This window comes from Amblyraja radiata, chromosome 1 (genome assembly GCF_010909765.2).
Source record: "Amblyraja radiata isolate CabotCenter1 chromosome 1, sAmbRad1.1.pri, whole genome shotgun sequence".
Classification (NCBI taxonomy): Eukaryota; Metazoa; Chordata; class Chondrichthyes; order Rajiformes; family Rajidae; genus Amblyraja; species Amblyraja radiata.
The window spans coordinates 13,191,109-13,263,197 of record NC_045956.1 but is presented as its reverse complement, the minus strand read 5'-3'; the positions used below and the strand labels follow the sequence as shown (position 1 = coordinate 13,263,197).

Here is a 72,089-nt window from a genome sequence, read left to right as displayed (position 1 = left end):
GGTCTTCACATAACATTTAAGCAGTATTGAGATGAGTATATCAAAATTCCTTGGTATAGAACGCAGCATGGAGCTAAAGAGTCCATTTCTGTGCCATATGACTTCATGAGATATCTCACTCATTTTACAAGTAATGGGACAATTTACAATGTAACACAGAGCTGGAATACCTCTCTATGACTTTATACCAGAATGAGTAGTATGTGGTTAGGTCCAACTGTTTGGTAAATACAAGACCCTCAGTTAACAGATATTTGGGTTGGGAAATGGTTTTTTGACTTGTGGCCACGTACAAGTGGTTAATATTCATTGAACTAAAGCTTCCTTTTGTGTTTATTTTTCAGCGTCGAGAAGTGGCCAAAACAGTTTTATTTTTAGTTGTGATTTTTGGTCTGTGCTGGTTCCCTCTCCATCTTGGCAGAATTTTAAAGATGACTATTTACCATGAAGATGACCCAAACAGATGTGAATTGCTTAAGTAAGTTAGAGCAACAAGTTACATTTTCTTTACATGAATCTTGAATTTCCTTTCAGGGATACTGACGTGAATTGTTAATGAGTTTGTTGAAATTTATTTTCCACTGAATTATCAAAATTATGAACCAGTTTAAGGCTGTCTGTTTAAAATTACATGTTTACCATCAGAGAACAGAAAAAACACATCATAGATTTGCATTGTGTTAATATACAGGAAGGAACCTACAGTTGCATAGCATCTTTTATTCCTTCAGAATTTACTCAGAGCATTTAATTTTGAAGCACACTCACCACTAAAGTATCCTATAAATATGCTCTCAGAAGGTTATGAATGCAAGACCATCGCTGAGACATGAGGGCACAGCGACAGATCGTCTAGTGACAAGTGAGCTGAACTCGCTAGTCCAACATTATTTGTTCCAGCCTGCTCATCACTTCCGTCTCTTGAGAAGTGACCTTCCCCCTACATTTCCAGCCACTGATGACATTGACAGTTAATGAAGCCACATGCTCTGTCTCAATGGCTATCAAAGCTGTCAAATAGCCACTGTGGCCAGAATAGGACCATACTGATACAGGGAATGGAGTTCATGGGAACATTTTCAAAAAGGGAATTCTTACACCGCTCATTTGTTAAGGAATGTAATTTCAGTCCATAATCTCTGTCCCATTCTCAGAAGTTACCTTGAAGAAAATGTCCCCTATCTTCCTTTAAGTATTTAGGGGCAATTTATTTTTGTTTTGTGTGTACTTATCAGATAAACACATCCACTTTTGGGTACATAATAGATGATTTCATAATACACCTTTCCCCAAAGCACCCCAGTTTAAGTTCACTGGCTGTTGATTCTTCTGGCAATGGGAAGTTTCCCTCTATTTACTCTGTGTTACTTATGATTCAAACTGCCTCTATCAGATCCATGCATAATCTCTTCTGTTCCAGGCAAACCAATGGCTTGATATAAGGTCCAGCAACTGACAATGTCTACTTCACATTAAATACACTCTTCTGAGTCCATCTTTTAATATTCATTTAGGTATTTAAGAACAAAAAAAAACTTTATATTCCAGAGGGACAAAGATGATCTATTTGCCTCAGCTGTTACTCAAGGCCTAGCGCAATTTCCTTCCAAACCGAAAATTTGTAAAATATTTGCTTCATATTAAAGAGAAAACCAGACAGTAGTCTAACGAATCACAGCTAACATGTTGAATTTGGGGAGCCCAAAATGCATGCATGTTCTTAACCAAAGTTCATATAATACAATACATATTGATTTAGTGACAAATTGCTTTAAAACCCTCGCCTTATTTTTATAAAAATGAATATGCATCATGACGATGTTCCTCATTCTAATCAGCAGTTATTTAAGGCTGCTTTTCCTGAATAGTACTAAGGAAAAGTGCTTGGCAGATAATATTATGTGGTGAACTTACTCCTTCAAGCCCACATTTCAGGGCGTGTCTGTTTCAGAATGGAGAGGCGAGTGAGCAAATTATTCAGTAGCAGCCGCAGCAACAAGTTGATCATTTGATGAATTATATTTTCATTTGTTTTCTTCAAAATAGATCGCATGAGATTGTTCATACCTGTAATGCACTAATAGCGGATTGTTCCTTTCAATAGCTTTTTGCTAGTATTGAATTTCATTGGCATCAATCTGGCAACTCTGAATTCATGTATAAACCCCATCGCTCTCTACTTCGTGAGCAAGAAATTTAAGAATTGCTTCCAGGTAGGAACCTCATTTTAAGGGATATGTTATTTGAATATGGAGCCCTCCCAAGTCCCAATGAAAATGGGTGTGTTCATATATATTAAACTGACATACTAATTGAGTCTGAAGAAGGGTCTCAACCCGAAACGTTGCCTAAATAGGAAATCCTTTGCTCCATAGATGCTGCCTCACCCGCTGAGTTTCTCCAGCACTTTTGTCTACCTGCTAATCAGGACTAATTTGTTTGCCTGCGCTAGAAAACATTAATTAGTTCATGAATAGAAATAGAATTAGGCCATTCGGCCAATCATGTCTACTCCGCCATTCAATCAAGGCTGATCTATCTCTCCCACCTAACCTCATTCTCATACCATCTCCCCATACCCCTGTGACACCTGTACTAATCAATAATCTATCTATCTCTGCCTTAAAAATATCCACTGACAGCCTCCACAGTCTTCTGTGGCCAAGAATTGCACAGATTCACCACCCTCTGACTAAATAAATTTCCCCTCATGTCCTTTCTAAAAGAACGTCCCTTAATTCTGAGGCTATAACCTCTTAACCTAGACTCTCCCACTTGTGGAAACACCCTCTCCACTTCCAACAAAATAGAGAGAGTACAAAGGAGATTTACTAGAATGTTGCCTGGGTTTCAGCAACTAAGTTACAGAGAAAGGTTGAACAAGTTAGGTCTTTATTCTTTGGAGCGCAGAAGGTTAAGGGGGGACTTGATAGAGGTCTTTAAAATGATGAGAGGGATAGACAGAGTTGACGTGGATACGCTTTTTCCATTGAGAGTAAGGAAGATTCAAACAAGAGGACATGATTTGGGAATTAAGGGACAGAAGTTTAGGGGTAACATGAGGGGGTACTTTTTTACTCAGAGAATGGTAGCTGTGTGGAATGATCTTCCAGTGGAAGTGGTGGAGGCAGGTTCGATTTTATCATTTAAAAATAAATTGGATAGGTATATGGATGGGAAAGGAATGGAGGGTTATGGTCTGAGTGCAGGTAGACGGGACTAGGGGAGAATAAGTGTTCGGCACGGACTAGAAGGGCCGAGATGGCCTGTTTCCGTGCTGTAATTGTTATATGGTTATATCCACTCTATCCAGGCCTTTCGATATTCTGTATGTTTCAATGAAATTCTCCGGATGCTTTCAAGAGAGTGAGATAGAGCTCTTCAAGATAGCTGAGTCAGGAGATATGGCGAGAAGGCAGGAATGGGGTACTGATTGTGGATGATCAGCCATGATCATTTTGAATGGCAGTGCTGGCTTGAAGGGCCGAATGGCCTACTGCTGCACCTTCAAGAGAAGATATCACTAATACCATCACAGTGTTATCAGACATTGGCAATAAGTCCCACCTCTGCCAATGACTCGCGTATTTTGAGATGTATTGTTAAAATATATATTTCTGACCCACATATAATCTAAATGACAATTATACTCACACGTGGTATAATTACAAATGTTTTAATGGAATATATTACATCAGTTTCCCTTTTTGGGAAAAGTAAAAATAAGAACAGCGTATGGCAGAATTTCTGCTGCAAGACATCAGGAAAGTGCCTTTACATTTAGCTTCTTGAAGCGTGTTGAGATTTGATTCGAAAGCAGGTTTAACAGGATCCAGAAGCCCTTGGTATGGCTTTTTATTTAACTAAATGATAACTGAACACCTAAGCCTTGGTGTTAACTCTTTGTGGGTTTGTAATGGCTCATCCATTGCTCCAGAAATTAAGCTAGAGCTATTTTAATTCCAGAGCCTCGTTTAGATTTGAATTGTTTTAATTTCCTACCTGGAATAGGTGGCAAAGTCAGCAGAAAATCTTGGAAAGCTCAGGAGGTGCTCACCAATTGAAGATAAGGAACTGTTTGGGAAGGGGGTGAGGGTGTTTAGGACAGAGGAGCTCTAATCTTTCCTTGCAATCCCCAGAGATGGCATTTTCTTCTTGGAAGGAGCTAACTGGCTACACTTAATGGCTAACTATAACATTCACTCAAGCCAGTGTCAATTAGCACTCTCTCATAGCACCATGGTAAACATCAGTGACATTTTGGGTAGATCTACTAACAAGGCGTTAGTATACCGATCGCCTGTTCAATGGACGAAATATTGGAATGGGTTTGGGGGCCACGTGGTGCAGATGGAACTCCTTCTTCCGGGTCCTATCTCAAAACTGTGGACATTCACTGCTGCAGTCCACCCTCTCCCTCCGTCAACCAGAATTGTTCATATCTCCTGGGTCAGTTCTTATTTCTTCCTGAGGCATAAACATCATTCCCACCGGCATCAGGCGGTAGACAGATACGCAATGTAACATTATAGTTGTAAATGCATGGACCACCCTCTGTTCTCTTCCTTCACTGAACTAGTTCAGGTCACTGAGGCACTGACCCTTCCTAGTTATATTCCATATTTATATGAAAATCAGTTTGAGTCCATGCTGAAAGACCAATCCATTCCCCCCACAAATTTTCCCTCTAAACCATTCCGCCCACATTCCCTATCTCTAACTATTTACAGGTGACGGGTTAAATAGCCAATTACCTAGCAATCTGCATGTCTTTGGGAAGTAGGAGGAGACTGGAGTGTCCGGTGGAAACATGCTGTCACAGGAAGAACATGCAGTCTCCACACAGACACCACTGGAGGTCAGAAGCTCTGCTAGCAGCTCTGCAAGCTGCACCATTGTCTGCCTATGGCCATGAGTTATAGAAAGTCACAAATAATATTTAAATCACTGCATGGGTTTGCTAAGCAGTCCTTCTCTCACTGCAGTTTCTGCTGTAGTTTCTAAGTAGAAAGCTAATGTGTTACTTGTGTACTTTTCAGTCCTGTCTGTGCTGCTGTTGCCAGAGTCGGGCTCTGATGAATGTGATGCCCATGAACGATACTTCCAAACATGCAAGCTTACATTGGAAAAAACAGAAGCACAATAACCGTAGCAGCCGAAAGAACAGAATGAACTGCCTGAAAGGCGGTAGTTCTTGACGACATCGAGAAATGAGTAGAGCTCGCACCTTCCTCCATGTCTCAGACGTTATAACATCCACTGTGGTGGAACAGAAGGCAGAAAGGAAAATGATTTGGACCCATCGTCTCAGACTCGTTTTGGGCTCCCAAAAAACTTCTATTGTCTGTTTCAAACTGTTTGTTTCTGCATCACTATTGAATTATTTTTGTTGTGAATATCATCAGAAAATATTCAAAAGGTCAAGTATACAAGTGGAATATTATGTTCTAGAAGTGTCTTTGGGGACCACAATAGGTTTACATCCACCAATGGAACACTATTTAAACTGAAACTGATGTTTCACAATTTTTGTCACTTGGCTGTTACATGCTCCCATTCAAGATGAAAAATGTCTTCATGCACATGTTCTTTACAAAAAAATCAGAGAAGTTGGATCCATTAACACCTGTTTTTCTTGTGGTAAAACCCATAAAAATGCCATTTTAGCCGGGTTAAATCTTGTCAGCAACTATTTCCAAGTCAAATTGTGCCCATGTTACTGCTGCCACTTTGCAAAATTCACTGGGCCGGGCTGGCATTTTCCTGGAATCAATTGCACATCTAGTGGCATCAGAAATTCCACATGGAACATGTCCTCCTGTACCGACATAAACTGAGCTCTTGGGGAATGGTCACAAGGAGATTAGGAGCATTGCATATTGCACGGAGAGATGTCAATTACAGGGTCTGTATATTTACATTGATGCCTTACACACATCTACCAAGCTCATAATTTATGATCAAGGTACAAGACTATTTGCTCCATCACTAGCAAGACCAAGGATTAAACACGTCTGAGCTGCCTATTATGATCTCTGATTATTCTGCACTTGCAGTGAAACCATTAGTGGCACAGTTCTCATTTGGTGACCTGACTATGACCTGGGGCTTGCCTTACAGCATCTCCCTCCAGGAGATCTCTATCTCCTATATTTTCACTCATGTCCATACCACCTTTTATGTTGCCAAACATCAGCTGCCACAGAGAGAATGCAAGGTCTGACTATTTAAAAATGCAGCAGTTTCAGCAGATATGTGTAAGCTGCCATAACACCTTTCAATTTTATTTTACATATATATCTACAGGGGACCTACTCGGGCATTAGATGCACTACACAGCACATTTGTCACACCAAAAAAAGGAATAAATCCAATATCTAGTCACTTGCATTTTAACATCTGGGATCCTAATATTTTATCCTGCATATAACAGGGACAGCAGGGAGGCAGATTTGGCAACTCATTTGATTCAATTCAAACGTTTACTCTAAGACGTAACACATTTTTAATAAAAATATTATACTGTAGTTCACAAGAAAAGGGAAAAAAAACATTGTCTCCATTGTCACCTCGCCCACAAAAAGCATCACAGGCATTTAAATGATTAGATATAGGAAATTATATCCTTTTCCATGTTATGTATAACCAGTTGTGATAATTATACTGTATATTGTTTAAATCGGTATCATTATTGTCATCTAGCAATTTCACAGATGTGCATATGGATAGAAATAATTCATCGGTAGCATTATAAAAAGACAAAAAAATCCATAACAATGTTTTTAAAAGAATATAAATCACAGGATCTTAATGCAACACTGTATGCCTCAGAAAAGTTCAGAATTATTGATGATTGTAACGAATTCTGCAGTTCTCCCACAATATAGTTCAAACAAAAATGGTTCTTAATTTCTCTAATTTTATTTAAATACTTTTTGAGTACTTAATGCAACATGCCAGAAATTACGCTACAAAAGCGACTTCTGAACATTTTATATGCCATCTGCAGCCAATTAATTCTTGTATTTGTTTTCCAGATGTTGAATACATCTGACGTATTTTATAATGTCAAGCTACAAGTTGTGTGAAGGTGATGGATCACATCACTGGGAAGTTTGCCTTTTTATATATATATATATATATATATATTGTCTCTGAATTTCAGACTCTGATCTTAGATAAGGTCAAAGTGTTGATAGTTTTATAATGCTCTATAACTATTATATACTACAAACGTGTTTTTTCTTTGATTTTTCATTAAATGTGAGATGCAAGCCCTTAAAAATTATGTTCTGTGTAAGTCATGGCAGCTGTATTTTCTCCACTCATATACTTTTGTGATTCAGTGGTGTAAGCTCATGGCCGTCCGAAGGGGGGGTGGGGGCGTTGGGTGCGGTCGCACCCCTATTTTTTTTTTTCCCAGAATAAAAACAAATCCCGAGAGAAAAAAAAAAATTGGAGCGCAATCAGTGTTTCTACTTTGAAGGAATTTACCGGAATTTCGGGAAATTCTGGTTTCGGCCCGCGGGATGATTTGGGGAAAAAAGCTGCGCGACCATCCGCGCCTGCGCAGGTGGGGGGGGGGGGGGGAGCTGGTGACGTAAAATGACGCCGTCTCTCCTCGTGCGCGCAATTGGCGGGATCAGGTCGCCGCCATTTTCAATGCATCGCCTCGACGCCCAGTGGTTTGTTTGGGTGAGTGGGACCTGAAATATTGCGTTGTGGGGAGGGAGGGATCTGTTTGTTTTTTTATCGGCGGTGTTAAACTAACCGAGAAGGGTCCAATCTTACCCGTGGGGTGATTTGTGGGGGGGAAAAGGTGTGCCCGCTTCTCCGTGTCGGGGGCTGCGGTGTCTGCCCCGCCTGGTCCATCGGCTCCATCCACGGTGCCGGTCAGCCTGGCGACAAGGGAGGGAGGGAGCGGGTCCGCTGCCGGCGGGCGGTCCGGGGAGACCGATCCCCCCGTCGCCGGGCGGGAAGCGGGAAGGGCTGATTCTGAACAGATCTGGCAGTGGCCGTGACTCGCCGCGGGGCCTTGCTTTGGGCGGCGGCTGTAGTGCGGGGTGACGGAGGGTCGGAGCGAATGACCAGGCCTCGCACAGCAACAGGAGCGGCGGCGGCGACGGCAACGGCTGTAGTGCGGGGTGACGGAGGGTCGGAGCGAATGACCGGGCCTCACACAGCAGCAGCAGCAACAGCGGCGGCGACGGCGGCTCCACCTCCTCCTGTACCCAGCCCGCCCTCACTCACAGCCGTCGCCGCGTGCCACTCCGCCAACGGCGAACCGCTTTCAAAACAAACCCTCCCGCACGAGGCCGGGTGGAGGGAGGGAGGGGGTGACCCCCTTCCGCCGTCTGAAACACCTGCACCGCTCGCTGACCTTCCTTTCTCCCCCACCTCCTCTGCCCCTTCCCTTCCCCCCCCCCCCCTCTCTATCTCTCTCTCACTTGTACGCCCCCTCCACCCCCCTTATCCTGGGAACGTTCTTGTCACATCACTTATTCCTTTTCTCCAGAGATGCTGCCTGACCCGCTGATCCCCATTCCTGCCTCTATTCAGTCCTCACTGACATCCCCTGTGCTCCCCTCCCCATCTATCCACCTCGCATTGATTCTCCTGCCATTCCCCATCCATCCTACACTGGTCCCCCAATTCATCCTGTACTGACCCCCCTCTTCCCATCCATCCTGCACTGCTTCCCCCATTCATCCTGTACTGAACCACGCATTCATCATGCACTGATCCCCCCCATTCGCCCTGTACTGATCTCCCATTCACCCTGTACTGAATTCCCCCCCCCATCCATTCCGTACTGATCCCCCCTCCCCCTTCAACCCCCACTGACATCCCCCTTGCTCTCCACTCAAAATTTTACCTACTCCAACCAACACGTATTAATTCCCCTGCCTCAGTCCATCCATTCTGCACCGATTGCCTTCTCAACCCCCCCGCCATCTATCCATCCTGCTCAGATTCACCCACCTCCTTTCCCTGACCCTACTGCGCTGGAAATGTCTTCAGAGCGAACATTGACTATGTTTGAGAACGGAATGCAATCAAATGTGTTTTAATTCCCAATGTTATTAATTGTTTTAATCCATAAAGATGGATTAATTAAATTGTGAACATGTGAAACATTAAAAACGCAGTGCTCAATTCTCACAGCTACCGTTGACACGTTATTACAGAATTCATTTTAACGGCAAATCAATGCTCTTAATATGCGGTATCAGTACTGTAGTTATTTATTGAGCAACTTTCACAACAATATGTTGGATTTATCCAGGTTTTACTTCTACAGTCGGTCATATACGAATTTGATCAGGAGATATTTCAGTTGAATATTCCAAAATCCAGGGGCGACAGCGAGTCACCGCACGTCACTACGCATCACGCCGCATCACGATCCGACCACGACGTGACGACCTCTTTTCAGGCTCTCCCCGAAAATGTTACCCAAGTGGGACAGGCCTTTCACTCTGTGAAACTTAAGGGCAAGGCTTTCGAAGGCGGCATCGGCGGCAAACATCTCCCTGGCCAGGGCTCGAGTCCACAGTGCTCGAATAAACTGTCCAAGCCCGAGCAGGCTCGGGAGAAGCAGCAGCTGAGGTCGGAGTGCGAGCGCCGTAATCCACCTTCACCACCTGCCGTTTGAGCGGCTCCTTGGGGCGACCTGCTGCTGCTTCTCTTGGCGCTGCTGGCGTGGTTCCTTGTGCACCCTGGGATGCTGCTGGTGTGGCGACTGGTGCTTCCTGGGGCACTGCTAGAGTGGTTGCTTGTGCACCCTTGGGTGCTGCTGGTGTAGTTACTTATGCACCCTGGGGTGTTGCTGGCGAGGCTGCTGTTTCTCCCTGGGGTGCTGCTGACGTGGTTACTTGTGAACCCTGGAGTGCGGCTGGTGTGGTTACTTGTGCACCCTGGGGTGCTTCAGCGTCTGTACCCTCTGCTAATTCTCCCCCTTCCGACATTGCTGTTCCCGTTGCCAGCCCCTGCTGCTTGTTGCCCCAGCGGCTAGAGCTGGGCAGCAGCCACCAAACCATTGGGCAGCAAGGCTCGGTGCTGGGACCGCAGCTATTTACAATATATATCAATGTTTTGGATGAAGGGATTCAAAGTAACATTAGCAAATTTGCAGATGACACAAAGCTGGGTGGCAGTGTGAATTGTGAGGAGGATGCTCTGAGAATGCAGGGTGACTTGGACAGGTTGGGGGAGTGGGCAGATGCATGGCAGATGAAGTTTAATGCAGATAAATGCGAGGTTATCCACTTTGGTAGCAAAAACAGGAAGGCAGATTACTATCTAAATGGCGTCAAGTTGGGAAATGGGGAAGTACAACGGGATCTGGGGGTCCTTGTTCATCAGTCTATGAAAGTAAGCATGCAGGTACAGCAGGCAGTGAAGAAAGCAAATGGCCTTTATAACACGAGGAGTCAAATATAGGAGCAAAGAGGTCCTTCTGCAGTTGTACAGAGCCCTAGTGAGACCACACCTGGAGTATTGTGTGCAGTTTTGGTCCCCTAATTTGAGGAAGAACATTCTTGCTATTGAGGGGGTGCAGCGTAGGTTTACAAGATTAATTCCCGGGATGGCGAGAATGTCATATGCTAAGAGAATGGATCGGCTGGGCTTGTACACTCTGGAGTTTAGAAGGATGGAAGGGCATCTCATTGAAACATATAAGATTGTTAAGGGTTTGGACACGCTAGAGGCAGGAAACATGTTCCCGATGTTGGGGGAGTCCAGAACCAGGGGCCACAGTTTAAGAATAAGGAGTAAGCCATTTAGAACGGAGAGCTGGAAACACTTTTTCTCACAGAGTTGTGAGTCTGTGGAATTCTCTGCCTCAGATGGTTAAAATGTATACAACAATTACCCCAATCATCCCATTCCACCCTCAATAATCTTGACTCAACCAAAATTATTTCTGAAATATTGGTCATAAATTTGGTTCAAAAATGCTCCAAAATAAAGCTCAGAATGCACCAGAGATCATCTAAAACACCCAGAGTGTGAGGGGCTTCACGCTCGTGATTTGCGCTGTGCACACATTATTTCACATAATTTTTTTGTGATCCTGTCATGAAAAGCTTCGTACGGACCTGCAAAGGCATCAAAATCAGGGAAGGAGGATTGACTGCTTGTCTCCAAGAAAAAATGATGTTCATGCAATCTCTATAAGAAAGAGTTATGGAATCTCTACAAATATATGACAAAACCATGAGATTTTCTTTCCTCTTGTTTACTCAATTATCCATTCATGCAATCAATATAGAAATTTAGCATCTTAAGGAGACATGAATGCATGTTATCACTACCCAAATCTCCATAAGCCTACAGTCCAATACTATATATAGTTTACAAAGTGATGGAGAAGCTCAGGGAGTCAGGCAGCATCTCTGGAGGACATGGATAGTTGACGTTTCGGGTCGGGACCCTTCTTCAGATATTTACTCTAAGTTATTCCAGGACTACGTGTTCGTTGTACAATTCCAGCATCAGCAGTCCCTTGTGTCTTCACACTACATACTCTGATAGTACCAAAAGTCCTGAACCCAGCAAATTAGGTTTAGGTTTTATGTTATTGTTGTCACATGTACTGAGGTACAGTGAAAAGCTTTTTTGCATGCTATCGAATCCGATGAGATAATACTATACATAAGTACAATCAAGCAAAACTCAACTACAATAGGTAGAACAGAGTGAAAAATATAGTTCTCAGCATTGTAGACCACCAGTTCCATAGACAAAGCCCAATGTCCACAATGGGGTAGAGGTAAATTGAACAGTACCCTAGGTTATGGAAGAACCATTAAGAAGCAAAATAACAAAGAGGAATAAGCTGTTCCTGAGCCTGGTGGTGTGCACTTTCAAACTTCTGTATCTTCTGCCCAAAAGAAGAAGAAAGATGACCAGGATGAGACAAGTGTTTGATCATGTTGGCTGCTTTTCTGAAGCCACATAAAATGTAAATGCAGTCAATGGTGGGGAGTCTGGTTTGTGTGATGGACTGGGTAACACCCACAACTCTCTATAATTTCTTGTGGTCTTGGGCACAATGTTCCGAAACCAAGCTGTGATACTGTACATCCTGACTCTATGCTTTCTATCATGCATCTGAGGAAGTTTATAAGTGGCATTGGAAATGTACCCAGTCTTCTGAGGAAGGAGAGGCGTTGGTGTGCCTTCTTGGCTGTTGCTTCAATGTAGTTGGACCATGACACATTGTGAGTAGCATTAACGTAAAGAACTTGAAGCTCGCAACATATGCATTTCAGCACCATTGATGCCTATTGGTCAATGTACTCTGTCAAATTGGGATATGTAGCATAGATTAAACTGGTAGATTGTCATAAACTGGAGCCAAGAAATTCAAGGTGAACCTGACCTTTGCTGTGAGAGCTGAGTGTGGGTGAGAGGCGATAGGTCACAAATCACTGATACCGCTGACCTTCAGAGCCTTGGGCTGTGGATGTTCCTCAGGTTGCTCCCCACAGACCAGAAGGTGGGAGTGGGTCTAATTGAAGTGCCTTGGACATGGAGTTTAACCTGAGCTCTTTTTGCATCCTCCATCCTGGGACCCCCAGACAGGTCTGTTCTGCAAACAACACTCCTCAGATAGTTTAATGGTAAAGTGGTCAAGAAGTAACATTTTATCTGAAGCTGCAAAGATGATTTTGTTGCCTTATGTTGCACTGGGCAGCTCAGTGTAGCAAACTCCAGATATCAATCAATTGAGTACTACTTGACAAGGATAACTGCAACAAAGGAGAAGGCTGTAAAAGCAAAGGTTCTCACTTTAAGTGGCTAATAATGACTAGAAAGGAGCATTGAATAATGGATGATTGTAATGGGATGAGCAGGAATTTAAGTAACTGAATGACAAATAATCTTTTGTGGCCATGTGCCAGTTGTCTTTCATGCTCTGTGTTACATTTCCAAGCCTTTATGAAACTACAATTAAGAAAACATGACATTTATTTTTAGTGTATAAGATGCTTCTTGTACTAATACTTTCTTCCTTCTAAAGACATGAGCAATGATTTGCAGACACATATTATTCTGGCTCACTGCTCCGTGCAGAATAGAGTTTCTAACCGGTTACTGTCGCAGCTACTGATAAGTGACACTTTCAGTTTAACTTTGTGCGTCTTATCATTAAATGTAGGTCAGCTGTTAGATATGGTTATGTTCAATGTGTTATAAGAATTTCACTGAGCATTTAAACTATGTAACAGTGGTTTAATTGCCTGATAGTGCTATCTGTGTAAAATTGTGTGGAAACATTTTCCAAGGGGTCTTATCACTTTTCGTGCATGCTGCATCTTCAGAGCAAAATGTAACCGTCAAATCACAGGAAGCCATGAATGAAACATGTAACTGTCCTTATTGAACTTTCCACATTTTAACATGAATCAAACCTATGTCACTCACAACAATTCTACCCACAGCCCCATCTTGTGTGGTCCTATAGTTGTTCTTTGTTTGGATATGAAACAATGCATCAAGTTTTACTTAACTTTTTTATGCACAGAAACGCTTGTATGCTTGTCTGTACTCATGTGCAACCATGCAAAATCACAAAATGTTTAATGGCTTCTGCGGAACACACAGTTTATTTATGCAACACAGAATTAAAACTAGAAATTCCTGATTTCTTAATTTCTACTGAAGTGCTACAATTCAAGAACTTTACAGGAGAGGAAATAAGAAGCAGCCTTCTGGCCCATTCAAATATATTGTCACACCTTTGCAAAGAGGTTGGTTGATCTTGGTAAGTTCCCATATGATGTAAGGGGACAAGGTGTATACTGTTATCAATTTAGTTGCAGCATACAGCCTAATGCTGACATAAGCACAGAAACAGAAAATAGGAAACTCACCTGGCGCAAACAATTTGGCTTATGACTGGATCAAATTTTGGGCTAACTATCTCAATAGATTAGACCTTTGTGTAAATGGTTGAATATGCAGAGTGTCAGAAAGAGAAGGGGACAATTGGTAAAAGTTGATGAAGACACTGCTCTTGCTGACTTTATCTGAATGGTTAAAAAATTAAAACTTGCATCTTTTCCATGGACGCTGCCTGATGGGTTTTCATATTTTTCTGGTTTTATTTCAATTATATTTGATACTTTTTTCCAAAAATAGATCAAATGTTATCCCAAGGAGAGTTGATTATAAAAGCTCATTTTAAAGACTTCACAATGATTTATTACCTATGAATAGTTTGTCCTTGCGTTAGATGAATATTAAGATTTATACTATAAATGCTGGAAATGAAACTCAGCCAGGAAGTAAACAAGCGCCAATTTGCTGTCCTTCATTTCATTTCTTGCTGGACAGCAAATTGGTGCTTGTTTACTTCCTGTCTGAGTTTCATTTCAATTAAAAATAAAATCAATTACACACGAGGAAGCAAAATTTGTACATTGAGATTGTAAAGTGTAAAAAACTTACCCTTGGATGAGAAATACCAGCTATAACTGAGCCATGAGATGAGGTCAAATCAGATATATCCAAACTCTGGTAGAGCTAACTTTCTGAAAAAGAAAAAACACTCATATGGAGTCAATTACATCTCAGAAGGCTACTATTGGATTTAGGGATCATAGTGTTGAAATGATTATGATTTTGACCCCAAGTTGTTCAATACTTTAAGCGTTAAGTGCTATTAATCTTAACAGACAGCATCTATTTACAAACCGGTTTTATATCTTTATATTGGCAGCAATCTAATGTCAACTTATTTTTTTCCTGCTGAAATGTGGACATAGGACTATTTTGTAGTTTTAATCGCGTTCTCTTCATTTACTCGAGGGAGGGGGCAGTTTGACTTTTACTGTCAGGAGGTCTTTGTTTCTGGCAATGCTGGGCAATGATTTTAAATCAATACTTAATCTAGTGAAATCATTTAAAAATTCAATGCAATTATTTTATTATGGCGGTCCCAGCATCCAGAACTGTGTAGTGTGATATGTTTTCTTGGTTAACTTACAAGAAGTCCAAACTGTTTATAATTTCCAGAACACATCCGTTGCCGCGGTTTATGTTACGGTTTCTGTTAGCTTACCCTAAATCTAAGAGACTGCTAGTTATTTCTGCAGTGTTACTTAAACTAATCAAATGGATTCTCTGTGATGCAAAATACTTATTTTTGTTTCAGTTGTGATTTAGTGGTTATCTTCTCAGATTCAGCCTTTGTGTTCTGAAGACTCAATAAATAACTCGAACAGAATCTTATACCAGGTTATTGCAACAGAATATTTAAAGGTTTTTCTTCATAGTTTCCCAAGCGATAGGTTGGAAATGCAGTTCACCAGGTCTTTTTTTTCATAAATCCAGGTTTCATGGTTTCTATGTGATCAATGCATCCTTTTGAATCATGGAGCCACAGGAATAGCTTTCTTCTTTGCAGCTGTTCCACTTAGTGAGTTTAGGAGAGTTTGAAAAAATGTCATATTGAAGACCTCCTTCGACTATGTAGAAGACCTCCTTCAACCTCGTTGAAGACTAGCTTCGACTAGCTACGACTAACTTCGGGAAAATTGGACACCGAATAGTGGAGAGTGAAGACGATCTCCTTCGACCTCCCTTCGATTATGTTGAAGACCATCCACGACTACCTTTGATTACCTACGACTAACATGCCGACCTAATACAACCTACTACGACTAAACCTACGATTAAAAAAAGTATCGATTTTTTCCATGGCGACCTTGTTTTACTCGTGGGCATTTTTCAACATGTTGAAAAATATGCTGTGACCTAGCTGAGGCCTCGAGTACACGGGGACTACTCTCGAGCATGAAGGAGAGTTACAAAGACCTCCTAGGACCTTGTGTCGACTTTGCTGCGAGTATGAGTCAAGGGCAAACGCGCCAGAACTCGCGGATTAGGTCGCCCAAGTGGGACAGCCCCTAAGAGGAGTTTTTTTTTAATCACCCAACTTTCTGATATTCATGCCATTGAAATCAATGGATGAAGTTTGTGGGAGGATGGGGTTACGAGGGAGAGATAGATCAGCCATGATTTAATGGCGGAGTAGACACGATGGGCCGAATGGCCTAATTCTGCCCCTATCACTTATGACCTTTGACCTTGTCCAGTTCTTCCTCATGCCAGGTCCTGCTCAATCAAAGTCCTCATCTTCACTTTCTCCACAAAGCCATTGACACACGGCTTTACCATCGCCTTGAAATAGGTAAAGCTCTAAAATTCCCCCCAACATATATCCCCTCACATCCAATTAGTCATCTCATCCCGGCCAGTTTCACCAAACCACTAGAGAATGGACTTGGAATCTTCTGACCTCTGCCTTTTGCCTTCCCATTTCCACCTTCATGCTCTTGCCTTTGAAAATCGAACCCGAATAGTTCTTAAACAATCTTTTGTCCTCTTCACCTCTGAAGAGTCCCATCCCGGAGCGTCGCCGGTCCATATCGCTCCCCAGCTGCTGCCTGACCCGCTGCGTTCCTCCAGCACTCTCTCTCTCTCTCTCTATCTTTCATTGTCATCGCTCCGTTTACTCTTCTACCCTTTCTTGAACCACTACCACGCCTTGCCGTGAGAGCGCAGTTTCCCAATTCTCTATTCTAGTTCTTGGCCGCAGTTCCGCAAACGATGGAAAAGTTCACTCCAATTAATTTAAAGTTGCATGCACACAAATCATAGAACTCAAAACATTTAGCGGATAATTGCTTTACTCGATGTTTATAACATAGCGGGGATGATGCGATTTCACAAATGTTCACGAAGCCGATTAATATCTGAGCGAAAGTCCCTTTTTAAAGTCACGGTTTGCTCTTCGGCTACTTTTAACGTTACCCCACGATTGTGTGTGTGTGGGAGGGGGGAGGATTGGACAAAGGACTATTGGATGGGAGGGGATATAATGTTCAAGTGGTGTTTTATTGCCGGTGATCAATACCCCGCTGAGAAGGGAAGCGCTTTGTATCTGCATCAAGCTCGCCGTGTCCCGCCCGGTGTAACTAGAGGCGAGTGAACTGAGCGGAGACTGGCTGCTGCTGTTTGCTGGTCACTGTGATGCTCTGCTCATTCCTGCCTTCACTCGCCTCCCAGAGCAACGGGTCCTTGCTCAGCCTTGGGGAGGGAGAGACTGGTGCCACTTTCGTCCCACTCTCTCTCGCTCTCTCTTTCATTCTTATCGCTCCGTTTAGAGAAGCTGCAAAGAGCGACGGACCTCACTTGGATCAGACGCCCGCTGGAGCACCGAGCCCTGTCCGGATAAGGAACCGGGAACGGACTGGATCTCTCCCTCTCTAGCCCAGGACAAGGGGCGCTGGGGAAGTGAAGGCGGGGGAGATCTACCACCAGCTTTTCTGCACCGCTCTTTAAGGCAGCATTGAGCTGCCGGCTTGGGGCGATATTAACGCGTGAAATTGGTGCGCTCCGTGCCCTCTCTCCTCCACTTCTCCCCGCGAGTTTGCCTCGGATTTCCCTGGGAATGGAGACGACTTTGTGTTGGATTTCGCTTCTCGCTGGGTTCGCGCTGTCGCCCGTGGTCAGCGGGGAATCCCCCAGGTCGGCAAACGAGACCACGGGGAGACTCAATTCTCATTCCCAGCAAATGGAGCTGGTTCTCCCGACCGCAGCCTGGTCCAAGCAGAACGGGCTCTCTCACTGGGACAGCCGGACCACCGACATCCCGGGCGGGCTACGGGACATCAACACGTCGGCTGCCAATGCCAGCAATTTCCCCTCCTGTCACAAGGCGCTCGACAGTGGCCGCACCTTCAAGTACATCAACGCGGCCATCTCCTGTGTCATCTTCGTGGTCGGGGTGATCGGAAACGCCACTTTGTTAAGGATCATTTATAAGAACAAATGCATGAGGAATGGACCCAATTTGTTGATCGGGAGCCTGGCCCTGGGAGACTTGTTCTACATCACGATCGGCATCCCCATTAACGTCTATAAGGTCCATGTGCTTCACCGTGTAAACCTGCACCCTCTTTCCTTGACTTCAACTTTCCTTGGGTTTCTGCACCCCACTCCTGCCTTCTTCACCTCTCTGCTCGCGTCTCTCCAAACGTTTCGGAGATCACTGATCTTGGCTCTCTTCATCTCCCGTCGGTCTCACCGTTTTTTCCTCTCCTCCGCTATTTTCATTCTCTCCTTTACTAATCTGTTTCTTCCCATCTTTCGTAGTGTCTGCTCCACGGTTTTTTGAATTATATATTTCGGTTCACTAACCTGAGCGATTCTATCGGATTCACCCTTCGAGCATTTTACCAGCTTCTAGGCTAGGGTGTGTTTTTATGCATTGCACTTTACTTCATCGAATTGAAATATTATTTTTTTTAAAGTCTAGGGTTCCTGCAAACTTTCAATATTCCACTACGTTTGCAGTCACATCACTTTCTGATGGTCACCACACTTTCTTTTTCAAGGGCAATTGCTTACCAGCTTTCACACTTTTTCTACATTTAAATTGGTGCTTCCCATTCCTTATTTTTGCCTTCTTGTTGCCTTCTTGTTGTCTTCAATGGTTTTCACACCTCTTAGCTTATTCCCTTGTAGCTTCTACTTCCTTTTCATTGGTTGTTAACACGTTTCATTATTCTATTCTTCCTTTGTGGTGAAACGGGATAATTGTTTCATAATTTATTTATTTTTATCTCATTTGTAGTTATCTGTTCTCTCTGCTTAGCCACGTTAACTGACATATGCTAAACATCTTTTCCAGCTTCTGGCACAAAATTGGCCTTTTGGGATTGTTATTTGCAAGCTCGTGCCTTTCTTACAGAAAGCATCGATGGGGATCACAGTGCTGAACCTTTGTGCTCTGAGTGTGGACAGGTGTGCCTTATTCTTGTTTCTATGTAAAATTTACCAGTTTGTTGTAGCATTTTTGATAATGATCACATGTTCTGACTAGAAATAAGGAACTGCAGATGCTGGTTTACCAAGGAAACTGGAGTACAAAATACTGGAGTATCTCATCGGGTCATACAGCATTCCTAAAGAATATGCATGGATGACATTTTATATTGCGACCCTTCTCTGGACTGATGTTTGAATCGGTCTGAAGAAGAGTCCCAACCCAAAACATCACCTATCCACGTTCTCCAGGTATCAGCCTGATCCACTGAGTTATTCCAACACTTTTCAGTTCTACGAGACCTGACTATGGATAGTTATATGGATGGGAAAGGAATGGAGGGTTATGGTCTGAGCGCGGGTATATGGGACTAGGGGAGATTATGTGTTCGGCACGGACTAGAGGGGTCGAGATGGCCTGTTTCCGTGCTGTAATTGTTATATGATTATGCCAGCCATGCGTTAGGCAACCTTGAGATGAGAGATATTCTTTTGAAATTCTAAATACAGAAATTTGAAATCCTAGAAACAATCGGGTTATGTGGGATTTGAAATTCAGGAACTTGAAGTTCAAAGTTGTGATGGCTTTTCAGTTCTGTGGTATTTAAGAAAAAATAAGTTATTTATATTTCTTTAATAAAATCAATTGTTAAATTAGTTTAAATGTTTATGCATACTGGTTTATGTTACAGATCAAGGTTAAGTATGAATATGTTTATTTTTTCAATATTATTCCATGGCTTCACAATGCTGGCAAGGTATGGGGGGTAGTTCAACAAACTATTCTCTGGGAATATTGATCATTTCTTAACATTTCCATAAATGATATTCACCAATCTTTTACAACATTGAATCACAATGGGGTTACTAAAGCCTAGCACATTGCTGGTAAGATCATTGACAATATATTATAATTATCTGGCTAAAATCATAATTATGTCATTCTGGATCCATTTTTAATGAAGTTCATCATTATCTATATAACCATGTTGTTTGTTACCTGACAATTGATTTGAATCTAGCCTGGGAATTTGTTAGTTTGCTATCTCCTAAATGAAGTCACTTTGAATAGTTTCAAATCATAGAATTCAACTAAAGTTGATATTATTGCATAAAACGGACAATTTCAGCATTGGTTTTCGAAGTTGAGATATAGCGAGGACCATAATTTCACTCTATATCTGACTCCCTCATATCTAAGCGGGGTACCCACTTTGGGGCAAATATTGACATATAATTCAGTCCCAAAGGCTGAATTTGCAAATATCCCACCACTCAGGAGTAAATTGTAACAGATCGTTTATTGAGTTTGCGCAAGACGCCATGTCATTCTCATCATCAGAGTTCGGCGATGAATAGTGCTACAGGAGTATTTTTCTTGTAAACATTTTTCTGAAAATACAATCTCATGTTCCCAGCCATATGTCTATGGTTTGAAATATATTCATTTTTTTAATTTGTCTGATAAAATGAACCACAAAGGCTCAAAATTGATGTTAGAAAACTGAGAAAAGAATACCACTTTTGGGTCTTTACTGTTTCCATTAATCATTCTGTATTTATTATTAAAATATCGATTTTATTGTGTGGACATAAAGGAATAGATAGGGAGAAACACAGAATGTAAAATAAGGATGACTAGAAAATAGTCATAATCATGGAGACATACTACATAGAAATTAGGGCCATTGCTGACCATTTTGCCCATTTAATCCCATGTGTCAGTATTAGTAAGTAAGTAAGTTTTATTTATATAGCAGGTTTTAGGTCAACTCGCTTTGACACCAAAGTGCTTTACATAAAATAGATAAATAAGTTTCCATACAAACCATAGAAAAAGGTTAAAAAAATAAAGAAAATGGACACAACACATTATAGAGTTCAACACAAACGTCCCCCCACAGCAAAATCAAAACTTTCCACTGTGGGGAAAGGCATCAGAAAGTTAAGTCCTCTTCCTCTGTGAAACACCCGAGGTCGGGGCCCATTTGTAGCCTTGCAGCCAGTCCGATCTCTTTCAGGGCCCTCTTGCCGTGAAGATGGAACTCCGGCGTCGGGTGAAACATTCCTCATTAGGACCACGTTTCTTGATTTTCAACTTCAAGAAGCAACTTCAGTTATGGAATCTTCTCAGATTTTTTTTTTTACTCTGCCTTTTTACTCAAAAGATGACAACCACTCAAATGGTTAAATAAAGGTACACACAGAGTTAAACAAACGTCTGTAGGTAGGTGAGAATGAAGAGAGAGAGAGAGAGAGAGAGAGAGAGAGAGAGAGAGAGCGATATAGAGAGAGAGAGAGAGCGATCTAGCAAGAGTCGAGAGATATCTATAGTCTACCGATCTCTCTCTCTCCTCTCGCTGCTCTCTCTCTCTCTCTCTCTCTCTTCTCTCTCGCTCTCTCTCTCTCTTCTTCTCTCTCTACCTCTATTCCTCTCTCCTTACATTCTTTTGTTCATTTTCCTTGCCCATGGGTTGCAAGCTGCCCAAGCATGAATACCAATTTCTCTGACTTCAAGTGGACTTCACCATGTCTCCCCCCCCCGTGGCAAAACCTTTCCCCCAAAATCTCAAGACTCTCCATTTCCCTGAAATAGTCCTTTGGTTATTAAAAGCACCCCAATCAATTCAAAAAATGTTACTGTCAAAAGCCACACGTGCTGGAGTAACTCCACGGGTTGATGTTTCAGGTCGGAGCCCTTCTTCAGACTGATTATGTCATCCAGATATGCTGCCTGACCTAAGAAGTTACTCCAGCATTTTGTGTGTTTTTTTGTAAACCAGCATCTATAGATCCTTATTTTTCCATTCTTTATTCTAATCTTGGGCTGAGCATTTTCAAACAATTTCTCTGCTCTCCTGGCATCTACACATTTTACACAGCTATTTATTTCCCTTTCCCAACCATAAATACTGTGGAATACCGTACAACACTCACTTTGCCAATTAACTCAGGTGCTGTATTTTCAGCTCTGTATCCAAAAGTTTTGTTTCCAAGCTCCACTTAAAGTTTTCAAGTTGACAAAATAGGGAGGTCAGATAATAACCCAAACCTTGTCTACCACTTGCGATAGATACACACTATCTTTTCGCCAATTTGGAAGTATTTTTGGTGGACTGTTGCAAACAAATATTTTTCATCCCTAATTATCCTTGAGAAGGTACTGATGAGCTGTGTTGAACTGCTGAAGTCTGTGTAGTGATGCTGTTTGGGAAGAAGTGCCATGAATTTAACAAAACAGAAATATAATGATATTGGTACATATTTACATCAGATAGCTCTGAAGAGAACTTGGAGCTAAAGTTGTTCACATTTGTCTGAGCTCTTGTCCTTTTTTGATGCCTTGAATAACTCTTGAGATTTTGCTGGTGCATTTTGTAGATGTGAACACTGTAACTGGGATGCATCAATGGTGGACAGGTGCTGATGTTTAGCATAGAGAATGGAGTGCTGATCACAAAGGCTATTTTGTCCAGACTGGTGCTGAGTTTTTTTAAATTATTATGAGCGATGTGGTCATCTAGTAAAGTGACAGGTCTTCCATCCCACTGACAATTTGTGTTTATTTGAAGGTGGAAAGTTTTCATGAATCACAAACTTGCCACAGAATATGCAGCTTACAAACTGCTCGTAACTATAAACATGGCAGCTATTGAGTTTATATTTTAGATTTTGATGTGGGCAATTGAAAGGGTGGTTCGATTGAATATCAAGTGGAGGTAATTAGACTGTCTCTTGTTGAAGATAGCCATTGTCTGGGTACTTTAGTGCTGCAAATATCAGTCCATGCCTGAATAGTGTCCAGATAGCAAAAGGGACAGGAATGGATAAAGAAATTATATAAATGATCCCATAACAACTTATTATATATAAGTTGCTTTTGAGACTTGTGTGATGAGTGATTATGATACGGACTTTGGAAGTTAACTATAGAAATTCTGAAGTTAATTTTCAAAATTGGCAGTAGTTATACACACGGACTTGTATATGCATTATCTAATCGTCACTTCAGTTCGTGTCTTGCTTTGACATAAAATTTGGACCAAGGTGATTACTGGCAGCTTTAGCAACAGTAGAAGTAACACAGTTGCCCATAATCCTACAGTTCTATGGTACGGGCAAAATTTTATTGTCCATAGCCCAGCAGTATTATAGGAGCATCAGTACCAGATATCCATAGCCCTGTGGTTCAACAGGAGCAGTAGTGCCTGAGAGCCCTTCTCCTCTCCTCATTCTCCCTTTCCTGCCACATACCAAAGCATTGGTCACCAAAATGCCCAAATCTGGCAGCAACAGGATTAGCCTGGAGTCTTGGAAAACTACAGCTGCAGTACTCCATCAGTTCTTCTTAAACTCCAACGTCATCTAAAAATCAAATGGTAAATCAGTGCGACCAACTCTTCTTCCAGTCAGAAACCTACAGGAACTTGATCGTTTTAAATAATTTAAATTGGGGAAATTCTTCCTGTTGCTAAACAGTTTGTGCTTCATTCAATTTGAATAAAATGTGCTTGCTGGATCATTCAAATCCATTTTGGCAGCGTGGCATCATTTCAGCTTCATGGAGGCCTGGGACGACCAAGTGGCAACTCTGCTTGCTTCTGGTTTGTGTGTATGGTGCCTGCACCCTTCAAAATAGAAATGTCAAGCTAAGAAGTGTACGCAAGGGCTGTGTATAAAATTTCAGCTATATTAGCAAGTGTAGTGTGCAAACAAGAGCTATTGAGTCCCATTTCATAGTCAAATATTTCTAAGCTTTACCACTGCAGTTTAAGTAGTGAATTCCACTTTCTCTTGCTGATTTTATTTTAAATGAGATTTTCTCATCACTTTCAATTGACGCTCTATTCCATAGTTCAGCTCAGCCTAGTTTGCATGATCATTATTAATGACTGCTCCTGGCTTTGGAGTGTATTGTACATTCCTGGCATCGCTTTCTTTTCCTAATAGTTTTGAAGTTAAAGAATTCTAAAAGTAAGAAAAGAACTCGGGTCAAGTTCACAAAATGTAATTAAATTACATGTTATCAACAGTTCCGGCACAGATTCACTCGAGATGTAAACCATCGGTGTCTATTGAATACAAGTTGTGTAGCCAATAATAATAAGACTATTGACTCTTGAAAGCTGCAGTGTATTAGTCAGGGCTTGCTTATTAACCTCTGGTGCTGGATCTATAGGGGTTGGAATAGTGTTTCTGTTTTCTAATGAAACCTCCATTATTGAGAGTGCAGGTCACTCCTGCTTGTTTTTTTTTAAATAGAGATCCGAAGGCAGCCTCAGCAAAATCAAAGGAAGTGGTTTAAAGTGTTCAAACGGAAATCCTAGGCTTTAGTAAAAAATACCAGAATCTTGAGAAAGTTTCAAACCACGTATCTTTTTCAAAAAAATTCTGAATCCTCAGGAAGATGACTTTGCAAAAAATATAATTTGCCTAATTTCTTCATTGATTTGCCTGAGGCAAATCCATAGTTTTACTGAAAATTTCTTCACTGAATAAATTTGCAATATGAATCTTTATACCTCAAAAGTTGTTTTTTTTAAAAAAAGATGCATTTTTCCAAGGAAGGGACTAATGATGAAAATTACGCACTTATGGAGCATCTGATTATCTGGAAATATCTGTTTGCAATTCCAGGTTCAGATAATGAGAAAATGGATCAGTGGCTGATGTTAAATAAGCCCTGCTGTTTTGACCTGATCACCCTTCACCCTGCAATGAGGGTCTCATAAATTGCAGAGGCGGGTACCCAGTCCTGTAGAGACACTACACAATTGTCTGCCCAGAAGAGATTTATGATCTTTAAGCTCTGAGATTGGAACAAGCAGGAAAGATCAACCTAAATGTAAAGATAGGGTTGTTTTATTGGTTATCCCCAGGACAATAGACACAGGCAGATGTCAATTGTCATTCCTGGCTTCAGTTTCACAACCCAAAGGAGATCCTGTCCAAGCCAGAGCCTATTGTCAATACATCAGTGATGTTACAGTGTTACAGTAGTAATGTAGGAGAATCCCCCAAGCAAGCTCATCTTATATCCACCACCTGGTCTGTCAGAGCAGTTTTAATTCACAATACACTGGATATGGTCCCACTGCTGCTGCTATGTAAATGGAAATAGACATAGGAAGTAATGGGACCTCCTTCTATGGAATGCTCGGTGACATTAGCAATGCAGTGGAAAGCAAAAAACATCTGGTTTCTGTCACTCAGTAGTTCATGTAACCTGCCTGCTCCATAAATTCATTCCAGGGCTGTGGAATTTCAATTTTGACCTCTTTCCTTGGAATTAAGCAAAACAAATTGTGATATGACACCATAGAGAGTGCATGCTCTTCAACCTCTGCGAGGTTTGTTCTCACGGCAATAGCGTTGCTTTTTATTGCTTATCAGCACATGCTGAGGTGATTTTGAACCTCTGTACCTTGTGTCAGTAAAGACTCGGTGAAGGATTCTGTGTCTACCACCTTAATTATTTAATTTATTATCAGATTAAAAATGTATTCCAATGGATATCCTTTCACGAGTTTGCTCGTTTTCCCAGGCTCTACATGTATTTCCTCCCAAGTGCTCCGATTTACTCCCATATCATAAAATCATGTTGGTTGCTGGGTTAAATGGATACTGTAAATAGATCCGAATAGCTTCTATGTAGAGATGATTCGATTATGGGGAGAAAATTAATGGAGAATATAATTACTCTGAGATCCAAAAAAGAATATGTATTCAAAGTCAGTGTAGCATTTCAAACGAAAGAGAAGCTTATTTTCAAAGATGTAATGACATCTGATGACATGACACCCATTGATATCTGTTCCTACTATTAACACCCGTACAGACCCATATGAAAAGGCAGGTGTAAGTTAGTAGAGCTATTGCCTCCCAGCTACAAGGATTAAAGTTCAATCATGGCCTCTGGTGCTGTCTGCACAGAGTTTGCTCGTTCTCCCTGGCTATCCAAGTGCTCCAATTTCTTTCAATGTTATACAATCATGTCGGTTGGTAGGATAATTGGACACTGTAAATTGATCCGAGTAGCATCTGGGGGAGTTGATGAGAATGTGGGGAGAAAACTAATGGAGAATATGATTAGTCTGAGGTCCAGCAAATACTTTTTATTCATTCATGGGACTTGGGCTTTGCAGCTCTCGCCTACATTTAACTGCTCATTTCTAATTGTCCTTGAGAAGGTGAACCCCCGAAAAGCACCTGGTCCTGATGGTATAACCGGTCGTGTTCTAAAAACCTGTGCGGACCAACTGGCGGGAGTTTTAACGGACATTTTCAACCTCTCACTTCTGAGGTCTGAGGTCCCCACCTGCTTTAAAAGGGCATCAATTATACCGGTGCCCAAGAAGAGTAAGGTGACGTGCCTCAATGACTATCGACCAGTGGCACTAACGCCGGTGGTGATGAAGTGCTTTGAGAGGCTGATCATGGAGCAAATCAACTCCTACCTCGACAAAAACCTGGACCCACTGCAGTTCGCTTACCACCACAACAGATCAACGGTGGATGCGATCTCGCTGGCCCTCCACTCCGCAATGGACCACTTGGACAACAAAAACTCATATGTCAGGCTGTTATTCATCAATTACAGCTCGGCATTCAACAGAATCATCCCCTCCAAACTGGTTACCAAACTCGCAGAACTGGGTCTCTGCACATCCCTTTGCAACTGGATCCTCGACTTCCTCATCCACAGACCACAATCTGTTCGTATTGGTGGAAATGTGTCAGCCTCGATAACGATCAGCACGGGAGCACCTCAAGGCTGCGTGCTCAGCCCCCTGCTGTACTCTATACCCATGACTGCGTAGCCAACCACAGTGCAAATTCCATCATCAAGTTAGCTGACGACACCACTATTGTGGGGTGTATCACTGATGGGGTTGAGTCAGAATATAGAAGGGAGATGGAGCAACTGTCCATATGGTGCCAGCGCAATAACCTGGCCCTCAACACCAGCAAAACCAAGGAACTGATTGTGGACTTTGGATGGAGTAGGAGGGGGACCCACAGCCCCATTTATATCAATGGGTCGATGGTTGAAAGGGTCAAGAACTTCAAATTCCTGGGCGTGCACATCTCTGAAGATCTTTCCTGGTCCGAGAACACTAACGCAATTATCAAAAAAGCTCATCAGCGCCTCTACTTCCTGAGAAGATTACGGAGAGTCGGTTTGTCAAGGAAGACTCTCTCTAACTTCTACAGGTGCACAGTCGAGAGCATGCTGACCGGTTGCATCGTGGCTTGGTTCGGCAATTTGAGCGCCCTGGAGAGACTACAAAAAGTAGTAAACACTGCCCAGTCCATCATCGGCTCTGACCTTCCTTCCATCGAGGGGATTTATCGCAGTCGCTGCCTCAATAAGGCTGGCAGTATCATCAAAGACCCACACCATCCTGGCCACACGCTCATCTCCCTGCTACCTTGAGGTAGAAGGGACAGGAGCCTGAAGACTGCAACAACCAGGTTCAGGAATAGCTACTTCCCCACAGCCATCAGGCTATTAAACCTGGCTCGGACAAAACTCTGATTGTTAATAACCACTTTCTGCTATTTGCACTTTATCAGTTTATTTATTCATGTGTGTATATATTTATATCATGGTATATGGACACATTTATCTGTTTTGTAGTAAATGCCTACTATTTTCTGTGTGCTTAAGCAAAGCAAGAATTTCATTGTCCTATACAGGGACACATGACAATAAACTCACTTGAACTTGAACGTGGAAGTGAACTGCCTTCCTGAACCACTGCAGTCCTCGAGGTGTAGTTATACCCCCAAGGCTGTAAGAGAGAGAGTTGCAGGATTTTGACTCGGTTGTAGTGAAGGAATGACATTATATTTCTAAGTCAGGATGGTATGTGGATTAAAGGTGGTTTTGCTGCTCTTGTCCTCGGTGGTGGAGCTCATGGGTATTTAACGTGCTGTCTAAGGAATTGTGGTGAGTTGTTGCAGTGCATCTTGTAGTTGGCACATCTGCAGCCACTGCTGATGGTGGAGTGAGTGAATGGTTATGGATGGGTGTCTGTCAAGTGGGCTGCTCTGTCCTGCACAATGTCAAGTTTCTTGAGTGCTGTTGCCTCTGCACTCATCCAGACAGGTGAAGAGTTTTCCACCACATTCCTGACTCAGTTCTTTCCACATCATATGGGAATATGGAAACATATGATGCATTTTGGTAGAACTGATGAAGTTACACAATCAATGAAAGGATCTTGGGAAGTGCTATATACTGTATGCCCAGAGATCTCTGAAGGCAGCAGCACAAGCAAATGGGGTAGTTCAGATGAAATGAAATACCAGTCTTTATTTGCCTGCGCATAGAATATGTGGAAATCTATATTACTGAAAGTTTGATCTTGACCTCTTTTGGCTCGCTGTGCTGTGATTTCTGAGAGAATGCCGCCACCTACGGCCCTCATTTTTGGCCACCTCGCTCCGAGCCACCCTCCGCCTTCCGGGACCGGAGGATTTTTCTAATTGATGACAAATCAGACAGATGTTAATGTTTTTTTTTGAATCGCCATTCTCTCTGCTGCCCCCGCTGGCGGGAGGGAGAGGGACTATAAAACCCGGAAGTTGTGTGCCTCACTCAGTCTCTGCAAGATGGAGGAAGCCAGAGGGTCACGTCTCTCTGAGCTCTGAATAACACTGAACACATGTCTACTAAACCTTAATGTGGTTTGAAAATGTAAATATGGTTGGTTTGAAGTAAAAATGCACTGCAAATGGTTGTTTGAGGAGGGTTTTGGGTTGAAGTAAAAATGCACTGCAAATGGTTGTTTTGGGGTTGAAGTAAAAATGTACTGCAAATGGTTGTTTGGGTTGAAGTAAAAATGCACTGCAAATGGTTGTTTGGGTTGAGGCAAAAATGCACTGCAAATGGTTGTTTGGGGGGGGTTTGGGTTGAAGTAAAAATGCACTGTAAATGGTTGTTTGGGGGGTTTTGGGGTTGAAGTAAAAATGCACTGCAAATGGTTGTTCGGGTTGAAGTAAAAATGCACTGCAAATGGTTGTTTTGGGGTTGAAGTAAAAATGTACTGCAAATGGTTGTTTGGGTTGAAGTAAAAATGCACTGCAAATGGTTGTTTGGGTTGAGGTAAAAATGCACTGCAAATGGTTGTTTGGGGGGGGTTTGGGTTGAAGTAAAAATGCACTGTAAATGGTTGTTTGGGGTGTTTTGGGGTTGAAGTAAAAATGCACTGCAAATGGTTGTTCGGGTTGAAGTAAAAATGCACTGCAAATGATTGTTTGGGGAGTTTTTGGGTTGAAGTAAAAATGCACTGCAAATGGTTGATTGCGGGGTTTTTGGGTTGAAGTAAAATTGCACTGCAAATGGTTGTTTGGTTCGAAGTAAAAATGCACTGCAAATGGTTGTTCGGGTTGAAGTAAAAATGCACTGCAAATGGTTGTTTGGGTTGAAGTAAAAATGCACTGCTAATGGTTGTTTGGGTTGAAGTAAAAATGCACTGCAAATGGTTGTTTGGGGGGGGTTTGGGTTGAAGTAAAAATGCACTGCAAATGGTTGTTCGGGTTGAAGTAAACATGCACTGCAAATGGTTGTTTGGGTTGAAGTAAAAATGCACTGCAAATGGTTGTTTGGGGGGGGTTTGGGTTGAAGTAAAAATGCACTGTAAATGGTTGTTTGAGGGGTTTTGGGGTTGAAGTAAAAATGCACTGCAAATGGTTGATTACGGGGTTTTTGGGTTGAAGTAAAATTGCACTGCAAATGGTTGTTTGGGTTGAAGTAAAAATGCACTGCAAATGGTTGTTTGGGTTGAAGTAAAAATGCACTGCAGATGGTTTTGGGGGGGTTTTGGGTTGAAGTAAAAATGCACTGCAAATGGTTGTTTGGAGGGGTTTAGGGTTGAAGTAACAATGCACTGCAAATTGTTGGTTGGGGGGGTTTTCGTTTGTTCAACAGGAGATCCATGTAATTTTCCTAAAAATGATTTGATAAACCTACTCTTTTTGATGTAGGCTTAGGCAATTTTCTACTGAATGTATAGTGTGGGATCTGAAGAGTTTTCATTAAATTTCCAGTCGGTTCTGCTGAAAGAACCACTGGGAAAATGTCCTGCAAGCATCTGTTGAAACAAACAAATGGCTGACGAATTATGTTCGGTTGAACCGAGAGAAAAATAACTTTGAGGTGGCATTGTCATGATGGAAAGATTCTTTGGCAAACATTTTTTAACCCAAGAATGAGTTGAACCAGAAAAGTATGGATAATTTCCTCATGATGGTATCTCACGCATGTGTCATGATGGCACATATTGAAGCGATTTACTTCATTGCGTAGCCAATTAATTCCAAATGCGTTAGCACTTCCTAATAAGCAGAGTAAATGTTTGATACAAAAATATTGAGCATATGTTCAAGCAAATAAATAATGTTTTGGTGAATGCTTGCAATGATTGCAACAATAATTTAAATTGCTACAATTTAAATAAGACACTTGGAAAACAATAGTGAATAGAATTTTAAAAAGTGTTACCAATCTTTTAAGATGTATCTAGTAGTGTAGATAAGAGGATCCAAGTGAATTTGGATTTTCTGAAGACTTTTGATGGGGTCCCAGAAAATAATTGGGGCGATATAGCAGTGTAGATTGAGAGTTGGTTTACAGATCGAAAATAGGGAGGGAGGGGGGGGAATAAACATGCCTTTCATGGAGTGACATAGTGCGACGCTTGGGGAACCAAAAATTCACAAACTATGTCAGTAGCAAAACCCAAAGCGCTGGAGTAACTCAACGGGTCAGACAGGTTTTGGGTCGGGTCCCCATTTCAGATTGAAACATCACCTAGCCATTCCCTCCACAGATGCTGTCTGACCCACTGTTTTTCCAGCATTTTGTGTTTTGCTCAAGATTCCAATATCTGCAGTTCCTTTTGTCTCCATCTAAATCAATAGTTTGACTGAGAGGACAAAGTGTAACATTTCCAAGTTTGCTCATGACAAGAAAGTAAGTGAAAAATATATAACTGTGAGGATGGCAAAAAGGCTTCAAAGGAATATCGATGAGTTGAGTGACTAGATTACATCACGGCAGATAGGATGAAAAATTATATAATTAATATAATGGAAACGAAGTGAAGATTCACTAGACTGGTTCTGTGAACGGGACTGTCATAAAAGTAGAGATTGGGTATGCTAGTCCTCTTCTCTGTAATGTTTAGAAGAATGAGAGATGAAATCAATGAAGCATACACAATTATGCTCTGGCACTGTAAGGCAGCAACGCTACGACTATGCCACTGTGACACATTCAGTGCCTAATATTTCTGAGCCCTCTTTCTTTATCACAACCCTCCTGAGTTTACCCGGATGGTCTTTGTGTTGCAAAGTAGCTGTAGCATATTCAGTATTCTGTTGCTGCGAATGCATGAAGAAAATGGCAGGTAGTGTAAAGGTTGTTAACATTTTCATCTAGTGTTTGGTGCTCCATTCAGCTCATTTAATTCGGGTCTCGCAGCACAGAAGCAGAAGTCAGGGTGCCATGTCTATTAACTGACTGAGAAACAGATCAAAATTTTACGGGGAACTGGGAAACTAGAAAAGTGGAGGAGTTTTCCTTCCAAAGCCATGCATATTCAATTTGCATTAATACTTAACAAGGACCCCGACAGCCTTCTCAAGTGAGGCAGAGGTTCACTTGCACCTCCTCCAACCTCATCTACTGTATCCGCTGTTCCAGGTGTGGACTCCTATATATCAGCAAGACCAAGCGCAGGGTCATTTCATTGAATATCTCAGTCCGCCTAAACTACTTGATCTCACGGTTGCTAGACACTTTAACTACCCCTCCCATTCCCACACTGACCTTTCCGTCCTGGGCCTCCTCCATTGTCAGAGTGAGGCCCAGCACAAATTTTAGGAACTGCACCTCATATATCACTTGGGCAGCTTACACCCCAGCGGTATGAACATTGACGTCTCTAACTTCAAGTAACCCTTGCTTTTCCTCTCTCTCCATCCCTCCTCCTTCCCAGTTCTCTGACCAGTCTTACTGTCTCCGACTACATTTTATCTCTTTTTGCTTTGTTGCTGATACCTTGTCCCAGTTTACACTTCCTTATCTATGTATCTCCCTCTCCCCCGACATCAGTCTGTAGAAGGGTCTCAACCCGAAATGTCACCCATTCCTTCTCTCCAAAGATGCTGCCTGTCCCGCTGAGCTACTCCAGCATTTTGTGTCTATCTTCGGTTTAAACCAACATCTGCAGTTCTTTCCCACACATTACTACTGGGAATATACTTAAAATATAATACATACTTTAACAAGTATACTGACTGGTTACATTGGGGCTGGTTTAGCAATTACAACACACAGGAACATAAGAGGCTGCAAAGAGTGGTGGACTCAGCCTAGTCTTTCAAGGACCAGCCCCCAATGTAACAGTCAGTATACTTTCTACAGTACATCTGTGAAAAGTTTGTATTTGGAGACATAATGAATCTCTTTAAACTTCTTTAACCTTCGAAGGAAACAGAGGCATGTTGCGCCTTCTTCATGACTACACCTAGATGCTGAGCCTAGCACAGGTCATTGGTGATGTTAATGCCCAAGAATGTGAAGTAGATGGATAGGAAAGGATGCAATGGATATGGTCCAAACGCAGGCAAATGGAACAAGCTCAATTTAAAACCTGGTCAGGCTGGGCCAAAGAGCCTGTTTTTGTGTCGTGTGTCTCCGTGACTCTATAACAATGTTGGGCTGTTGGTGAACTGATCAAATATCTTTGTTCCTATTTCTAACCTATCAATGCAATTGATGCTTAATGAATCACTTTTATACATATCTCATCTTTGGCCTTATTCTCTATGTACAGGTTAGAGAGGATACAGTTTTAAATAATGCATAAGTAAATTTAACAGAGATTTCTGTGCTTATGAAACAGATACAGAGCTGTTGTCTCCTGGAGCCGTGTTCAGGGGATCGGAGTACCACTACTGACTGCATTAGAGATCATCGGTATTTGGGTTCTCTCCATAATTTTGGCTGTTCCTGAGGCCATTGCCCATGACTTACATCAGCTGACATATGGAAAAATGACGCTCAATGTATGTCTAGTTCTTCCAAAAACACCCATAAAGGAGGTAAGGAACAGCAACAAATATAGAAAAATCATTATATATGACAAAAATAAGAAACATGTCAAAATTTATTGATTTTTATCTGTTATATGAACTGTCACTAACATTCTGAACAGTATTTTATTTTACACAATTATCGAATGGGAAAAGGCTGAATTGAAATGTCCAGGTAGTTTGAAGAGAAAATATCTCTGTAATAAAATTCAAGCCAGAAGACGTTGTGCATTCTTATTAATTACCCTTAGTGGGGTAGTTTTGGTTTCACTTCTTGGTTGGAAAACCATGGATTCTTACTGCCTTCAGCACATAGTAAAATGGTCTGGAGGTTTCATTGAAACATAAGATTGTTAAGGGTTTGGACACGCTAGAGGGAGGAAACATGTTCCCGATGATGGGGGAGTCCAGAACCAGGGGCCACAGTTTAAGAATAAGGAGTAAGCCATTTGGAACGGAGATGAGGAAACACTTTTTCTCACAGAGCGTGGTGAGTCTGTGGAATTCTCTGCCTCAGAGGGAGGTGGAGGCAGGTTCTCTGGATGCTTTCAAGAGAGAGCTAGATAGGGCTCTTAAAAATAGCGGAGTCAGGGGATATGGGGAGAAGGCAGGAACGGGGTATTGATTGGGGATGATCAGCCATGATCACATTGAATGGCAGCGCTGGCTCGATGGGCTGAATGGTCTTCACCGTAGGATGAGGAGAGACCTGATTGAAGTATATAAAATTATGTAATTGATACGGTGGACAAACCTTTTCCCCAGGATGTAAATATCAAATAGTAGAGGGCATAACTTTACGGGTGAGAGGCAAAGTTTAAAGGAGATGGGCAGGGCAGGTTTTTTTTACACAGAGGGGTGGCAAGTGCCTAGAATGAATTGTCAGAGGTGGTGGTGGAGGAAGATACAATAGTGACATTCAAGAGGTTTTTAGACATGGATTGGAGGGATATGGATTATGTGCAGGCAGTTTTAAGAGTTGGTCTTGGCATTATGTTTGGCATAGACAATGTGGGTGTTCCTTATGTTCCTGTGCTGGCTGTTCTATGTAGGAAGGAACAGCAGATGCTGGCTTACACTGAAGATAAACACAAAATGCTGGAGTAACTTGGTGGGACAGGCACCATCTCTGGAGAGGAGGAATGGGTGATGTTTTGGGTCTATACCTTTCTTCAGACTGTTCTATTTTCTAATTGTTGAAGGCTGAAAACATCTTAATAATCCCCCATTCTCATGCAAGGTTGTGAAAAGTGATATTGCCACATTATCATCCTGGAATTTTAAATTACAGTAAGCACGTAAAGGCTTTGAAGAGAATGCAGAAAAGGTTTGCCCGGATGCAACCTGAATTAAGTATTAGCTATAAGAAGAAATTGGACAAACTTGTTTTGTTTCCTCTGGAGTGTCAGAATTGAGGAACCTTTAACCTAGGGTGGAGATGTCAAAACCTGGAGGGCATGGCTTTAAGTTCAGAGGTTTAAACTAAATGTGCAGGCAATATTTTTTTTTTATACAGCGCTGTCAAGCACGGTAGTGGAAGCAGATATAATAGTGGCATTTAAAAAAGATTTTAGATAGGTACATGAATATGCAGGGAATGGAATATGGATCACATGCAGGCAGACAGGAGTAAATTAATTTGGCATCATGTCTGGTTCAGACATCATTGGCCATGGGGCTTGTTCTGTGTTCTATGTTTTATGTTAACTTCCACAAATCCAAATGTCTTCAAGATTCAGTTGAGTTTCTTCAGTCTGATTAAGGAGTCAGAATTCACATTGTCCAAGATGCACTTTAGAGGATTCTGCACTAAATTTCTAATCGGAGCAAGTTTCAGCAAAATCCCATGGAAATTCTGTCAGTAATTGGAAGTGTAATGACAGGCTATTGCCACATGTTCATTGCTGACCACAATTTTTTCGAAATGACCACAAGATGGGCTGATAAATATTTCTGTAAAACAAGGCCAAGTGTAATCTAGGAAAGTACAGTTATTATTGAAAATGTGTCTATGGGACAACTCTAACTGTAGTATGAGAGCACCTACCTGCTGTAACTCCATTTCATTCTTATAATTCAACCAGGCTGTTGAATAAAAACTTGCAGCTTTATAGGACTTTGGTCAAACTGCATTTGGAGTATTGCATGTAGTTCTGGTTACCCTACTACAGGAAAAATGTAGACACTTTGGAAATGGTGTAGAGGAGGTTTGCCAGAATGATGTGCAGGAAGGAACTGCAGATGCTAGTTTACACTGAAGATTGACACAAAACACTGGAATAACACAGCAGGACAGGCAGCATCTCTGGAGAGAAGGAATGGGTGATACTTCGGGTCGAGGCCCTTCTTGAGACTGAGTCAGGGGAGTTGGAATCTAGAGATATGGATGGGTAAGGTGTGAAAATGTGAGGTCAAAGGGGAGAAAGCTCAAGCAAAATGTAAAATTGGATCATTGTTAGCTATGGGGAAGGTGACAACGAGACATGCAATCAGTAAAATTTGCCAGAATGATACCGGGATTAGGGATATGAGCTGCAAGGAGAGGATGGAAAGACTAGGATCATTTTCTCTGGCACACCAAAGTTTGACGGGAGATCTGATTGAAGTATATTAAATTATGAGAGGCATAGATAGGGCAGATAGTCAGAACCTCTTTCCATGGATGGAAATATCAAGTACTAGCATGTATAGATTTAAGGTGTATAGATTTAAACTTTATCCAGCTAGACTGCATATAAGACTCTTTAATGGTAACATTCGATTTTTTAACAATCCTCAAGACGCTTCCAGCTTTCTGGAGGCTTATTAGGGTGAAGTCGCGACCGGGAGCAATCGATAGCTGATTAAGTTATAATTGGAGATTTACTGTTCCTATTTTGACAATATATCATTTTGTAATGATTAGGAATTTAATTGGATGAGTTTTTTTTAATTTACTTATTAGAATTTTAGTATGATGGTATCAAACAACAAATTTTACCTTCTCTAAGATACTGTTAATTTAATGTAATGGTATTATATATATAAATTTATAAGATCTTCTTTGTTAGCTGTTCTATTTTTAAAATTGAAGGATTTTTTTTTTACCCCCGGTCTTTAGACAAATTAAGTGAACGCAGTTCTTGTTTTTCATATTTTGACCTTGGATAAATAATATGAAGTAGCTCTTGTGTTCCACTGCTAACATGTACTTTTTTAAACCATAACATTAATTTTGTTTTGGCTATTGTGGCAAATATGCTTTCTTTTTACGTTGGGTGCTGTCGTTAGGAGAGATGGGGGTAGGGAAGGGATTAGGTAGCATACTGACTGTCTACTGGTCAGTTTCTGGCTTTGCATGGGTGGGGGGGGGGGGGGTCTTTTGCTTTTAGCTTAGCTTTTTTCATCTGTGCAGAATCTGAACAACAAAAATGTCTGAAATGTCGTCACTTCTGGCTCCGCCCTAGATTTTTCTTCTTCCATTATCATGAACTATTATGAGTTAAGAAATTAACCCTTTACATTCCACATGATTTTTACAAACAATATGGATAACGTTATTAACTTCCTTTCATGGAATGTGAATGGTTTGAACCATCCCATTAAGAGGAAAACATTTTTTTAAGTTCTTCAGAGACTAAATGCTCAGATTATCTTTGTTCAGGAACCTCATGTAAGGCAAGACAACAATCAATGATTTTTCAAGTTTTGGAGAGGACAGCCGTTTCATTCAAATTCACAGTCTAATGTGAAAGGAGTCTCTATTTTTATTGACTCCTCAATTCCGTTTGTTCATTATGAAACAATTTCTGATCCATATGGTAGATTTTTGGTGATTACTGGTGTTCTTCATAACCAAAAAGTTGCTATGGTGAATGTTTATGCACCAAATATTGATCACCCTGAGTTTTGTAAACAGTTAATTGCATCCTTTCCTAATTTAAATGAACACTTTTTAATAATGGGTGGAGATTTTCACTGTTGTTTGAACCCCTTGATGGACAGATCTGCATCTGATTATGTGCTTCCAATTAAATCAGCTAGTTTTATCAATTCTTTTTTACTTGACTCTGGAATGTTAGAAGTCTGGAGATTCTTACACCCAAATGACAAATACATTTTTTTTTCTCTCATGTATATCATAGTTACTCTAGGATTGACTACTTTATAATAGATTCTCGGCTAGTTTCATCGCTCACTGCATGTGAGTATGATGCAATTGCTATTTCTGATCATGCACCATTGAAACTATCAATCAAACTACATGATTCCAAGTTTAGTGCTAAACAATGGCGATTTAATGCTACTTTGCTTCAAGATCTAAATTTTGTTAATTTTATTAAAGATCAGATTGCTTTTTTCTTCATAACAAATTCTACTGAAGAAATATCGAATATTGTAGTCTGGGATGCTTTTAAGGCATATATTCGTGGACAAATTATTTCATACTCCGCGGGATTAAAAAACAAACTCAAAATGAAATACGTATATTGGTTGATGAGATTAAAGAAATTGATAAAAAAAATATTCAAAAGCTCCTCGTTTAGAGCTCTATAAGAATAGAGTTGAACTTCAATTGAGATATGATTTGTTAGTATCACCGATTGAGAATCAGCTACTTAAAACCAAAAGTCAATTTTATAACCTGGATTTCACTCAATTCCTCCAACTCCTTTGACCCGTGGTCCCCTGCTATTTCCGGCAGATTATTTATGTCTTCCTTAGTGAAGACGGAACCAAAGTAGTTATTCAATTGGTCCGCCATATCCTTGTTCCCCATGATCAACTCACCTGTTTCTGACTGCAATGGTCGGGAAAGGAATGGAGGGTTATGGTCTGAGCGCAGGTATATGGGACTAGGGGAGAATACGTGTTCGGCACGGACTAGAAGGGTCGAGATGGCCTGTTTCCGTGCTGTAATTGTTATATGGTTATATATACATGGCGAAAAATCTGTTAAAGTACTCGCTAATCAGTTGAAAGCGGTGTCGGACAAATGTCAGATTACTAAAGTGAGTAAATGGGATGGTGCACTGACTGTAGACCATGATGAAATCACTAAATCCTTTCAGGAATTTTATACCTCCCTATACCAATCAGAATTTCTTACTGATTCCAATATAATGCATGAGTTTTTAAAGAAACTGAACTTGCCAAATTTATTACATAATGAGTCTCTGTTGTTAGACGAACCCATCACGGAGGAAGAAATACAGAAAGCGACCCTCTCGGTGAATTCTGGTAAAGCTCCCGGTTTAGATGGGTTTAGAGTAGAATATTTAAAGTATTTCTCAAGTTTACTGTCTCCCTGGCTATGCAAGTTTTTTAAAGAAGCCTTTTAATGAATAGATTACCATAATCCTTTTATGAAGCATCTATTTCTTTAATTCTTAAAAAAGATAAAGACCCTACTAAAGTGACATCATATAGACCTATATCACCGTTAAATGTAGATTCCAAAATATTAGCTATGAGATTGGAAAATATACAGCGTCAAATAAAACTCCAGAATGTGTCATTTCACTTGATGCCGAGAAGGCGTTTGATAGAGTAGTTTGGGAATACTTATTCAATGCACTTGAAAAATTTAAGAGTGATCCAAAATGTATTTATTGGATTAAGCTGAGATATCGTATATCTCAGGCTTCTGTACTTACCAATAATCAGAGATCCCCTTTTTTCAGGCTCTTTCGAGGTACTAGACAGGCTGTCCTTTAAGTCCTTTACTGTTTGATATCGCTTTGGAACTTTTGGCCACCGCTATTAGGGAATCCCCTAATATTTTTGGTATTGTCTGCGGGAATAAGACACATAAGCTATCTCTTTATGCAGATGATCTGTTATTAATCATTTCTAACCCTGAGAAATCTATTCCGGCAATAGTAGCACTACTTAAGAGTGAGTTTTTTCCATTAAACAATCTAGTTTCAAATTATGGACAGTTTCCATTTAGATTGACTACTGAATGTTTTACTTATTTAGATTTTAAGATTACCAAGAAACACAAGGATTTATTTAAAGCTAATTTTATGCCTCTAATTGACCATATCAAACAACAGTTTACTAAATGATCACCAATGTCCTTATCTTTAATCGGCCGAATCAATGCTAATAAAATGTTTATCTTACCTAAATTTTTGTATTTATTTCAGACGATCCCAATATTTAATTGCTAAATCTTTCTTTGATATTATTGACTCCAAAATTTCTTCATATATATGGCAGAATAAAAATTCCAGACTAAGTAAAAAATACTTACAGAAATCAAAAAAAGACGATGGTTTGGCACTGCCGAACCTTAGATTCTACTATTGGGCAGTTAATGCTCGTTATTTAACGTTTTGGACAAAAGATTTAGAAGATACCCAATGCCCAGGATGGATAAATCTTGAACGTGATTCTATGCAAAGGTTATCATTGGCTTCTATTCTAGGGGCCTCGTTACCTTTTACAATTACGAGATTGAATAAATATACGACTAATCCAATAATAAGACATACATTCCGAATATGGTTTCAATTTCGTAGGTTTTTTGGATTGAATGATTTTATCTTATCGAGTCCTATCATATCTAATTTTTTCTTCCAACCTTCTAGTACTGATTAAGCCTTTTTGTTATGGTAGAGGAAGGGATTAGTAGCTTTTCGGGATTTGTTTTTGGTTGTTTTATGTCTTTTGAACAACTCCAATAAACATAATTTACCTAACTCACACTTTTTTAGATTTTTACAAATTAGACATTTTTTGAAGGCTACTCTACCCCTTTTTTCCGTTACCACATCAAACCGAAATCTTGGAAATTTTTTTACATTTGAACCCTTATCAGAAAGGCTTAATAACGACTATTTATGAGTTGATTTTGAAATCGCAAATAGATACATTTGATAAAATTAAGAATAACTGGGAAAGAGAACTCCAAATTTCTCTACCTATAGAGAAATGGTAGAGGATTCTTCAATTAGTTAACACTTCCTCAATGTGTGCAAGACACGCTTTGATACAATTCAAGGTGGTTCACAGAGTTCATATGCCAAAAGTTAAGTTAGCTCGTTTTTACGGTCATATAAATCCTACATGTGACAGATGTAACTCTGAAGTGGCCCCACTGACATATGTTTTGATCCAGCCCACTTTTGGAAAAATATTGGAAATAAATTTTTGATACTATTTCTGTAGTTTTAGGTATTGATTTACAACCTCATCCTATTACTGCAATTTTTGGGCTACCAATGTTAGATTCTATTCATTTGTCCCGTTCGCCCATCGGCTGATTGCTTTTACCACATTAATTGCCAGAAGATCTGTTTTATTTAAATGGAAAGACTCTAAGCCTCCGACCACACCCCATTGGTACTCTGAAACGATATCATGTTTAAATTTAGAAAAAATTAGGAGTGACATTGTTGAACCCTTGGTTATATTTGATAGGACTTGAGGAAGATTTATTCAACACTTTCACACGATATAAATTGTCCCCTCTCCAACTGTTATAATAATTATTTTACCTTTATATGGTGGAACGGACTTGACGACAAACAGGGACTTAAATTGTTGAAATTCTTTGCAGCCCAGATTCTGTTTTGCTTTTTTTTTCTAGATTAGGGGGGTTTTGTTTTTTCCTTTTTTCTCTTTTTTTTCTTTTTTCTTTTACTTTTTGTTTTTTTTAATATATGTTTTCTTTTAAACATTTAACTATATTTACATAGAGACCAGGAGGTTTATATTCAATGTGTATTTTGACACTGGACTCATATTTAGGTTATACCTGTTAATAATGTAATCCTGATCCCTATGTATCAATATCATTGTTATGTTTATCATTATTCTTTTTTGTTGTTTTGTTTTTGCATTTGAAAAAAAACGAATAAAAAGATTTTAAAAGAAAAGAAAAGATTTAAGGTGAGAGGGGCAAAGTTCAAAGAATAGAATAGAATAGAATAGAATAGAATTACCTTTATTGTCATTCAGACCTTACGGTCTGAATGAAATTTCGAGGAATGAAGAAATGCAGGGTAGGTTTTACTACACAACAAGTGATGGGTGCCTGGAATGCTTTGCCAGGAGGTGATGGTGGAGGCAGATACAAGATTGGCATTTAAATGACTTTAGGAAAGGCTCATAGATTTGCAGGGAATGGAGGGAAGTGGATTATCCATAGGCCAAGTGTTGGTCGTGGCATCATGTTCTGCACAGATATAGTGGGCCGAAGGGCCTGTTCCTGTGCTGTACTGTTCTATGTTTGGCTGCTCAAGCCGTGAACCACTCCGTGCAGTATTTCATCCATGTGGTGAAGTTGCATCTGATCCTTACCTGGTCGCCTTCAGTCTAAAGTTCTAAACGGATCGGCATGAGTACCAAACTGCTTGAGAATTTTACTTCCTTATAAAGTAATCTTTTTTTAAATAGCTAAACTATTTCCCAGAATGTTATCTCTCAAATGACAAGGATCTCTGCAGTCTTTTTGATGTCAGCTGCACAACCTAAGATGTTTAACATAATGATTTGTTCTTTCATTGTACGAAATGTAGATTTTTTTACTTTCTTAAATTTGAACTCCTACGTGAAATAAATGTGCTTTTCCAGTGACTACTGTCCTAAAAACCCCTTAGCATATTTGATAGAATCATATCAAATGCTATTGAGCCTCAGTCTCTTCAGTTTAAACTTTCCAGTGCTTCAGGATCATCCTGCAGAATGAAAATAACTCCAGTTTTTTTTTCTTGCACAGCCAACCTCCTCCTCCTAACCCTTCTTCCAACTTCTGTGGCATGCTCCTGGACTTTGGTGTCACTCAACTTGATAACGTCTGTTCAGGACTCTTTCCTCCTTGTATCTTGACGACACGTCGCCCCAAAACCCCATACCCACTCCTTGGACTTTTCCGCTCCATAAAGTCTAAACTAGCAACACAACAGCATGGAAATATTCATCTTGAAACAATAATGCTCAAATGTCTGTGAAGTCATGAAAGATGGGATCACATATGTCCATCGTAGTGTTTCTACACAGCTATACAGTGTAGAAACAGATTTTTCAGCCCTATTCGCCCATGCCAACCACGTTGCAAAACCAAGATAGTCCTACTTGCCTGCTCTTGGCCCATATCCCTCCAAGCATTTCCTATCCAAATACCTTGATGAGGCCACATTTGGAGTACAGTGTTCAGTTTTAGCCACCCTGCTATAGCAAGGATTTCATTAAACTGGAAAGAGTGCAGAGATTTACAAGGATGTTGCCAGGACTTGAGGGGCTGAAAAATAAGGAGAGGTCGGGCAGACTAGGACTTTATTCCTTGGAGTGCAGAAGGCTAGGGGTGATCTTATAGAGATATATAAAATCATGAGGGGAATAGATATGATAAATGCATAGTCTTTGACCTAGGGTAGGGGAATCAAAAACCAGAAGAAGTAGGTTTAAGATGAGAGGAGTAACATTTAATGTGAATCTGAGGGGCAACTTTTTTCACAGAGGGTGGTAGATGTGAGGAACAAGCTGCCAGAGGAGGTAGTTGAGGAAGGTAGCATAACAACATTTTTAAAAAAAGGACAGGTACATGGAAAGGAAAGTTTTAGAGGCATATGGGGCAAACATGGACTAATGAAACTAGCCTGGATGTGGCATCTTGGTTGGTGTGGACAAGTTGGGCCGAAGGCCCTGTTTCCACACTCCATGACACTATGATTGCAGCCTGTTGCAGTCCCACCTCCAAGCCATGCCCAGGTTTAATTCATTAGTTCTCTACCTAGTTCCTACTCATCTGTCCTCATGCCCTCTCTGAATTCACTTTCCACCTGAGACTCGCGTGTATTCTGTCGGTTCCGTTCCAGATAAACAGCCAACCATCGATTTCCAATTTGGCCTTCCACAAGCAGACCCTATTATTGGCTCCTTGTCCTTTTGAAGAATACCATTGCCACACCTCTATCCTGATACATCTATGTGATCTATCTTTTTCAGAATAACCTCCCTCTTTCCTTAATACTCTTGTAACTGTGATGATCCATTATTCCTCGATCACACTATAGCTTTTAACATGGGCATCAGTGTGTGAGAAGGTCACCAAACTGGTACTCATCATGGAGAAGATGTTGATCGATATTTTCCTCTATTGTTTGAAGAGATTTCCCCTCTTGCAGTCAAAGGCTCACAGTTTCTGGTGCTTGGATCTGTTGCTTTATATCATTAGGTCCAGGTAGAAAAGTGCCCGGGTCATGTTCTAATGTGAAGGAGTATTTTTACTCTATCAAAAATATATCTCTGCAGTGTGTCATAATTCTTCAAGCCGAAAAAAAGTGTGCATGAAGCTTTCTGAAGCCATGAAAACCATTGATTTTATGAGCTGCGGTCAGCATTAGAGCATGCACTCACAACAAAATAACTTGAACTGGAACAGTTTGATGGGAAAGATTAACAGTATGTATTTCTGCTTGTCCTCTCTTGTAATATATCTGAGTTGTCTTCCTTAAGGTGTACCTTGGTCTTCCATTTATTTTGCGCCTTGATTTGACTATTCCAGCATACATCGTCTCATTTTCCGTCCTTCATGCTCATAAGTCCTGCAATTACTACTCGCACACCAAATCCCATTTGCTTATTGTCTGTATTTTCATTGATCTACTTTGGCTCCTGGTTTACCAATACTTTAATTTTAAAGTTTTTACTTTTTTTTCCCAAACCTGTTAATGACTTGGACCTTGTCACTGTAAACACCTCAAGCTCCTCTGCCCTCTGATATTTATTTCATCCCTGACAATCACGCACCACCAATATCAATTTCTCACCTCTAGTGTCTTTCCTCAAGGTGTCACGGCCTTAAATTCTACGGAATTTAGTCCTTCAATTTTATTTTGACATTGCACCTCTCCTACCTTCTTTAAGATATCCTTTAAAACCTACCTTTCTGATCAAAGCTTTGATTGCTTTTTTTATCCTTGGGTGGCATGTTATCAAATTTGGTTAGATAATGCTGCTGTTTGCTGATACGTTAAAAAAAAAAAGTAGCTTGTTATTCTTCTTGGGAATGTCAGTTATTCCTATAGAATATTTCAACAACCAGTTGAAATGCTTAGTGTAATCATTTCATTTCTGAACTGAATCATAAAATTGTTAAATTGTTTTTCTTCGATGTTTATCACATTAATGGGCCTGTCCCACTTAGGCGACTGCAGGAGACTATGCAGTCGCCACATGTTCGTGGGTGGTTGCCAGGGAGTCGCCTTCATGGTCGTTAGGAGTTCCCACATTCTGGGAACTAGTCACGGCCTCATTATAGTCGCCGCAAATTTTTCAACATGTTGAAAAATTAGCGGTGACTTGAATGAAGCCGACATGGAAAGTAGTGAGAATTCTCGTGCCATAGGTGGGTCGCCAGGAGGTCCTAGTGGGTTGCCAGGAGGTCGAAGGTTCTCGTAGATTCACGAGGGTTGTAGCCGGTACTGACCGGTGAATTTTATTGGCAAATTGGGGGGGGAGAAAAAGTAAGCAGTAGTTTTCAGAACCAAGGATAACCGACTGGTAATGTTAATGTCCGCCGAGCTTCACAGCCGTGTATCTCTGGCTTCTTAAAAGTTGTCTCCACTCCTTCTCCCTCCTCCCCCCACCCCCCCCTCTTTTAAAGGACTTACCGTACACTGTTCTTTAGCCGTCTTAATTACGGCGCCAACCTTCCTGTTCATCGCGGTGTGTCTCTGTATCATCTTGGCTTTGCACCATGAGAATTTCACTCAGACAGCGCTCCCCCCAGCTTGCCAGTTTACGCAACTTGACATTCACCGGCAGTCGTCTGAAAAATTGCCGAAGTGGCACAGGCCCATAATGTGTCATAGAGACATACAGTATGGAAACAAGACCCTCCGCCCGACTTGTCCACGCCGACCAAGATGCCCCACCTACACAAGTCCCACCTGCTTGTGTTTGGATCACATCCCTCTAAACCTTTTCTATCCATGTACCTGTCCAAATGTCTTTTAACTGTTGTTATAGTACCTCCCTCAACTACCTCCTCTGGCAGCTCATTCAATATACCCACCACCCTCTGTGTGAAAAAGTTGTCGCTCAGGTTTCCATTACATCTTTCCCCTCTCACCTTTAACTTATACCCTCTGGTTCTTGATTCTCTACTCTGGGTGAAAGACCCTGTGCATCATCCCTAATTTTGAGAGATTTTGAACTTCTTTGTGCTTCTTGTTGGGTTCTGTTTCAGACCTCCATTAACCCAGATCTCAAGAGCTCTCATTTGGTGCAGAGAGATTCAAGAAAGAGCATTAAGTTTCAAAATTAAGACATAAATCACTATTAAATAGGGGCTTCTGCTTAATTTTTTTTATCCTTCTATTTGGTTCACCATAGTTGTCCCTTATAAACATCATGTCCGAATAAGTTTTATCATGCTTAAGCAGGACTTGACAAATGTTACGCACTTGGCAGAGAATAAAAAGCAAAAATGATATATTTTTTTAATGATAAATATGTAAAGAATGTTCTGCTAATATGCAATAACCAAACAACAGATTAGAGTGTAGAAATTGAAGAAAAAAACCCACTTCATTCTGGATACACAAACTATTGGAGAAAACTATGTCATTTTTAAAACTTGTTCATTCATTGAAGTAAATAATGATACATTTTCGTTGTTTGAATAATTGGTATCAAGGAAATAGAATGACAATTATTTTAAGTAGCCTAAAGAGTTAGACCATTTTCCACATAAAAGTCAATAAAAATACACAACTATAGCTTAAATTGCATAGGTTTGTTTGATTTTCAGCTTTACATAATTGAAAGTCAATTTTCACATTACCAATTTGCAAAAAATGAAAATGTCATTTGAATTTTGAAAAATTCAACTGGCATTTCCCATAAGTCAATCTTGTGCCCTAACATGGATTTTACAAACCAGCTGTACCTTCTGAGCATTGCAAGAAAACTTGGATAACATTGTCTTGGAGTCCCTGTTGATGGGTACCCTGAACAAACTGGCCTCACTCCAGCAGCAACGGCCCAGGAGACCACACATCCCCAAACATTCATGCAGCCCTCACACCCGACCTAAACACGTTGTTCCAATCCATGTTCCTACCCACTCTTCCCCCCCACCCCCTCATGAAAGGTCGGCAGTATTCCTAATTTCTCTTCCAGAAAGAGTGCTATTGTCTTCGAACTTCAAGGTTTCAAGTTCAGTTTATTGTCACATGTACCAGTTAAGGTACAGTGAAATTTGAGTTGCCTTCCAGAAGGGGCTGATATTCTAAACGTCCTTCCAGAAAGGGTGCTATTGTTTCAGTCTCTTCTAGAAAAGGTGCCCGTGTTCATAATCTCACATCCAGAAAAAGAGCCTTTGTGACTGATCACTGCAGTCAATGCCAGCAAATTCCCAATTCCCAGCTTCTCCCACTTCAAATCCTCACTCCCTACACCCCACCCCATTGGTGTCTCCCTCCCTTCTAGCCTCGGGGAAGTAAAATCACTGCAAAACAGAAATTGCCGGAGAAACTCAGCAGGCCAGGCAACATGTGGAGGAAATTGTGGAGACATTTTGGGGACCTTCTTTGGATTAATATGCAAATATACAATTCCCAGCCAGTTTGCATTTTGATGCAGTGAGGCATTGACCAAAACAGTCATTGACTCATCCCATCGCAGCGGAAATATATAGCCACAATGGCTGTAATAAAGGCAAGTGTATCACAGAGCTGAGAGGGAATCAAATGAAAATTTGGGAAACCAGAGTGAAACAGATTATGGAATTGATATAGCAAAGTTAAGTCTGAAGAAGGGTTTCGGCCCGAAACGTCGCCTATTTCCTTCGCTCCATAGATGCTGCTGCACCCGCTGAGTTTCCCCAGCAATTTTGTGTACCTATGGAATTGATATAGTTGGGCTGTTGCAATCTGGAAATAATATTAAACTATTTTCCTCTATCAAAATGTTTGTTAATTCTATGAACATAAACTCATGAATGATGCATGACTTTGTGATTTATGCAGCAGTACACATGTGTTTATGATTGTTACACTTACTGTCTCTTCCCAGATACTAATTGTTATTTAAAAGACTGGGGTCTTTCATGGGTCTGTTAGGCATTAAAATATCTGCTTTCTGTTCTACGTCATTTGGTTGGCTTCTTCTGATTTTAATAATTAAAATATGTTTTTACCTCACAAATAAATAATTACTCATGTATTGAGTCCGGAAGGCATATGTAATGGAATCTAATTTCTTTGACATAAGCACAAAAAGTTAAATTGTGCTTGCCTAGAATATTAATTTATCCTCTGTGTTTTTAATAGGGATCTATCAGAAAGGATTAAGTTGGTTACATGAGAAATATAGTACAGAAAATAACTTTCATCACACATTATTATGGAAAAGTTTGCAACAAATCATTTGTAATTGTGGTTACAACCTGCACTTTTAAACAATAATAAAATAGTGACATTTATATTGATCCAAAGCAAAATGGTTTGCCTCTGTAGTCTAAACTGACAACATTTTAAATTCTCCAATTCAAACAACTTTGTGGTTTTGAATTGGAGAATTGGCTCCTATTTCTGATATCACCTGCAGTCTTATCAGGTCCAGATCCTTTCTCAACTCACTAAAATTGTCAAAATAGCCCAAAACAAAGATTCTCCATCCCCACCCCACCTCTACTTTCAGTCTGAAGAACGGTTTCGAGCCAAAATGTCACCGATACCTTTTCTCTTTTTATGTTACTCCAGCTTTTTCTGTCTATCTTCATTATAAACCAACAATTGCAGTTCCTTCCTATACAAAATTGTCTGTCTTTCATTTAAATATTAAACATTGGATTGCTCCTTCACCTTTTCCATATCAATGATTGGTGAACATTCCCACATTGACATTTGCTTCCCTTCCACACTGTGGTTCATCAGCCCACTAATCAAACAAATTCAGAACTTACTTAAGAATTTCTTCCTCTTCCTCCTCTTCTCTGTATGTTGCTGTCTGAGTCCTCAAATCCATCTAATGTTTTAAATCTATAATGTATCTGAAAACATGTTCCTCTATATCCTTCCCATTGGCCTGTGCCCTGTAGTCTGTTCCAAGTTGTATAATTGCAGCTTTTTGTTTGTAACTCTAACCAGATATATTTTGTTCATGAAACTTTCCAGACATTCCTCCTTTTGCAGCACTGCAATGTTCTCCTTAATCAATTCTGCCAATCGCATTCCATCTATTTTCTTTCTCTCCAAGTCTGTCTTGAAAGCTTTGTTGTCGATGCTGTCATGTTTTGTTCAATCTCTGTTATCAGCATAGCATCATTATCCTAACTGTCTATTTACTTTTGCAGCTCTTTTTACACTTGGTATATTTACACACCTGAACTGTAAACCTCTTATAGAAAACCAAAAATAGAAACGGGTTTAGGCCATTTGATACATTTTGCCTGCTCTACAATTCAATATGTTCATGGTTGTTCTTTGAGCATAGTGCTACTTTTCTGCAAGAACTGTGTAACACTCGATTCCATTAACATCCAAAAACTTATTGGACACTTAACCTAGTGAACTTTGTTGCTCTCCATCTAACACAAGTATACTGCATACCTCCTGATGTTGAGAGATCTGACCTGCATATGGTATTACACATGTGGTCTCGTGAAAGCTATGTATCCTCCCAAGATTCTCTTTTACTCATGCTTAATCTTCCCATGTAATACTATATTATTCCTTGTGTTTCCAATCCTCTGTGCGCATTGTTTTTTTATTTCACAGTCTACTTAGCAAAGTTCTTTGGGAAATTTTGACCCCCACCCCCTACAACACTAGCAACTCTCCCCAGAATGAGTTTGACAAGCCGTGTGATTTATACAGGCACCTCCTCACCGGAACAGGTTCCAGTGCCACGGACTCAAAATTCCTTCATCATTACATCAATGCATTTCTTCCAGCATCCCGAGTGGCATGCACCAGGAGATATTGCCTTTTAAATAGCCACTTTCGTCCTTTAAGTGGGGTGGCACAGCGGTAGAGTTGTTGCCTTACAGCGCCAGAGCCCAGTGTTCGATGCTGACTACGGGTGCTGTCAATATGGAGTTTGCAATTCCGCCCTGTGACCGCGTGGGTTTCCTCTGGGTGTTCCGGTTTCCTCCCACATTCCAAAGACATGCAGGTTTCTTCATTAATTGGCTTCTGTAAATTTTCCCTAATGTGGAAGCTGGTTGGCGTGGACTGAGAAGGCCAAAAGGCATGTTTCTACACTGTATCTCTAAACTGCACTCAAACTAAGATGCTACCCACAGAAATTACCCAATTCATTGGCTATTTGACTTATTTGATTCCTCCTACCCCACCCAGAAAGCTGCATAATTGCTTCATGCCATCTTTCGTTTCAGTCTGAAGAAGGTTAACATGTCATAATGGGTCATATCTGCAGCCAAAGCAATACCCATCAGATCTCCTACGGTTATTGCATTCCCTCTCTTCCACAGTCCTCTACAGCTGAGGCGCAATGGCTCTGGCTCTGGCTGACCCATCAGAGCAACCTCCACCGTTCCACCGCTCTGAGCTGAATATAAATTCAAGAGTGAAATCCACTCCGGGTCTCCTGCCACATGATCTCTGCCTGCAGACATTGAAGCCACAAGGTATCTACCTCCTGAAATGTGCTTTCAGTGTGGCCTAGGGGTGGGAGATTGCAACCTTCACGTGGTCCGCCCTGTTTCGACGAATGCAATCAACCTGGCGTGCACAATCAAGTAAGATCAAATAGAACAAGTTGTCCTACAACTTTAGGCTGTGCACGCCACACGCAAGAAGAAGAAGAAGTGTGGCCTTCAGCAACACCAACTGCTGCTCAGCCTCGAATAAGCACAGCCTGTTCTCCTCCAGGTGGCTACTCTTGTTAGGCTTCCCATAGAGTGTGGATTTGCACCCAACAAAGCTGTGGCTTCCCTACCATGTGTCCATTCATCAGTCTAATTCAAAACAGTTGAACTTCCTATTCACTTTATATTTAGTTGTTTTCAGGAAAGGTTTGTTTATATCACCAGTCTACTTTTCAGTGATTAATGTATTTTGTTTTAAACATCACAGTAATTCATTTTTTACAAAAAACATTTTTTACAGAGTGTGATGAATCTCTGGAATTCTCTGCCACAGAATGTAATTGAGGCCAGTTCATTGGCTATATTTAAGAGGGAGTTAGATGTGGCTAAAGGGATCAGGGGGTATGAAGAGAAAGCAGGTACAGGATACTGAGTTGGATGATCATATTGAATGGCGGTGCAGGCTCGAAGGGCCGAATGGCCTACTCCTGCACCTATTTTCTATGTTTCTATACTAGACTAAATCATTCAGGCCAGCTGAAGCGTACACAAATCATCATAAGCAGTATCTGACACACAAAGAACAGCTGCACACTTTGCACAAAACTGTCATGGTACTGAACATGGCGATTCGATTTGCCGTCTATTTACTATCAACCATATTACTATAGCTTCGCAAAAACTTGATCTTAAAAATCAACTAGGAAGAGAAAAGGCCAGGTGGAGTTGTTTTGGAAGTGAATGTCAGCAATTAATGCCAGGGCAATTGGTGGAATGAGTACCAATGGTGGGGCAGTGAGCAAAGGAGATGAAGGGGACAGACCATGGAGGGATTTAAACATCAGAAAGTAGTCAGGAGTAAGGACCAAAGGAGGTGAATGCGCACCTCCAAGTAAGTACATCTAAAAGCACAAATAGCGTAAGGACTACAGAGTTTGGGATGAGTTTTGGGAGGTGGGTTTGTAAGATGGGAGCATTGGAAATGGAGTTTCCAGAGACATGGATGTCAGTGTCAATAGCCAGTGAGATCAGGCAGGATAAATCAAGAGGCAGAAGTCGGTATTATTAATGGCTCAGGTACGAGGTCGGGAGATCATATGGGGCTCTGATTGTCCTAAGATTGTGAATATTCTGATTCAGTCCCAGATAGTGCAAGGGCAGGGATGGAATTGGTGACTTGGCAAAGGGGCCTTGTGGCATTGTCTTTGTTCAGCACCCCAGGAAGGAATTTCTGCAGTGGGAATTAAAAATCAAAGGAGGATCCAGACAAACAGATTTATTCAAACATTCCTGACATAAAGAATTTGACTGGTATTAAGACAGGAAACACAGGGAGGCATATTCTGCCTTGCCAGAGGTATACTGCCATTGTGATCAACTGAAAAGTTGGCTCATTACTAATCCAACCTTTGATGTGGCCTGGACTGTTTTTCAGTTTTTCAACAGAGATTTTCAATATTACAACAAGTTTGTACATTTGAAAATGCGCTTTACGTGAATAACTAAAAAGAAGAGTGTATTTTGTTGGCTCTGTGTCTGCTGCTTGCATCTAAACCGAATATGATGTGTTCTCTTGCAGTTCTACATCAGTGTGAAGGACTGGTGGGTGTTCGTGTTTTATTTCTGCATGCCTCTGGCCTGCACTGCTTTCTTCTACACTCTAATGACCTGTGAGATGCTGAATAAGAGGAACAAGAGTTTACGGATCACTCTGAGCGAACACTTGAAACAGGTAAAATCTTTCAACTATCCATTGGTATCATAAAAGAATTGTACCATCTATACTGACCCATCTTCTCAGTTTCAACGTGTTTCAATCTCCTAGGCTATCCTTCGTAAATTCCATTCGTAATTTACTCGTTTTCCATTCGTTTTCAACCCCCTTCCAGTTATATACAGTGAAAGCTATTGTAAATTAATGTATAATCAAAGCTTCCAAAAATTTCAATTACATTGTTAATAATTCCAAAAATAAAATCACAAAGTCAGTTTGCCAATCCTGTTCTTTCAGTGGAGAACCAGACTAAAAGTGAGTGAGCCAGATATGAAACTATTTGAAGTTGTCCTCAATGTACTATCAATTCTCCGGTTAAACTGTGGATCCCGTTTGTCCACTATTCCGACATAATTTCATTCATGTATTTTTGTTAGTCAGAAAGATGTTACACAAGCGATATTGGGGTTGATGAAGAAGTGGCGAACTCTTCCAAGGGATGAAAGAGCATTTCAAACTATCCCAAATTTGGCTACACAATAATGCACTTTTATCTGCTGAAAATCACAAAACTAGATACTAGAAATAAAAACAGAAATGGTAGAAGCTCTCAGCAGGTCAGGGGGCAATATTTCAGATCAGACAATCTTCATCCGAATTTTTATGTACTTTGGATGGCTTTGATTTAGTACTACAACTGGGACTCAAGAGTATAGCAAAGGTGAACAACAGACAAATACAGAAGGTAATCTAAGACATCCCAGTAGGCACAGGAATGAGACTTAGTGCAGTAGTACAGTAGGTGGTAATGAACAGAAAAATATAGATGGAAAATGGTACAAGTCCAGTCCACGAAGCATAAATGGATTTGACAATGCACCCTGAAGGCACAGGGCAAGAATGCAGGGCTGGATTACATCCATTGTAACATATAGAGTCGGGGAAGTAAAGCAGATGAACTGAGGGTTTTGATTAAGATATGGGATTATGATATTATTGTTGTCTCAGATAAATTATTGACAGATCATGGTCACAGTGGCGCAGCGGTAGAGTCGCAGCCTTACAGCGAATGCAGCGCCGGAGACCCGGGTTCGATCCCGACTACGGGTGCTGTCTGTACGGAGTTTGTACGTTCTCCCCGTGACCTGAGTGAGTTTTCTCCGCGATCTTTGGTTTCCTCCCACACTCCAAAGACGTATAGGTTTGTAGATTAATTGGCTTGGTAAATGTAAAAATTGTCCCTAGTGGGTGTAGGAGAGTGTTAATGTGCAGGGATCGCTGGTCGGCGCGCACCCGGTGGGCCAAAGGGCCGGTTTCCGCGCTGTATCTCTAAACTGAACTAAGATGAGTAAGAGTGCAGTTCAAAATTCCAATGTATATAGTCTTCATGTGCAACGTGGGTTGGAGGTTGGTATGAATGAGACGGTCACATTGCAAATATTAATCAAGGTGTCCAATGTTCATCACGAAGGGTGGAAATCCTAGAAGGTTCATCAAATGAGGACATGTGGTCGAAATGTAGAAACAAAATGGGGCAATTATATTTCTGGATTTGTGCTATGAGTCTCCAAATAGTTAGTGGAAGATAGAGGAGTAAATATGTGGGCAAATCAGAGAGAAATACTACCAAATGTATTTGCTTATCAAGTTCCTATTAAGAGAACTGCATGTTCTCTTTGCTATCTCTAAAAGCAAAGCAAACGCACACAATAGCTCTTGTGGACAAAAAAAATCCCAAATCAGTTTGGAATTAAATTAAGGGCACAAGAGTAACCAGGGAAAGAGGTAGCCTATTAGGGACCAACATGACAATCTTATGTATAGAGCCAGAGGATGCAAGTGAAGTCTTAAATTAATACTTCATTTCTATATTCATTATGGACAAAGACATTATAGTTGGAGAATTCAGGGTGGGGAACAGTGGAATTTCCAACCGAATAATCATTGAAGAGGAGTATTTAATGTCCTAGCGGCTTAAAAGTGCATACATTCCCAAGATCAGTTGAGTGGTAAGTGAAGAGATTGCTAGGGCTTTGGCAGAGACTTTCAAATCTCAAGAGGTGCCAGATGGCTGGAGGACAGGAAATGTGGTACATTTATCCAAGATTGGCAGTAGGATAAGTACGATGGGGTGAGTCCAACACGTGAAAGGTAAATTATTGGGAAAGATTCCGAGTGACAGGATTAGACTGCACTTGGAGAGATTGGGACCGATCAGCGATCGTCAGCAAGACTGTTTTTAAGGGGAGATCCTGCTAAGTAATATAATTGAAATATTCAGGGTAGTGACTAAGTGTGTTGTTGAATGAAGACAAAACCACAAGGAAGTATGAGCAGAGGAGGTCCATATGTTTTTCAACCCTGCCCTACCATTTAACATGATCATGGTTGATGCAAAATGAGTGCTGTAAATTTGGTAGAAAGTGAGAAACATTTGTCTTTAGCAGAGATACGTATAACCAGAGGATATAGTTTCAGTTAAGGATATTTAGAGGGGGATTAGATGAAGAACCTTTTCATTCAGAGAGTGGTTGAAATTTGGAGACAGATCCTCACATAGAAACATTATTGTATTATTGTATTTTTTTAAATCAGGGAATAGAAACAAATAAAATAGGTGCAGGAGTAAGCCATTCGGCCCTTCGAGCCTGCACCGCCATTCAATATGATCATGGCTGATCATCCAACTCGGTATCCTGTACCTGCCTTCTCTCCATACCCCCTGATCCCTTTAGCCACAAGGGCCGCATCCAACTCCCTCTTAAATATAGCCAATGAACTGGCCTCAACTACCTTCTGTGGCAGAGAATTCCAGAGATTCACCACTCTCTGTGTGAAAACTGTTTTTCTCATCTCGGTCCTAAAAGATTTCCCCCTTATCCTTAAACTGTGACCCCTTGTTCTGGACTTCCCCAACATCGGGAACAATCTTCCTGCATCTAGCCTGTCCAACCCCTTAAGAATTTTGTAAGTTTTATGTATAACATAACATTACATAAACTTAAACATAACATTTAAGCAGTATTGAGATGAGTATATCAAAATTCCTTGGTATAGAACGCAGCATGGAGCTAAAGAGTCCATTTCTGTGCCATATGACTTCATGAGATATCTCACTCATTTTACAAGTAATGGGACAATTTACAATGTTACACAGAGCTGGAATACCTCTCTATGACTTTATACCAGAATGAGTAGTATGTGGTTAGGTCCAACTGTTTGGTAAATACAAGACCCTCAGTTAACAGATATTTGGGTTGGGAAATGGTTTTTTGACTTGTGGCTACGTACAAGTGGTTAATATTCATTGAACTAAAGCTTCCTTTTGTGTTTATTTTTCAGCGTCGAGAAGTGGCCAAAACAGTTTTATTTTTAGTTGTGATTTTTGGTCTGTGCTGGTTCCCTCTCCATCTTGGCAGAATTTTAAAGATGACTATTTACCATGAGTTTAACCCAAACAGATGTGAATTGCTTAAGTAAGTTAGAGCAACAAGTTACATTTTCTTTACATGAATCTTGAATTTCCTTTCAGGGATACTGATGTGAATTGTTAATGAGTTTGTTGAAATTTATTTTTCCACAGAATTATCAAAATTATTAACCAGTTTAAGGCTGTCTGTTTAAAATTACATGTTTACCATCATAGAACAGGAAAACACATCATAGATTTGCATTGTGTTAATATACAGGAAGGAACCTACAGTTGCATAGCACCTTTTATTCTTTCAGAATTTACTCAGAGCATTTTAATTTTGAAGCGCACTCACCACTAAAGTATCCTATAAATATGCTCTCATAAGGTTATGAATGCAAGACCATTGCTGAGATATGATGGCACAGCAACAGATCGTCTAGTGACAAGTGAGCTGAACTCGCTAGTCCAACATTATTTGTTCCAGCTTGCTCATCACTTCCGTCTCTTGAGAAGTGACCTTCCCCCTACATTTCCAGCCACTGATGACATTGACAGTTAATGAAGCCACATGCTCTGTCTCAATGGCTATCAAAGCTGTCAAATAGCCACTGTGGCCAGAATAGGACCATACTGTTACAGGGAATGGAGTTCATGGGAACATTTTCAAAAAGGGAATTCTTACACCGCCCATTTGTTAAGGAATGTAATTTCAGTCCATAATCTCTGTCCCATTCTCAGAAGTTACCTTGAAGAATATGTCCCATATCTTCCTTTAAGTATTTAGGGACAATTTATTTTTGTTTCATGTGTACTTATTTTGTAAAATACTTTAGGACTCAGGATCACTAAACACATCCACTTTTGGGTACATAATAGATGATTTCATAATACATCTTTCCCCAAAGCACCCCAGTTTAAGTTCACTGGCTGTTGATTCTTCTGGCAATGGGAAGTTTCCCTCTATTTACTCTGTGTTACTTATGATTCAAACTGCCTCTATCAGATCCATGCATAATCTCTTCTATTCCAGGCAAACCAATGGCTTGATATAAGGTCCAGCAACTGACAATGTCTACTTCACATTAAATATGCTCTTCTGAGTCCATCTTTTAATATTTATATAGATATTTAAGAGCAAAAAAAAACTTTGTATTCCAGAGGGACAAAGATGATCTATTTGCCTCAGCTGTTACTCAAGGCCTAACTCAATTTTCTTCCAAACCATGCCTGCGAAAATTTGTCAAATATTTGCTTCATATTAAAGAGAAAACCAGAAAGTAGTCTAATGAATCACAGCTAACATGTTGAATTTGGGGAGCTCAAAATGCATGCATGTTCTTAACCAAAGTTCATATAATATAATACATATTGATTTAGTGACAAATTGCTTTAAAACCCTTGCCTTATTTTTGTAAAAATGAATATGCGTCATGACGATGTTCCTCATTCTAATCAGCAGTTATTTAAGGCTGCTTTTCTTGAATTGTACTAAGGAAAAATGCTTGGCAGATAATATTATGTGGTGAGCTTACTCCTTCAAGCCCACATTTCAGGGCGTGTCTGTTTCAGAATGGAGAGGCGAGTTAGCAAATTATTCAGTAGCAGCAGCAGCAACAAGTTGATCATTTGATGAATTATATTTTCATTCTTCAAAATAGATCGCATGAGATTGTTCATACCTGTAATGCACTAATAGTGGATTGTTCCTTTCATTAGCAATCTGCTGGTATTGGACTTCATTGGTATCAATCTGGCAACTCTGAATTCATGTATAAACCCCATCGCTCTCTACTTCGTGAGCAAGAAATTTAAGAATTGCTTCCAGGTAGGAACCTCACTTTAAGGGATATGTTATTGGAATCTGGAGCCCTCCCAAGTCCCAACGAAAATGGGTGTGTTCTTTTGTATATATATATATATAAAACTGACATACTAATCAGGATTAATTTGTTTGCCTGTGCTAGAAAACATTAATTAGTTCATAAGGAATCGGAATAGAATTAGGCCATTCGGACCATCATGTCTACTCCACCATTCAATCATGGCTGTCTATCTCTCCCACCTAACCCCATTCTCCTGCCTTCTCCCGGTAACCTCTGATACCTGTACTAATCAAGAATATCTATCTCTGCCTTAAAAATATCCACTGACTGCCTCCACTGCCATCTGTGGCAAAGAATTGCACATATTCATCACCCTCTGGCTAAATAAATGGCTCATGTCCTTTCTAAAAGAACGTCCTTTAATTCTGAGGCTATACCTCTTAACCTAGACTCTCCAACTTGTGGAAACATCCTCTCCACATCCACTCTATCCAAACCTATCAAAATTCTGTAAGTTTGAATCACATGGTATAATCATAAATGTTTTAATGGAATATATTACATCAGTTTCCGTATTTATGAAAAGTAAAAATAAGAACAGCGTATGGCAGATTTTCTGCTGCAAGACATCAGGAAAGTGCCTTTACATTTAGCTTCATGAAGCGTGCAGAGATTTGATTCTAAAGCAGGTTTAATAGGACCCAGAAGCCCTTGGTATGGCTTTTTATTTAACTAAATGATAGCTGAACACCCAAGCCTTGGCGTTAACTCTTTGTGGGTTTGTAATGGCTCACCCATTGCTCCAGAAATTAAGCTAGAGCTATTTTAATTCCAGAGCCTCGTTTAGATTTGCATTGTTTTAATTTCCTACCTGGAATAGGTGGCAAAGTCAGCAGAAAATCTTGGAAAGCTCAGGAGGTGCTCACCAATTGAAGATAAGGGACTGTTTGGGAAGGGGGTGAGGGTGTTTAGGACAGAGGAGCTCTAATCTTTCCTTGCAATCCCCAGAGATGGCATTTGCTTCTTGGAAGGAGCTAACTGGCTACGCTTAATGGCTAACTATAACATTCATTCAAACCAGTGTCAATTAGCACTCTCTCATAGCACCATGGTAAACATCAGTGACATTTAGTAGATCTACTAACAAGGCGTTAGTATACCGATCGCCTGTTCAATGGATGAAATATTGGAATGGGTTTGGGGGCCACGTGCTGCAGATGGAACTCCTTCTTCCGGGTCCTATCTCAAAACTGTGGACATTCACTGCTGCAGTCCACCCTCTTCCTCCGTCAACCAGAATTGTTCATATCTCCTGGGTCAGTTCTTATTTCTTCCTGAGGCATAAACATCATTCCCACCGGCATCAGGCGGTAGACAGATACGCAATGTAACATTACAGTTGTGAATGCACGGACCTCTGTTCTCTTCATTCACTGAACTAACCAGTTCAGGTCACTGAGGCACTGACCCTTCCTAGTCATATTCCATATTTATATGAAAATCAATTCATCGAGTCCATGCTGGCTCAACACTGCATGTCTTTTCTAAGCCGTCCTTCTCTCACTGCAGTTTCTGCTGTAGTTTCTAAGTAGAAAGCTAATGTGTTACTTGTGTATTTTTCAGTCCTGTCTGTGCTGCTGTTGCCAGAGTCAGGCTCTGATGAATGTGATGCCAATGAATGACACTTCCAAACATGCAAGCTTACATTGGAAAAACCAGGAGCACAATAACCCAGCCGATCGTAGCAGCCGAAAGAACAGCATGAACTGAAAGGCGGCAGTTCTTGACGACATCGAGAAATGAGTAGAGCTTGCACCTTCCTCCATGTCTCGGACTTATAACATCCTCTGTGGTGGAACAGAAGGCAGAAAGGAAAATGACTTGGACCCATCGTCTCCGATTGTCTGTTTCAAACAGTTTGTTTATGCATCACTATTGAATTATTTTTGTCGTGAATATCATCAGAAAATATTCAAAATCGTGCCATTGATTAGGCCAAGTATAGTGGAATATTATGTTCTAGAAGTGTCTTTGGGGACCACAATAGGATTACATCCACCAATGGAACACTATTTAAACTGAAACTGATGTTTCACAATTTTTGTCACTTGGCTGTTACATGCTCACATTCAAGATGAAAAATCTCTTCACGCACATGTTCTTTACATTAAAAAAATCAGAGAAGTTGGATCCATTAACTCCTGTTTTACTTATGGTAAAACACATAGAAATTCCATTTTAGCCGGGTTAAATCTTGACAGCAACTATTTCCAAGTCAAATTGTGCCCATGTTACTGCTGCCACCTTGCAAAATTCACTGGGCTTGGCTGGCATTTTCCTGGCATCAATTACACATCTAGTGGCAACAGAAGTTCCACATGGAACATGTCCTCCTGTACCGACATAAACTGAGCTCTTGGGGAATGGTCACAAGGAGATTAGGAGCATTGCATATTGCATGGAGAGATGCCAATTATAGGGTCTGTATATTTACATTGATGCCTTACACACATCTACGAAGCTCATAATTTATGATCAAGGTACAAGACTATTTGCTCCATCACTAGCAAGGCCAAGGATTAAACACGTCTGAGTTGCCTGTAACGATCTCTGATTATTCTGCACTTGCAGTGAAACCATTAGTGGCACAGTTCTTATTCGGTGACCTGACTATGACCTGGGGCTTGCCTTACAGCATCTCCCTCCAGGAGATCTCTATGTCACTCAAGTCAAGTCGAGTCAAGTCAAGTTTATTCGTCACATACACATACGAGATGTGCAGCGAAATGAAAAGTGGCAATGCTCGCGGACTTTGTGCAAAAAGACAAACAAACAGACAACCATACAAACTATAAACACAATCATAAACACACACATAATCTTTTACATATTAAATATTGGAAGGAAAAACGTTCAGTAAAGTTAGTCCCTGGTGAGATAGGAGTTTACAGTCCGAATGGCCTCTGGGAAGAAACTCCTTCTCAACCTCTCCGTTCTCACAGCATGGCAACGGAGGCGTTTGCCTGACCGTAGCAGCTGGAACAGTCCGTTGCATGGGTGGAAGGGGTCTCCCATGAATTTATTGGCTCTGGAGTTGCACCTCCTGATGTATAGTTCCTGCAGGGGGGCGAGTGAAGTTCCCATAGTGCGTTCGGCTGAACGCACTACTCTCTGTAGAGCCTTCTTGTCCTGGGCAGAGCAATTCCCAAACCAGATGGTAATATTTCCACTCATGTCCATACCACCTTTTATGTTGCCAAACATCAGCTGCCACAGAGAGAATTCAAGGCCTGACGATCTTAAAATGCAGCAGGTTCAGCAGATACATGTAAGGTGCCATAACACCTTTTCAAAGTTATTTTTCATAAATTTCTACAGGGGACCTACTCGGGCATTAGATGCACTACACAGCACATTTGTCATCAAAAAAAGAAAAGAAATCCAATTTCTAGTCATTTGCATTTTAACATCTGGGATCCTAATATTTTATCCCTCATATAGCATGGACAGTAGGGAGGCAGATTTGGCAACTCATTTGATTCAATTCAAACATTGTACTCTAATACGTAATACATTTTTAATAAAAAATTATAATGTAATCCACAAGAAAAGGAAAAGAAACATTGCTCCATTGTCATCTCGCCTGCAAAAAGCATCACAGACATTTAAATGATCAGTTATAAGGAAATTATATCCTTTTCCATGTTATGTATAACCAGTTGTGATAATTATACTGTATATTGTTTAAATCGGTATAATTATTGTCATCTAGCAATGTTCACAGATGTGCATTTGGATAGAAATAATTCATCGGTAGCATTATAAAAAGACAATATATATACACAACTGTTCTCTTAATGTTAGGCACTCGCTAATACAATTTAAAATACTGCATAGACTATTACTCAAAGTCTAAATTGAATAAGATCTTCCCAAATGTCTCCCCTATTTGTGATAAATGTCTCCTCCAAGAAGCAACCATAACCCATTCCTTTGCTTCCTGTATAAAATCACACAACTTCTGGAGGGGAATTTTTGATATCTTTTCTAAAATACTTAAAATAAAATTGGACCCCAACATAAAATTGATCGCACTAGGTATGTCAAAAGCCTGTTCTGAGCTAACACTATTCCAAAGACGCTTCCTTAACTAGGGCCTGATAACGGCGAAAAGACTAATGCTTAAATTTTGGAAACAGACAACAGTCCCTACAGTGAAGATGTGGGTTACAAACATGTCCGAGACACTACATTTGGAAAACATTAGGCTTGTCTTGGCAGAAAAAACAGATCAATTTCTCAAGACATGGACACCCTTCACCGAATTCTTACAAGAATAGTATGGCGCAACACAAATCAAATTTAAATCCGATCCTGGGCTGGGTGAGGTGGGCGGTGGGGGGACGAGGGGCAGGTATATCTCCACTTTTCTTTTTCTTCTTTTTTATCTTTATATTTTTCGGCCACGCTACTTTGGTAGTTTAGGGATCTTTTCTTTGTGCTTTTTCGAGCTATCTTTTCACTTCTCACTTTTTCCCTCTCTTGTTCTCTTTTTCTTTTCTTTTTTCATTTTCAGGTTATACGGTTAAAAATGAAGCTGTACAATAATTGTATAATCTTAGATGCCGAATGTTTTATCTTTGTACAATTGCTTCTAATAAAAATAATTTAAAAAAATTAAAAATAAAAGATAAAGCATTATAAAAAGACAAAAATCCCATAACAATGTTTTTTAAATAATTTATATCACAGGATCTTAAGGGAACACTGTATGCCTCAGAAGAGTTCAGATTTATTGATGTTTGTTACGAATTCTGCAGTTCTCCCACAATATAGTTCAAACAAAAATGGTTCTTAATTTCTCTAATTTTATTTAAATACCTTTTGAGTACTTAATGCAACATGCCAGATACTATGCTACAAAAGCGACTTCTGAACATTTTATATGCCATCTGCAGCCAATTAATGCTTGTATTTGTTTTCCAGATGTTGAGTACATCTGACGTATTTTATAATGTCAAGCTACAAGTTGTGTGAAGGTGATAGATCACATCACTGGGAAGTTTGCCTTTCTATATATATTGTCTCTGAATTTCAGCCACTGATCTTAGATAAGGTCAAAGTGTTGATAGTTTTATAATGTTCTATAACTATTATATACTACAGAGTTAAACTTGTTTTTCATTTGATTTTTCATTAAATGTGAGATGCAAAGCCTTAAAAATGATGTTCTGTGTAAGTCATGGCAGCTGTATTTTCTCCACTCATATACTTTTGTGATTCAGTGGTGTAAGCTGTGCAATTTTCCACCCAGTCACTATAAATGGTGGACATCTCACTAATGCTTATATATCAACTTAACTTTAACATTACCCCTCAGTGGATCAGGTAGCCTGGTGCTTCCGCTTTCTGAGCCACCACTCCCTCATCTTTACTATGGACGTTCAGTAACTCTACACCTTCATCCCACACCAGGAAGGCCTTGAAGCCCTCCGTTTCTTCCTCGACCGCAGAACCATCCAATTTCCCTCTATTAATACTCTATTCCGCCTAGTGGAGCTGGGCCTCTCCCTCAACAACTTCTCCTTTGACTCCTCCTACTTCCTCCAAGTCCAAGGAGCAGCTATGGGCACCCGCATGGACCCCAGCTACGCCTGAGTCATTGTTGGATACGTTGAACAATCCCTAACGTACACTAACCCTATCCCCGAACTCTAACTCCATTACATTGATGACTGCATCGGTGCTACCTCCAGCACCCATACAGAACTCGTGGACTTCATCAACTTCACCACCAATTTTCATCCTGCACTCAAATTTATTTGGACATCTCCAACACCTCCCTCCCCTTTCTTGATCTAACAGTCTCCATCACAAGAAATAGACTATTGACTGATGTCTATTACAAACCTACTGACTCCCACAACTATCTCGATAGGCTTCTTCCCACCCTGCATCCTGCAAAGACTATCCCCAGTCCCAATTCATCTGTCTATGCCGCATCTGCGCCCAAGACGAGGTGTTCTGTATTAGAACATCTGAGATGGCCTCATTCTTTAGGGAATGGGGATTCTCCTCTCCCATCATAGATGATGCTCACACTCGTGTCTCCTCGGTACCCCGCAGCTCCGCCCTTGCTCCCCCTCCTCCTAGTCGCAACAGAGACAGAGTCCCCCTAGTCCTTGCCTTCCACCTTATCAACCGTCGCATACAACACATAATCTTCCGAAATTTCCGGCACCTCAAACGGAATCCCACCACTAGCCACATTTTCCCATCTCCACCCCATCCCGCCTTCCGCAGAGACCATTCCCTCCTCAGCTCCCTGGTAAACTCGCCCCTTCCCACCCAAACCACCCCTTGCCCAGGTACCTTCCCCTGCAACCGCAGAAGCTGCAACACCTGTCGCTATACCTCCTCCCTCGACTGTCCAGGGACCCCGAAAGTCCTTTCATCTTAGGCAGATATTACTTGCACCTCAGTGATGACAAATGTGGAAAACCTGAGCCCACAACTGCATTGTTCATCAGAGAGGTCCAAGTAGGATGTGTGTCAGTGAAGACTCACAACAAGGAGACTCTTCACTGATCAAAGAGTGGGATGTGTTCCTAGGTCTGTTTCAATAGAGTCAGAGTGAACCATCAGCTCCAATTTATGTTATTTGAAAAGATATGACATTACATGAATAATGACATCATTTGATGCTTACCTGTTGCCAGGTAAAAGCCAGGAACATTAATGTAGTTTGTGCTCTGTTTCCCTTACCCTGAAATAATTACATATGATGTACTCTGAATAAGAGTCAATTATGCATGATTAAGTGCCTACATATAGCCATCACACCACCCTGTTTTTGATCTAGGCAAGATACAAAAACTGCAAAAGCAATTAAAACCAAATTTGAATTAATTCAGGATTTTCTTCTAACCTACATTATGTCCTTAAGACCAAATAAGTATTAAGGAAGTGCAGGACATTGGCAAGGCACGCAACAAAAGCTTTTCACTGTACCTCGGTACACATGACAAGAAACTAAACTGAGGTGCAAAATGGAGCACTTCCGAAGATGCTGTTAAAACAATTCAACTAGGTGGGGTCATACTGACTCCGTGTGACAATGTAAATAAGCAATTAGAAACAAACAGCATGTTATGCATCATTGTAAATAGACGAGACCAATGTTAGACTCGCCGACCGTTTCGCCAAACTCTTGCACTCAATCTGCCGAGGCCTACTGTGAACCATTTTAACCACTTCCCATTCCCACACTGACATTTCTGTCCTGGGCCTCCTCCATAGCCAGAGTGAGACCTCACACAAACTGGATGAACAGCATCTCATTTTCTACTTGGGTAGCTTACAACCTAACGGCATGAACATTAGATTCTCCAATTGTAGGTAACCTCTGACTACTTGGGCTGGAATAGAACCAACCCCAAAAGGCCCACACACAAACTCCATGGTGACATGAAGCCAAGAGGGCCAGATGCACTCCACATGGTCTCTCATCCACACCGCTATTGTGAGTTATACTGCCGACCTGTGCTGGAACTCCTCTCCCTTTTTGCTTTTCATCCGAAGGCCACTACCTGCAAGAGAAAAATGCAAGACAAACTCAAAATTGCATTTGACCACGAAGGGTGAACTGCCATTGAGTGTCTGGCAGAGTGTGTTCTGAGTGTTACTATGGTGTTTGTGAACAACTTGAAGATGGCCTGTGAGCCTCGTATCAAGGGTCTGCTTTGTTAGTTCTATCACAATAAGTTAGCCCCCAAACTCTTGCCCCATGCTCCCTACCAGCATGTGTCAATCCTCACCAAAATGGCAGGCATGTTGAACATCACCTAAAAATTGACCATGTATTGCAATGTTTTGCTCAACAATCTAAATGAGCTCAGGAATGTATTATATAGAGCATATTTAACATTTTCAATAGACCATTGGTAGTTTGAGTATTCCCCTGAGTACGTTTTCACACTAATCACAGAATATCATTATTTGAACGCAGCCAAAGCATGCACATTATAACAATAATAAAAACAAATGCAATAGTAGTCCTGATTGTGCCAGTTACACCCAAGCAAGAATACCAGGGAAAATGTTCCGTTTAAATATAATTACACCATTTTCCATTGTTAATTGAAGTCTGAATTTTTATTTTATTTTTTAATTTTTTATTAGAAGTACAATAATTTACAGTAATACACACCACATATATCTTATTACATTTGTTGTACCCCTTCATTTTTTGAGCTTTAAGAAAGGAAAGTAAATAATTCCATTGTAAATAATCCTTTGTTCAAATCATCCTTTATGGACAAAGGTTTCACACAATGGAAAAATCATGGAATCAAAAATATAGGACATCTTTATGGGAAAGGTACTTTTCTTTCATTTCAAGAGTTACAACTGAATTATGGACTGCACTCAAATAATTTTTTCAGATATCTACAAATTAGAGATTATGTTAAATCTAATACACAAGTTTACAAGAATAGGGAATCAGAAATTCTTGATGAGTGTCTGAACAAGCATCCTAATACTGAAAAACTAATAGCTTATATTTATAACACCCTACTAAATAACGAGGTACCACCGACCGAACTACATAGATACAAATGGGAAATTGAAATAGGTCATCCTATCACGAAAGATATGTGGGACGAAAGTTTACAACAAATACATCAATGTTCATTAAATGCCAGACATATTTTAATACAATTCAAGGTCTTACATAGACTACACTTCTCTAAAATAAAACTAAATAGAATTTTCCCACAAATCTCTCCTATTTGTGATAAATGTCTACATTTAGAGGCTAATTTAACACATACTTTTGCAAACTGTATAAAACTTAAACATTTCTGGACAGATATTTTTGAAATAACTTCAAAAGTTATTAATACAAAATTGGACCCAGACACAAAATTAATAATACTTGGAATATCAGAACAAAGCTTAACACTCACAACAAACCAAAGAAACTTCCTCAATTACAGTATAATAACCGGAAAAAAATTAATATTAAAATTTTGGAAAGGCCCTACAACCCCCACAATCAAAATGTGGATTACGGAAATGTCGGAGACCCTATACTTAGAAAGAATTAGACTTGTCTTAATGGACAAACAAGATCTTTTCCATAAAATTTGGGCTCCATTCATTAACTATCTGAAGGGATAGACTGGCACAGCACGAGGACCCAGCTGAAACTTGAACTCAGGAACAGATGAAAAACTATACTCTATACTTTATAACCTACGAACCTATCTCCATTGATGTATCACAGGTAACCCATTCCACCTTCCTTGTTTTTCTGTTGTGTTTTTTTTTTTGTTTTTTTTTTGCTTCCTCTTTTATTTGTAACTTTCTACCCTCTCTTTTTCTCGCTTTCTATAAAAAATAAAAATACTAGAAGCAGAAGTAATTGATAATGGAAAATTTTAATAATGTATGACTGATGTATATGAAAAGTTTTTTTTTCTACTATAATATGTAATTACATTGTATAATATGTCTACTTCTAATAAATAAATATAAAAAAAAAAAAAAAAAGAAAGGAAAGTGAGAAAGAGTCATGAAAGTGCAGGAAAGTGTTGGAAAAAGAGAGCCCATTAGAGAGAGAGTTAGAGAAGAAAGTTAAGAAATAGACCCTAGAAAAGAAAGAAAGAAAGAGAAACAATCGCTCTATTATAAAAAAACTCCGCAAAATGGGATATATCAACCATATTTTTCATCCCCCGTTACCAGATCCTGGCACCATTTATTTTTTAAATTACTGTTGCACCTTATGCTTCTAGTAAGCTCATAAATGCAGACCAAGTCTTTTGGAAGCGGTCTGCTTTGCCTGCGAGGAGGAGTCTCATATCTTCCAGGTGTAATGTTTCGAACATGTTTGAAATCCACATTTTTATTGTTGGTATAGGAGCGTTTTTCCAGAATTTGAGTATAAGCTTTTTTCCCGTTATTAGCCCGTAATTAAATAAATTCTTTGGAAACACGTTTAGTTCAGGGCTACCTTCCGTTATTCTAAAGATAATCCATTCTGCTTTTGGTATCAGTTTTATTTTAAATAATTTTGTGAAAATTTCAAATATTTCGTTCCAGAATTTTTGGATTTTTATACAAAAAACAAAAGAGTGCGCTATGGTAGCTTCTTGAGACTGACATTTATCACAAATGGGTGAGACTTTAGGGAAACGTTTATTTATTTTGGTTTTTAAATAGTATAGTCTATGTAATGTTTTGAATTGAATTAGAGTATGTCTTACGTTGATCGAGCATTTATGCACAAATAGTAAATGCACAAATCCCAGCTCTCTTTTGAAATTTTTATAGCTAGTTCTTGTTCCCAGTCACTTCTAATACCGTCAGTTGTAGGTATTTCTATATTTAAAATAGTGTTATATAAATATGATATTAGGTTTGCTGATTCGGCCTTTGTCTTCATTGCTTCGTCCAGTAAGTCTGGAGGCATGTTATGATAGTCTTTTGTGTATTTTTTCAGATAGTCACACATTTGAAGATATTTAAAATATTGATTATTTCTCAAATTATATTTCAGTTGTAATTGTTGAAATGATAATAATTTTCCAAATTCATACGTCTCCGAACGTTTTGATTCCTATTCTTTCCCATTGTGTAAACGATTTATCTATAGTAGAAGGTTTAAATGACGGATTATTGACTATTGGCGATAAAAGAGATAGATTTCTTAATTTTAGATTCTGTTTTATTTGTTTCCAAGTTCTAATTGTGCTATGTATAATTGAATTTTTATTGTAATTTTTGTTATTCAGATTCATTGGTGAGAGGAGAGTCGCTCCTATATTGCACGGAGAGCAGTCCTCTCTCTCCATTACAATCCAGTCCACCTGCTGGGCAGAGTTGTCCAGCAGGTGAATCATATTTTTAATATTTACTGCCCAATTATAGTACATAAAGTTAGGGAGTGCTAGACCACCCAGCTCTTTGGGTTTACTCAGTTGTGTTCTTTGTATTCTGTGGGATTTATAGTCCCATATAAAATTTGTAATGTCTGAGTCCAGTTTTTTGAAAAACTTTTTTGGAAGATATATAGGGATTGATTGAAATAGATATAGGATTTGTGGTAGAAAGATCATTTTTATAGCATTTATTCGACCTATTAAAGACATCAGGAGCGTTTTCCAGAATTTGATTATAGAGTATTTAGTTTCTTAAGTAAGAATAGAATAGAATAGAATAGAATGCAATTTATTGTCATTCAAACCTAGGTTTGAACAAAATATCATTTCTACAGTTTTTTACATTACAAAACAATCCAAGACCCACACTTAACACAGTTTACATAAACATCCATCACAGTGAGTCTCCAACATCTCCTCACTGTGATGGAAGGCAAAGTCTTTATCTCTTCCCTTTGTTCCTTCTCCCGTGGTCCAGCAGTCCAACTGCAGTGTCGAGGCGAACTGGGGCTCCGATGTTAAAGCCCCCGGCGGGCGATGGTAAGTCCTGAGGCCGTTAAAGCCACGCCGGGCGATGTTAGGCCCCAGCTCCATGTCCTTAAACCCGCGATTCCAGCGGGAGAAGTCGCCGTTGCGGAGCTCGGAAAAGCGGTCTCCCACCAGGGACTTGGAGCTCCCGATGTTCCCGTCCACCGGGTCTGCGGCCGGTGCCTCCAAACTCCAAAAGTCGGGTCGCAGCCGCACGCCACCACAGCTCTTCCCGCTCCAAAGTTGGCCAGCTCCGCGATGTCAGTTCCGCAGGCTCTGCAACTGGAGCCCCCAGGTTAGTCCCGGCCGGAGGTCGCCGCCGGCTCCACGATGTTAGGCCCAACGACATCCGAGACCTGACAGGGAATAGTCGGGTCCCCGCACAGGGAAGATATTTAAATGGTTTCCCCCCACATATACACAGCTAAAAAAATAAATAAAAACTAACTCAAGACATACATTTAACAATAAAAAAATAAAAAGACAGACGACTAGTCGAGCCGCTGCCGTTAGGCACCCCTACTGACCGAGTTAAGGGACTATAATTGGCATTAAACATAGCATGATAGTTTCTAGTAATTTCAATTCAAAGTCTGAAAAATTAACATAGAAAATAGGTGCAGGAGTAGGCCATTCGGGCCTTCGAGCCTGCACCACCATTCAATATGATCATGGCTGATCATCCAACTCAGTATCCTGTACCTGCCTTCTCTCCATACCCCCTGATCCCTTTAGTCACAAGGGCCACATCTAACTCCCTCTTAAATATAGCCAATGAACTGGCCTCAACCACCTTCTGTGGCAGAGAATTCCAGAGATTCACCACTCTCTGTGTGAAAAATGTTTTCCTCATCTCGGTCCTAAAAGATTTCCCCCTTATCCTTAAACTGTGACCTCTTGTTCTGGACTTCCCCAACATCGGGAACAATCTTCCTGCATCTAGCCTGTCCAACCCCTTAAGAATTTTGTAAGTTTCTATAAGATCCCCCTTCAATCTTCTAAATTCTAGCGAGTACACATCTAAATTAATTGTACATTTTTATTACATAACACAATGATATTGCGTCTCACCCCCATCTAACTTTATCCCTCCCTACTACAATCAGTCTGAATTTAACGGCGACGTGCTGGGCAAGTTTTTTAAACTCTGAGAGTGGTGGGTGCCTGGGAGATGCTGCCAGTGGTGCTGTAGTGGAGGCAGATACAATAGTGGCATTTGAAATGTTTTTAAATAGGTACATGTATGGATATGCAGGAAATGGAGGGAGATGGATCGCGTGCAGGCAGAGATTAGTTTGACCAGCCATCCTACTTGGCATGAATATTGTGAAGCAAAGGGCCTATTCCTGTCCTGTTCTATGTTCTGTGTTCCTACAAAGAAACTGAATCAACTTGTGACTTTAAAAGGCTCCATCAAGATCAGCATAAGCTTCAAGTTCTGCGACAAGACACAGTAATAAAATGCCCATATTCACCTGAAATTCAAGGTTGTTTTTATACAAATAGTAAACAACCAAACAGCTCAATGCAATCAACTTGAAAATCATGTAAACTCTCAGCATGGGGCATTGTTTAATTGTAGGTCCAGTCAGCAGCAGACAATTAAGTACAGGCTGCAGTTTAGTTTTCTCTTGAATATCTGTCTTGCCCATCTTCTCATTTTCAGCTTCCTTTCTGCCCACCCCATGTTTCCCCCTTTCTCCCAAAGGTCTTCTTTGTACTGATACTCACATCCTAATCAACAGTTACATCAATTGAAAAAAAATCACATCCCCAGGGTTCCCTGGAGTTGTGTTTACATGATGCAGGAGGGGTTTCCTGAGTAAGCCCTTTTCAAAACCCTTTGATTTGGGAGACTGTAAATGCCATTTAAAAGAAGTTCAAGTTATTGCAGTGCAAGGAAATGCAGGCATAGCCTGAATATCTCAGCAGCAGACTCGGATGCAAACAGTAAGAATGGGCCTGAAGAAGGATTTCGACCTGAAACGTTACCTATTCGTGTTCTCCAATGATATTGCTTAACCTGCTGAGGTACTCCAGCAGTTTGTTTCTTTCCTTGGTAAAACAGCATCCACCATCTTTGTTTTTACAAGAATGGGAGAGTGCCTGGCTCATTCATTCGGCCCACTCCACTTTTTACATTAACACCATTCAAGCACCAAAGACAGTAAGATTTTGCAGATTTTATTGCAATTTCTCTTGGAGAAAATTGAGATCAGGAGCTACAGAATCTACCAAGAATCTCTCTCGCCGCTTGGTATGAAGTGGAATGTGCTAACTCCCCTCTCCTTGACAGAGGGATTGTCAAGGAAGACTCTCTCTAACTTCTACAGGTGCACAGTCGAGAGCATGCTGACCGGTTGCATCGTGGCTTGGTTCGGCAATTTGAGCGCCCTGGAAAGGAAAAGACTACAAAAAGTAGTAAACACTGCCCAGTCCATCATCGGCTCTGACCTTCCTTCCATCGAGGGGATCTATCGCAGTCGCTGCCTCAAAAAGGCTGGCAGTATCATGAAAGACCCACACCATCCGGGCCACACACTCATCTCCCTGCTACCTTCAGGTAGAAGGTACAGGAGCCTGAAGACTGCAACAACCAGGTTCAGGAATAGTTACTTCCCCTCAGCCATCAGGCTATTAAACCTGGCTCGGACAAAACTCTGATTATTACCAACCACTTTCTGTTATTTGCACTATCAGTTTATTTATTCATGTGTGTATATATTTATATCATGGTATATGGACACATTTATCTGTTTTGTAGTAAATGCCTACTATTTTCTGTGTGCTTAAGCAAAGCAAGAATCTCATTGTCCTATACAGGGACACATGACAATAAACTAACTTGAACTTGAACTTGAACTTGATACCTTGAGTACCACAAGAAGTTCAATGTTACTTGTTTGCAAAGTAATATATCACTTTCTCTTTCTTTCTTACTTGCATTCTAAGTAAGAAAGAATGCTCTTTATGCTCTTACACTCATAGAAATATATAGCATGGAAACAGGCTCTTCCGCCCATCAGATCCATGCTGATCATCATGCACTCATCTTTTACATGAATCTTAATCTCAGCCATCCTATTCTCTACACATTCCCAGATTCTACCATTGGCAAACTCTTGAGGTTCATTAATCAAGAAGTTAATTAACTCAATGTCTAATTTAGGAGAAATTAACAGCGGCCAATGAACCTACCAACCTGCACGTGTTTGGAATGTTGAAGGATGTGGAAAACCACGTGATCACAGAGGAAGGATGCAAACTCGACAGAGCAGCACCAAAGATCAAGATCAAACCTGGCTTCTGCAGAAAGAGGGAAATAATTCCAGACATGTGCAGCCGTGAGCTCCCATCTGTCCCAACTTTTACTCAGACCAGTCCAACTCACTTCCTATAGCATTGGCTGTATCACCAACATTCAGATAAAGCCATACTGGATTAACTCCTGATAGCAATGTGGCCAGTGGGTGACGTTGTGCTGTTTGCCACTGGAGCCCGAGAAAACTGCAGAAGCAAAAGTCTTCCGTGATGGAGGATAAAGTCCTCATGCTTACTTATAAATAAAGGATGATATCTAAAAATCAGTACACCCAAGTTCAGACACGCGAACAGTGTCTGAAAATATGTGGCAACTGGCAGATGCAATTCAAAGGTCTTTTATTGTCACATGTACCAATTAAGGTACGGTGATATTCGTATTACCATACAGCCATATTTTAAAAAAGCAACAAGACACACAACTACATAAAAGTTAACATAAACATCCACCACAGCAGATTCCCCACATACCTCACTGTGATGGAAGGCAATAAAATCTAATCTTCCCACATTCTTCTCCCGTGGTCGGAGAAGTCATACCATCCGTCGGGGCGTTTCAAAGCTCCCAAAATCAGTCTCCAGCAAAGGCCGCCAACTCCTCGATGTTAGGCTGCAGTGCGGACAG

At 40.5% G+C, this 72,089-nt stretch overlaps 2 protein-coding genes and 1 long non-coding RNA gene across 3 annotated transcripts in view; 2 read left to right on the top strand and 1 right to left on the bottom strand.

The window, feature by feature from the left end:
- LOC116971039 (endothelin receptor type B-like) overlaps positions 1-6,540 on the top strand; it is a 41,383-nt gene extending 34,843 nt beyond the window's left edge. Inside the window, exons 5-7 of the mRNA XM_033017842.1 lie at positions 345-478; positions 2,105-2,213; positions 5,040-6,540. Coding sequence (XP_032873733.1) covers positions 345-478; positions 2,105-2,213; positions 5,040-5,198 — 402 coding nt within the window. The 3' untranslated portion in view covers positions 5,199-6,540. The remainder of the gene's footprint in view (positions 1-344; positions 479-2,104; positions 2,214-5,039) is intronic.
- Positions 6,541-12,322: 5,782 nt separating this feature from the next.
- LOC116971054 lies at positions 12,323-16,516 on the bottom strand. Its single transcript, XR_004411388.1, has 3 exons — positions 16,405-16,516; positions 14,461-14,543; positions 12,323-12,598 (listed from the first exon to the last, which is right to left on the bottom strand). It is a non-coding gene; the product is annotated as an uncharacterized LOC116971054 (long non-coding RNA).
- A 453-nt stretch (positions 16,517-16,969) lies between these two features.
- Positions 16,970-61,896, top strand: LOC116971048 (endothelin receptor type B-like). Its single transcript, XM_033017854.1, has 7 exons — positions 16,970-17,941; positions 18,710-18,822; positions 32,760-32,958; positions 51,297-51,449; positions 54,774-54,907; positions 56,563-56,671; positions 58,293-61,896. The coding sequence occupies exons 1-7, from the start codon at positions 17,468-17,470 to the stop codon at positions 58,437-58,439; spliced, it is 1,329 nt and encodes a 442-aa protein (XP_032873745.1). The 5' UTR covers positions 16,970-17,467; the 3' UTR covers positions 58,440-61,896.
- The last annotated feature ends 10,193 nt before the right edge of the window (positions 61,897-72,089 follow it).

Bases quoted from the DNA above. Each gene is read 5' to 3' on its own strand.
- LOC116971048 (XM_033017854.1), top strand. From the start codon at position 17,468: ATGGAGACGACTTTGTGTTGGATTTCGCTTCTCGCTGGGTTCGCGCTG. The intron at 51,450-54,773 runs GTAAAATCTTTC...TTTATTTTTCAG, and splicing joins TGAGCGAACACTTGAAACAG to CGTCGAGAAGTGGCCAAAAC. The intron at 54,908-56,562 runs GTAAGTTAGAGC...TCCTTTCATTAG, and splicing joins AACAGATGTGAATTGCTTAA to CAATCTGCTGGTATTGGACT.